Source organism: Solanum dulcamara, chromosome 1 (assembly GCF_947179165.1).
Source record: "Solanum dulcamara chromosome 1, daSolDulc1.2, whole genome shotgun sequence".
Taxonomy (NCBI): Eukaryota; Viridiplantae; Streptophyta; class Magnoliopsida; order Solanales; family Solanaceae; genus Solanum; species Solanum dulcamara.
The window spans coordinates 12,687,921-12,760,009 of NC_077237.1; the positions used below are offsets into that span (position 1 = coordinate 12,687,921).

Here is a 72,089-nt window from a genome sequence, read left to right on the forward strand (position 1 = left end):
TAAAATTTATTTTCTTTTTCAAGGACTTTGTTCATTTTTTATTCATGGGGGTATACCGAGAAATTCAGCTCCGTAATCAATGCAAACTCTTTTAAGCCAAAACACAGGCTTATCATTTACACAGACCCAAATTTCATGCAATTTTTTATCATTCTTGACCAGTCGCAACAACATATAATGGACCAACTGTCCCTTGAACTTAAAATATTCTAGAATATGCCTCAAGTGGCCAAAACAGATACCCTTAAAGTCATGATAATTTTTTTCATCAACTAAAACTTTCCTAAAATCTTGATAAAGAGTCATCCTTTCTCTAACTGTAACACCCTCTAAAAACGTTATATGTGGTGTTCCAATTCTCGATAAAAATGATATTGCTTTTATATTTTTGGCATAACTTTTCATTGGGTGGTTTAAATTTGGTGATTCATATTTTTGAGTAACTCCAACCTCATTACCTACAACTTTTGTGAAGACCATAGCTTAAAATTCAGAGGCTAAGTAGGTCGAATAAATTAATATTTGCAAGATTTGGTGTTATGACGAAATGGAGTGTTTGTAGAAGAAATATCATATCTCACTGTAGGATACTCCAATTTAGTTGATTATTAAACAACATAAAAGGAAACTTCTAGAGCTACAATTCATATGAAGACACCAAATCCTAATTAGGAAGTTATCTTGTCTAAACGTAGCCCCGAAAAAAGGTATTCCGTAAAAAGAAGATTCATTTTACCAATCATGGAATATCTAGATCCATTTGACATCACACATGACATCAATAGTCCTCTATTTGACATCACCCATGGCATCACAATCCTCCATTAAATTTTTAGATTATTCTTTATAATTATATTATTTATTGTTAGGTCCTTCCTTCACACCTATAAATACCCATCTTATTTCATCATTTTGTTCATGAACTTTCTCATGCAACTCTTCTCTATATACACTTCTTTACTCATTTTCAAATATAATTTTAGTTTTTAGTAGTACAGAAATACTATTTCGATGATTCATATACTCCAAGTAGTACATAAAGCGCTTTGGATGCTAGGATTCAAAAATGTGTTCACTGAGTCCTGCGATTCTGAGTAAAGCTTTGGACTTCGGGTATGTAAGACTTTAATGAGAGTATTCATTCCACTCTCATGCTTAAAGTATTGTGATTATATGATAAAATTTATTTATTTACTCAATTCTCTTCAAGCTTTACTCTAAGGTATGTAGGCGTTTATCCATGGGTTCTTCCACCCATAGAGTCCAAAGATCTTTCAACTAAATCTCTTGATTTAAATAATATTTTCTGATGGGTAATTCTTATTTCTATTTAATAGAACGAATCAAGGTTAAACAAATGATTATTGCTCTATTTTAATGCAAAATGATTTCATATATATGGATTGATGATTTGCAAGTATTTTCTCTACTTAGCTCTTTAAAGGTTATTAAAATTCATGGTGGGTTGTTTAAAGCATGATTTTTAATTGATGAATTTCAAAGTATTTATGCATAATTTCATTTACATACATGTTTGAAAGTTGAAGTAATTTGAACTCACCTAGTTTTACTATATTTTCAATTAAGTTTAACTTGAAAGCTTTGACTCCAAATGAATGTCTATGATCAAAAGGGAGTCTTATGAAATAAAAGAATGATGAAATGCTATGAATGATGGATTCTTTATGCAATAAGGACAATTTTTGCATATTTGAATCACCAAAGGTTTTAATGAGCTATTCTACCAAATGTGATGTTTTGAATTCTCAGCTATATGCTATGATTATTTTGAAGTATTAAATTATTATGTGGGATTGACTTAGCACCGAATGGGTCATTGTAGTGAAATTTGGTAAGGAAATCCTAGTAGCAATCATTGTAGTGGTAATCGATAAGGGATTCCTAGTAGCAACCCCTTGTCTCATTAACTATGTGCCAACATAGGAGCCCTTATAGGATTAGGCTAATGGATCCAAGAAAGCCCTTAAAGTTAAAGTAAAATGTAAAGTTGACGGAGTTCTACCCTAGGCAAGTAGACTCTCCGGCCAACATAGGGGGTTATGTTGGATTTCATGTAATAGCTCACATGGTCTTAATGTCGGTTATAGTCAACTTCCCATAAATGAACGTTTTAAATGCTATTTACATGATTAATCATGCCTGTATATATCCATATATGAATGATTTAAATGTTATCTACTTGATTTCTTATGCATGCACCCATTTATGTACTTTACCTTATAAATGTACTAAATATTTTATATTGTATTGCATGTCTACATACTTAGTACATTCAAAGTACTAACGCATACTTTTGCCTACATGATATCACCATGTAGGAAACGGTGCTCCTTCTCGTTCTCCTCCACATGGCTAGTTGATATTTCGTTTGAAGGCTACTATTGGTGATTTCCATATTCGGAAAATAATACTCTCTTATCTCTCTAGCTTATGATATGTTGACACCTTTAGACACTTACAATGGCATTTCATTCTATTTTGATTGAGGGTGAGCTAGGAACTTATTTTAGCCCCGTTAAATCTAAAAGTTAGAGGTATTGTTATACATATGTAAGTTGAAGATTTACTATTATAATTTCCACTTATTTATTTATTGTCATTACCTATGAAAGGCTAAAAGGATGATAAGAGGCTTGTTTGAGATACTTTCGGGTTTCTCATTCACCATGTCACGTCTAGGCCTTAGGCTTAGATCATGACACTAACAAATATTTTGCTGGAAATGATCCTATACTATCCATCCAAATCGCTAGGCGTAAGACTTACCAGAGATATCTTTTGCACAAATTGGCAAGGATAGGGGATCAACCTCATCTCTACTAAAGGTATCTCGGGTATCTCTGCTACTGTCCCCATCTGCACTATCTCACGTTTCACTAGATAGAACATCAATACTAGCTTCATCACTACTGTTGTGGTAGTTTTCAGTCACAACCATTGTTCCAGATTCTGACTCATCAGGCTCCTCGACTATAATTTTTTTCATTTTTGAAGTTTTTGAAACTTCTTCAGCAGCCTTTCATTTATTATTTTTAGGAGGAGTAAGAGTAGATCGTTTGATGTTGCCGCCTCTAGTCTTAGCCATAATATATTATATACAAGCATGGTAAATAACATAACCAACCAAAGTAAGGGTTTAGCCATAATATACTATCTACAAGCACGATCAATCAGAGTAACACCATCAATCAGATTAAGGCTATCGACCACTGGTCTATTAACACAATCATCATAATGCTCAATTAAAAACATCCAAATAAGTACTACTTTTAATAAAAATCGACCATGCAATGGCACAAATATCCAGAAACATTAAATTTGATCTCCAAAAGGTTTTGATCTTCAAAAATTTTAGATCTCAAAAACAGTAAAAATCTCAAAAAACCAACTGAGACAACATAAATATTCAAAAACTCTCTGGGTATTTTCCAAATTGAAACACCAGATAATGACATCAAGAAAATGCAAAGAAAGGTGAGAGTTTAAATGATTAAACATACTTGAGACGAAAGCGATGAGAGTTTTGAAATCCAGAAACATTTTTGTTTTTGTAGAAAGATGAGTTTATGGAGGTTGATGGTTTTGGAAGAAAAAGAGGCATTGAAGAGCAGTGGTAGAAGTCGGAAGAGAAGTTGGACAGACTTTTCTAGAAATTTATTTGAATCCTGAGGGGTTCTTAAATATATTGGGATTAATTTTTAATATTAAAATTTATTTAATAGTTTAAGTAATGGTAAAATATATTTATATATACTTGTATTTTATCCCCAAGGTTTTGAAAAGTTTAAAGAAGCCCCTTACCCCACAACCCAAGTATGTAAAATATTAAATAGGTTCATGACCCCACAACCCAAGTTTATAATATATCGCATAGTCCCATGACCCTACCACTTTTTAAATTTTTTTCCTAATCCTAAAAAAATAAATCAAAAAGAAAATACATGGATATTTGTTGAACTAAGTTTGGGGGTGTCCCCCAATCCAATTGATCTCAACTAACTACGCAAAGTGATGAAAATTGTATGGAACTCTCTTATCTTAATTGGCATGTTCTAGTTTTTGAGTGAAAAGAGAGTGTTGGTAATACACTTGTATGCCTAGCACTAGTAATAGATGCTTGAAATATCCAAAATTTGTTTTAACTATTCAAATAAAAGTAGCTAAAACCACTTCACAAAAACCTAAAATTTATCATGTACCATTGGATTTTTATCTTTGGCTCTCTCCTTTTAATTTCACGTCTGAAAAATATATATCTCCTTCAAAATTAATAAAACCATTTTCACTCAAATAAAATAAAACTAGTATAAGAAAATCAAAAAAAAAAAATTCCTCCTTCTTGTAGGTGTGAGTGTGTGTTAACAGATTTGACTAGAAAAAATGTGTGTGACATGTGTATCTCATGTTGTATATCAGTATATCACACACAATATTTAATGGAGATACACAAATATTCATGATATACATAAGAAAAAAATATGCAATGTGATATATACTGATATTCATGGGGATATATATAGAAATAGTGGAAATCAAACTTAAATCTGCCTCAGGTTTTCTCTAAACATCTTCTAATATGATATACAAGCTCCTTAGGATATTCTAACAAAGCTCAATTGTTAAAATCACTCCATTAATCTGAATTAACAAACTAACTACATTGAACTAGAGAGAATTTGATTAGAAGAAGAAGAAGGAGGAGGAGTTTCATTAATGAATGAAGCCAACAGTGTGGGCTTTTTATACACTTCAATGTTTGTAGCTAACTACTTGCTTCTACTGATCACTAATAACAACCTTAATGTAAACAATGTGAGTTGTGTGTAAGTCGAGTTAGTTACAACAAACTAACAAACTACTGCTAGTTGTACAACACTTATATACTCTATTTAACTAAATTTAATACTCCCTGAAGAAACCTATACCACCTAAGGATTTCAAGAATCAGGTTCTTGAACTAGTAATACAAATGTAAACAGTAATCACAACCTACACCTCGTAGGATTTCCACCAAACTTCACTAAATTTCAAAGAGCAATTTAGATTACAACTCAATAAACTAACTCTAATGATGAACTATAATCGCAACTCAAACTCTCCAAGAAGTCAAATCCACTTCTTGTGACAAGCCTCACTTTCTACCTTAGAAACTTATAACTCAATAATATTTCTAAGTAGAGTTCAAACACATGAATTAACTTTCAGAAAGAAAACCTAACTCTAGTTCTTCTTTTTTCAATGTTTTGCTCTTGAAACGCTGCCTTGCCTTTTGCTTAAAAAATTCTCGATATCAGATTTTGCAAAAAGCCAAAGAATCCTTTGTATGCTTTTCTCCTTTTATAGCATTGGTTTTTGAAGACCTAGTTGAGTCCTAAAAGAAAAGTACAACTTTTGTTTTATTAATTTTCCTTATAGGAGTCTTATTCTGCGTTTTTGACTTATACAAGGATTTATCCAATTTTTCACGTCTGCCTACTGCACCATCCAGCAAGTGAATCGGGTTCCCATAATCTAGTTCTCATTTTTCATTATCAAAACCTACTTGAATGGTGTCAACACTCCCCCTCAAGCTAGGATGAAAAATGTCAAGAACTCCTAGCTTGGAAAGTAGAAACTGATGTTGTGCTAGCCCTAATCCTTTTTAAGCAAATCTGCCAACTAAGATTTAGTCTCAACCTGTTCTGTCTTGATCAGGCTATCCTTGATATTTTCCCTTACAAAGTGACAGTCAATTTCTATATGTTTGGTTCTTTCATAAAAAATTGGATTAGAGGCAATTTGTATGACTAACTTATTGTCACAGCACAACTTAACTGGTATAGTGACTTTCACTCTGAGTTCTTTGGGTAGTCCTACCAACTAAATAATCTTTACTACTGCTCTTGCCATGCTTCTATATTCAGCCTCTGCAGAGCTCCTACTTATCGTGTGTTGCTTCTTAAATTTCCGTTAAATCAGTGATTTACCAAGCTATATCACATACTCTGTTACTGATCTTTTGGTGTTTGGGAAAGCTTCCCAATCTGAGTTACAAAATGATGTCAAAGTATTGATTGAATCTCTCTTCAGTAGTACTCCTTGCCCTAGTGATTTCTTTAAGTACCTTAGTACTCTCAAAGTTGCATCCCAATGTGATATTTTTGGCCTTTGCATGAATTGGCTAAGAACCTGAACTACAAAGCATATATCAGGTCTAGTGATTGTCAAATATATAAACTTCCCAATTAGGTGCGAATAACAATGAATGTCATCTAGAATAGGATTATTAGTTTTACCCACTGCTGAATCATATTCAACTGTGGTAAGCTTTATGTTTGTCTCCATGGGAGTAGAAGTTGGTCTAGCACCACTCAGTCCCACTGTGGAGAGTAATTCTAATGTACACTTCCTTTGGTTAAGTAGGATCCCTTTTTTTGACCTCAATACTTCAATCCCTAGGAAATATCTAAGTTGTCCTAAATATTTCACCTTGAATTTTCTATGTAGGGTATTTTGAGCTTCATCTACCATCTTCACAAAGAAATTGTGTAAGCAGAAGGGAAGGCGCAACGGTTAGCGACTGCCCGAAGACTGCTTCCTATAATCAATAGGTCATCAACATAGACCAAGACTATTACAATATTATTATTTGTATGTTTGGTAAATATTATGTGAGCTTTGAGTGTACCCTGCTTCTATCAAGGCTGTAGACAACTTTATATTCCATTATCTAGAACCCTGTTTGAGACCATACAGAGATTTCATAAGCTTACACACCCTTGTCTTCCCCTGCTTGTGAAATTCGTGAGGCAAAGACATATAGACATCTTCATAGAGATCACCTTATAAAAAGGCATTATTGACATCCACTTGCCTTAAAGTCCAGTCATTTGAGGCTGCAATGTTGATAATTGTTCTCAGTTACCAGCTTGAAAACAGGGGAAAATGTCTCACGATAATCCAACCCTTCTCTATGATTATAGTCCTTAGTTATCAATCTTTCTTTGTATTTATCTACAGTTCCATCAACCTTATATTTTATCTTAAAAACCCATTTTGAACCAACAGCTTGCTTCCCAGGAGGCAAATCAACTACCTCCCAAGTGTGGTTACTTTCTAGAGCATTAATCTCATCAGTCATCTATTTGTCATCCTGAGAGGCCTCTTTAAAAGACTTAGGTTCGGTGGTGGTGGAGAAAGAACTCAAGTAAGCCTAATAAAGAGAGGACAAGTGAGAATAGTCTATGTAATCTGAGATGGGATAGAAGCAACTAGCAGATGGTTTAAAAGATTGTGCGGTAGTAACATAATTATTAAGCCAAATAGGTTGCTTAGTATTCCTGATAGGTCTGATTTTGGTAGGAATGTTTGCCTGAACCTCTAATGGTATAGCTTCCTCAACTTCTGGTGATGACTCTGGTAGACTCATTTCATGTGAACAATCTTCAGTATCTGGTTCACAATAATATTATCTACTGGTTCTGGTATTGCACCACTGTCAATATGACCCTCAATAGGTTGGGCAAAAGCATCTGGCTGATCTAACATAATGGGATAGATACATCTAAATGTAGAATCTACAGAAGGAATTAACTCAAACATATCAAGATCAACTGCTGAACTTTCTTCATGATAAGGAAATATATGTTCTCTAAATGAAACATCTCTGCTCACAAATAAAACTCTCTCAATTAGTTCATCTAATATGTACCCTTTTTGAGTTTCTGAATATCCTAGAAATATTGTCTTTCTAGCTTTATGTGCAAACTTATCCCCTTTTGAAAGTCTAGTGGCATAGCACAGACAACCAAACACTCTCAAATGATCAAGAATGGGTGATTTCATGTGTAATAACTCATAAGGTGTCTTTCCTCCAAGCACATCAGTAGGTAATTTATTGATCAGATAAACTGTTGTTCTAAAACATTCTCCCCAGAAATGAATAGGTAATAAACTCTGAAATCTCAGTGCTCTAGCTACTTCAAAAACGTGTCTATGTTTTCTCTCCACTATCCCATTCTATTGAGGAGTATAGACACAACTACTTTGATGTACAATCCCATGAGATGCAAGTAAATTAGTGACTAAAGAATTGAAAAATTCTAAGCCATTAGCAAATCTTAGTATTTTCAGAGACAAGGCAAATTGAGTTTGTATTAAAGCAATGAAATATTTCAGCACTACAATGACTTCACTCTTAAAACTGATCAAACATATCCATGTGTACCTTCTATGATTATCTACTATAGTCATAAAGTAGTTCTTCCTATTATGAGTAGGCTTTCTATATGGACCTCATACATCAACATGAATCAGTTCAAAAAGTTGAGATGCTTTACTGCTGCTAATAGGAAGTTTCAGTCTACATTGCTTTGCTAAATGACATAGCTCACAGTTGTGATGAACACTCTTGTGGGAAAGGTGCTTGAGTGATTGAATATGATGTATTACTCCAGTTGATACATGTCCTAGCCTCAAGTTCCATAGCTTTGCATATGCATTTTCATTTTCAGCTACCACTGCATTTATTGTGATTGACTCCTCAAGTATGTACAGACCTTCCTTCTCCCTACCAATCTCCAATACCTTACCATTGAAGAGTCCCTGAAATACATAAAAATCAAGGAAAAAGGAAACTGAATAAGATAGTTCCTTGGTTAGTTTGGAGACTAATAGTAGATTGAACTTGAAATCTGGTACATACAGTACATTGTTAATTTCATGGCCTTTGAATATGCTTGTGGCTCCTGTACCCTTGACATCACATCTATTTCCTATTGGAACTTGTACACCACTAGAATCACTATCCTTAATTCTTCTAATAGTAGTTAGCAAATCTTTATTAGGTGTTATATGATGTGTGGCTCCACTATCAACTATCCATTCATAAACTTTACTAGCTTTGAATAGCAAAGAGGTGATTCCTGACATGTTAGCAACACATTCAGAGGTTCCTGTTCTATCCATTTTGTCAGCTAAATCCTGATACTGAGTTAGAGACATGTGGGAGGATGATGCATGATTCTCCATGTACCTTCCATTATTGCAAAGCTATCAACATTCTTTGTGAGATGTGAATTTGCAGGCTTGAAATTGTGCTTAAAATCATCAGATCCTTTCCTCTTACTCTTGAAATCTTGTGGATAACCAACAAGTCTATAGCAATCACCCTTAAAATGACCTTTGAACTCACAGTGATCATAAATTGTACCAGGTGGTACAAACTTCTTTGGTTTGGATTTGTATTCCTGAGACTTGTATTCCTGAGATCTTCCTGCTAGTAGAGTTAATGCATCTCTTATTTTGTCTATAACTCCCAGTGCTCTTTGGTTTTCTTCTTGAGTTGCTACAGCATATGCTTCATTCACAGTTACTACAGGTTTTCTAGCTAAGATACTACTTCTAATATTTCCAAAACTCTCATTCAATCCTATCAAGAATTGGAGCAACCTTTGTGACTTCAAATGCTCCATATAAGGAGTTGAACCTTCACAATTGCATCTAGGTGATGGAATCATCATATCTAACTCAGACCATAGATCCTTCAACTTTGAGTAATATAAAATAACAGAATCAGTACCTTGTTTTAAATTACCAATCTCTGACCATAGATGATAAGTTCTTGTCAAATCTGATCTATCAAACCTCTCTTCAAAATCTGTCCAGACTTTCTTTGCATTTGAAGCATATATGATTCCTGGCAACAATTCATTGGTGACAGTGCTTGCAATCCAAGAAAACACTATTGTATTGCATTTTTCCCATTGTTCTACTAATGCTCCTCTATAATTTTCCTTTGTACATGACCCAGTAATAAATCCTAGCTTTCCTTTTCCCCTTAAAGCCAGCCTCATGGAGCGACTCTATAGGGTATAATTTCCTGGTCCTGTTGGTTTGACTGGGATTAAAATAATTCCAGGTGTATCTGATGTTTGGAGATAGAGTGGGTGATTGTGATTTAGTGTTGTTACTTCATTTACTGTTGCTTCATTTACTTCGCCTACTGCCATTGATCTTTCCTTCAATCTTCAACAATTTTCTGTCTTCTTCTTGTTGATCAATCCCTCACGATTGTTGTCTTCTTCTCGCAGATCAATCCCTCTCGATCGATGCTCTGATACCATGTTAAAATCACTTCATGAATCTGAATTAAAAAACTAACTACATTGAACTAGAGAAAATTTGATTAGAAGAAGAAGAAGGAGTTTCATTAATGATTGAAGCCACCAGTGTGGCCTTTTATACACTTCAATGTTTGCAGCTAACTACTTGCTTCTAACTGATCACTAATAACAAACTCAATGTAAACAATGTGAGTTGTGTGTAAGTCGAGTCAGTTACAACAAACTAACTAACTACTGCCAGTTGTACAACACTTATATACTCTCTTTAACTAAATTTAATATCAATATCACTCAATCGAGACAAATTATAGATATGCAAATAGAAAACACTTGAATCAAGTTCTTTAGTGGTGTTTTTAGGTCCTTATCATCAAAAATTAATGGAGAACCAAAACCAGATGATGAAAAATAAAGCTGGTCCCATATAGTGTTTTTAATCTCAAATGAAGAAGAACAAAAGTTGGAAAAGAAATAGGGCTTTAGGTGAAGAAAGAACGAGGAAGGGGGTGTGAGGGGGGTTCTAAACTTTTTGGACTGCACACTTTTTATGAGACCCATAAGTGTGGTGTTGGTTTTTTTCAAAATCTTAAAATGATTTCATTTGAAGTCCGAAATCAATCTGGTTTGAGACGTGTTTTATCCTTCTAATAAGTTGGTATATAAACTTTTTAATTATTGGCAAAATTAAATTGCAAAATGAGCTTACTCATACAAATTAATTTGTGCCTAACTAACTAAGCAAAGTGATGAAAATTGTATGAAACTCTCTTATCTTAATTCCCATGTTCAATTTTTTCAGAGAAAAAAAGGTGTTGGTAATACGCTTAAACTCTGTGCACTAGTAATAGATGCTTGAAGTAACTAAAATTTGTTTTAACTATTCAAATAAGAGTAGCTGAAATCAATTCGCAAAACCTAAAATTTATCTCGTGCCATTAAATTCTTATTTTTGACATTCTCCTTTTAATTTCACGCCTGAAAATTATATATATTCTTCAAATTTAATATAACCATTTTCACTCAAATCAAATAGTAAAAAACTTGATCAAATCCTTCTGGATGCTTATGAATGCATTACAATTATATCACTTTCCTATTGAAATGTAACATCTGAAATTGAATTATTCAAGTGGCTTACACATTTTAATATCAAACATTCAGAACAGTTGCTTACAAGAACTTCTCATTCATTTATAGCCAAACAAATAAAATCAAATTCACTATACTAATAAACAGTACAATTGCACTAAAAATACATCAAAAGTTACATGGTACATATACATGAAAATGCTTAATTTAAATCAGCTACAAGTTGGAGTCTATAAGTAGGAATTGCCATCAGATGCTTTGCTCTACAAGTTACTACTCCAAATTGCTCACTCATGTCCAATTCACTAGGATTCATACCATTTGGAAGTTCCCAATCAAAACAATGCACCAATTGCGCGACCACAAGGCGAACAATTATGATTCCCAACTGCATTCCAGGGCAACTTCTTCTACCAGAGCCAAATGGTAGAAGTTGAAAGTCGTGTCCACGAAGATCTACACTGCTCTCAACAAATCTTTCTGGCAAAAACTTGTCTGGTTCAGGCCAAGCTTTAGGATCCCTTTGAGCTGCGTATACATTGACAATAATTCTCGATCCCTTTTGCACGAAGAAGTCATCAACAACACAGTCTTCTATAGACTCGTGAATTAGTAATGGTGCAGCAGAATGCAGCCTCAGGGCTTCCTTGATTACCATGTCTAAGTAAGTTAAATTTTCCAGGTCTGATTCTTCTACCATTCTATCAAGGCCTACAATTTGTTCCAATTCTTTTTGTAGTTTCTTCATGACATGAGGATGCCTGAGTAGCTCAGTGAGTATCCATTCTACTGATGTTGCTGAAGTGTCCATTGAAGCCATAAGCATGTCCTACAACAAAAAAGTTAATTATGAAAACTTAAGTTGTAACGACGACAACAAAATAACTATGTCTCAATTCTAAACAAGTTAGGGCTGGTCATATGAATACACCAGTTTTATGTTTGCTCTCATTGGCATAATACACGTAGCACATAGGACGCTACGTAGGATACATGTCTATACTTGTTCAACTTTATACAAGTTTAAGTATACGTCCAAAATTGTAGGACATAGATGCCATTTGAAGTCAATTTTAAAAGGCACGTTTATGCATTATGCCTATATTGGGACTGGTTATACGAATACTACACTTGTGTGAGCTTACTCTCCTTGGGAGCAGTAGGTTGACAACCAACGTAAAACTAGTCAGTTTATGATAAATCCATTTGTATATTTCAAATGCTATAATCTGTTTTTGCTTCTAAATTAATCACCAATATCAAATAAAACTACATACCAATAGGACAGCTTTGACATGGCGTCGATCAAACTCGAATCCAGCTTCACCAGACTGCATAATGTCCATCATGGTGTCAACAAAATCCTTAGTTTCCCTTTGTTCCTTAGACTGAACATGTTCTTCAATAATCTTCTCAAGAAATTCATCAAAAACCTTGGAAAGTGCCTTTAGCCTACTAGTAATCCCCTGTAGGTCCAAAACACCAAGATAAGGAAAGAAATCACCAAGATTTGGTGTTGCTGCTAAATGTACAACTTCTTGAACTAAAGATTTAAAACCCCTTTTGTCCAAATCATCATCCATAAACTTTTTCCCAAAAACCATTAAACAACTCAAATTCGCGTTCAACAACGAAACTTTTGCACTAAGATCAACAGCAAGTACATGTTCTTGATCAGCAACATGTTTGATTGATTTAACCAAAAGGGAAACTTCTTCCTTTCTTGAAGGTTGATATGAGTTGATTTTTTGGCTACTCACAAGGTTCAAAGTGGTCAATTTTCTCATGTTCCTCCAATAAGATCCATATTTGGAGAAAATCAAGTTTCTTTGGCCATAACACATATATTGAGAGGCTTCATGATGAGGTCTACTAGCAAATACATGATCATATGTCTTGAGGACTTTTTCAACTGTCTCAGGGGAAGAGGCAATAATTGTTGGTACCAATCCAAGTTTGATGTGCATGAAAGGGCCATATTTTTTGGCTAATCTATAAAAATCTTGGTGGGGATTTTTGCCTATCAAGTGGAGATGTCCCAAAATGGGAATTCCCCATGGACCTGGTGGAAGTTTTTTTATGTTCTTGATGTTTAGTAACTTATGGAACATGTATATGGCTATAGCTACTATAATTGTAGTCCATATGAAAGCCATGGTTGGTAGCTCTAACAGTAGACTTTGTATAAATAGAATATTCAATATAGTCCCTTTCGGGGTAGAGAATTACTATATATATATATATATATATATATAAGAGGCTAGGGAAATAGCTCTTGGACAACATGCTTACTTCGCAGTCAAGGGTATTTTTGGTATTTTAATGATTTATGTGCTTCTAAGTTGCACGGACTCTGTAAACGAGCAAAAATGACAAAAATGGTCCCGCGTGTTTGATAGAATGTTTAAATTAGTCCCTAAAGTATGTTATGAACAGTTTTGGCCCTTAAAGTTTGTTAAAACTGAGCATTTTTTGTTCTATCAAATATTCAACACTCTCCATCGGTCAAATTTGATTAAAGCACTCGAAAAAAAAAGATTTAATAGAAAATAATAGAAAAGTCGCATCAAATCGCTATTTATTTAATACTCCAGTTACTGAAACAATACAATTAAATATGAAAAAGTACTGAATGACTTCTTAATTTTCTTAAATGGAAAAAATTGCAATAAATTTAATTTATTAAAATGACTAATATTTAAAGTTGAATATACTAGTATATATTTGAGAATGTTAATTTAAATTCTTTAATTTGAGTTTTCCAAGAGGCAAAGTATCAACTTTATTTTGAAAATGGAGAAATATCCAAAGCATCATGATAAAGGGCAGCATTTCTGTCTTTCTAGAAAGATAAACATAGACGAGTATCATGGTGGTCATCTGAATAATACATCTTGTAGCCACCAAAACAAAAAAAAAATACAAATATAATTAGTTGCAATTCTGATACTATAATTTATTTTGTTCTAATTTTTTGATTGGCAAGCTCTTGAGAAGCAATAATTAAAATAATATTTTTTTACTAAATCACCTCTAATGTTCATAAGTAATCTAGTATAAAATCCAAAATATTGGAGAATGAAATGTAAATAATTAATACTTAATAAATATAAAATAGTAAATTATTTTTTAGTTTTTTTAATTTAATAATTTAAAACAAATATTTAGTTGCAACTTGCCTAAAAAGGGAAAGAGGCGAATTTAAGTACTAGTTTCTTCATTCGTTGAAAAGTCAAAAGTATCCTTCTTCTGTAATCGGTAGATATAGTAAGCATAGACGTGACGTAGCCAACTTGGGATTTCCTGCGAGATCTGTTAAACCGAAGGAAGTCCATTACTGAGAGAAGTGGTGATCTCGTCTTGCTTGCTGGGAGAGAGGAAGCTTCCGGACCATCTTTTCCAGTCAGATAGCGAGCGATCACTCAGCAATGAACACTGACCTTCTCTTTCATTCTCAAAAAAACTTCTCTCGCTCCATCCCCGCAGGGGCAGAGAATCCGTCGCTGTCTCGACTGTGCTACCGGAAGCTCTGGGGAAGCCGGAATAGGAGAGCACAGGAAAGGGTCAACGCAAGAATCTTATTTCGAAGCAATCTCTGGAGTAATAATCACAAATAAAGTGCAACTTTCTTGATCTAAGTTAGTTGAGCGGATTAATTTGAATCATTTTCGATGAAAAATGATATTCCCTTTATATTATATTAATTAAATTTTTAGAGTTTTCTTCATTATTTAAAATAGTATAATTGTTCAAAGTTCAAGAGAAATTTTAAAACTTTTTCCATATTTATCCTTTTCATTAATGAAGTTTTTATAATTTTCTAGAGGTAAGTCACACTACTTATAAAGTTATACTCCAATAAAACACTACTTATATTTATGATTTCAGATTTAATCATTTTTATGAGGCTGATTAAACAAAAGAATAATAGAGGAAAAAATAGTTCAAATTTTGTCCTTGAATATTTTTCTTAATATATGTGCATTATCGTAGAAATTCAACTAATATGGAATAGAGAAAAAATTGTTTAGACATAATTAAAATTATCTTTATGTATATGTAATATATATTGAAACCTCTTTGATTTTTTTGTGTACTTTTTTTTTTAATATTTGGATCGCTTAGTGAAAACATACAAGTAAATATTTTACGAAAACTAAAAACATTAACTTTTCACAAATTTAAAGAATTAAAATTATTCAATGCAAATTCAAAGAATTTATTTTGAACCTATCCGAAATCATTTTTGTCATTTTCTCCTTCCACTTGTATCATCGAACTTTTTTTAAGAAAAAATTTTATTCAGTGTTTGAAATTCGTGGAGCCTCGATAACTTCCATCGTTGATTGAATTCCTTCCTTCCCCATCTATATTCGATGCATCTCAACCAAAAAACAATCCAATTTCTGCTTTCACAAAGCAACTTTAGGTGGCTCTCCATGTGGCCAGTTAGCTGTGATGATGAATTGAATTTAAAAATGGTGGATCTCAATAAGGAAAGCCATTGGTGAGTCATTAGTCTTTTTTTCTCTTTTGTCACCCAATTTGCTAACTAGATAGATATCTTCTATCTTATCCGTACACTTTTTCCACGTGTACAACACTTTGTTTTTTCTCTCTCAATAAAATAGAAAAGGCATCTATTGCTTTAACTTCGCCTCAATAATTTGAGATTTTTTTTTCCGTAAATAGATATTTAAATTTATATAAAATAAAATAAGAAGATATATATATTTTATATAATATTCTATGTACCATCCTACGCCTTACTAATTTAAGATCTTTTTCTTCATAAATAAATAATTAAACTTATATAAAATAAAACAAGAAGATAAATGTATTCTATATAATATTCTACGTACCATTCTACGTGTATTATGCCACATAGAATGTATATATCTACTTGTTCTACTTTATACAAATTTAAGTGATAATTTGTATAATCCAAAATTGGAGGACATACACACCAACCGAGGTCAAGTTATAAGACATTTATATAATAGGTCAATAGGAAATAACATCAATTGTCAATTGTCATTCTTGATGAAGGTGGGTTCCAAGTGGTGTTTTCAAAGGAGTTTTTGAGGCGATTCCCAAGGTGAGTCTAGAGCGGGGTGTATCAAAAACGCTTTGGGACGTAAATTGAAGGTATAGATCCATAAGGCATACAACTCTAGAATTTGGGGCGTAAGCCCAGACATAAAAGCGTAAGATCCAGACTTAAAAACGTACCCCCGGAACATTAATTTGGATTTTTATTGTTTTTAACGAATTTTTTCTTTTTATTATTTGTGTAATGTTATTTATACTTTATGCCATCGTTTTTTCCAGGTTTTGGTGGTATTTTCTAAGATATATAAATAAATAAATAACCTTCATAGAAAATGACAGTGTCATGAATAAAAAAATTAAATTATGCATGAAATTGATAGGATAGAAATTTCATAACACTATGTTCCGGATGCAACTTTATCCATTTTTGTCATTACTCTTACACTTTATTTTCTCTTTTGAAATATATAAATAATAATTAGTGCAAATATTAGTTGAAGGTGGGAAGGACTAATAGATCTGGAAATGAATGATGATTTTATTTTAAAGATCACCATGACTATTATCATTTTTTATGTTGTTACCTTTTTCAAATAGTAATTATAATATATTTTTCATCTTATTGGTAATTTATTTAAATTTATTTGTGAAATTATGAAAGTTTTATTTTTACTTCTTCTCTTAGTAATAAAACTAAAAATTGAAGTAACATAAGATATATGTCACGTAGATTCATGAAACTTATGTTTCGTATCTCGATACTTATACATTGCCTTATGCTACTTAAAATACCTCGCCTCATTCCTCCGCCTTTTAAAACTGAAGAATCTAATTCAAACATTTAATTTGCAGGATCAATGATTATTGTTTCACTAGTCCGACGGTGTAATCACATACTGATACGAACTACACCATATAAAACCACAGTTTATAATCGCATACTGTTATAGTTGTTCATTTTTTGTAGAAGAGATCTTCACTCGGAACTTTACAGGAATTGCAGAAGAAGAAGGAAGAAAGAACTTTTTCTTTCTAATTTTTGTTAGGAAAAGATGTGTTGTTTCTCTTCAACAGAAACCTTTTATAAGCCTAAAGGGGCACAACTATTCAAATAGTTGCATCTCTTCCATTCAAATAGTTGTATCTTTTCCATTCAAATAATTGTGTCTTTTCTCTTTAAATTTATTAATATATATAATACATAATTATATATTTAATCTCTCATGGATCCGGGTTGACCCACGTAGGTGACCCGTCCAATCTCCTTCATCTCCCACTCACACATAATGTGTCAACTCTCATTCCTATTCTCTAACTTTCATACATTATGACTAGACTGTGTAACCAATGCATACTTTGAGAGATTTGTGGCTACACATCTATTAGAAATATACAACATCTCGATCAATGAAACTTAGAGTAGATTATAGTATGCAGTACCCTAGATCATTTATCATATTCATATTTCTCATCATCTCTTTTTCTTAATTTCAAGTTCATCACTATGTACTTGTCTCATAGACAAACATAAAGGACGTCAATGAACACAATTGATGTGATAATATCCAATGATCTTCCTCGTCAATCTCTTAATCCAACGTGCATGATATGCTTTTTAAGAAATGTCCCGCGAGACTGAATCAAACGTGATCTCTTGAAAACATACTAAGATAGCAAACACCAAATTGAATCTCAAGAAATTGATTAAAATCATGAGGGTATAATGTGAAAATTACTTATAATTTTCAGGGCTTCACACGATAGCAAGTAGAGACTAAACTTGTATCGTCTTTATGGTCACTATATGCATACATGGTATGAAACATGTATCACAGTACCAACTCCTTTTTCATGGAGCGTATGTCTTTCATTAATAAATATTGTGCAGATGATAGTTCAGACAACTCATGTCTAACTTTGAGTTCACAAATCTACTCATCAGTTTATTCTTCAGAACTCACATTTGGCATTTGAAATAGACTAACTCATTTCAATCACATATGATTAAATATAAACTAACAAACGACATTCTGATTATAAACTTTCAACTCTCTATTATCACCAGTTCTGACAATAATTAATTTATGATTGTCTGATCTCTACTTGTCACTTAGACAATAGAGGTGATTGCCTGTGTGAATAGGTCAATCTTTTTATCTTTTTGACATACGTTTTTATACTCTAAATTTTATGTACACTACATAACAAAAATGATATATGTATATGAACCAATTCGAATGAAAATTAGGCATAAATCAACATTAACTTCAATAATGTGAATTTACATGAACATGTTTGAGAAAGATAAATATAAATACAAAAGTGTGTACGTAAACCCAATGACTTCACATGTATCTCATAAGCATCACATGCTATGGATTTTGTTAAGGGATCTACTATCATTTGATGCGTAGATATGTATTTCACGTTCACTTCTTTTTGTGCTATCATGTCTCTTAAAAATTATACTTTATGTCAATATATTTCATCTTTTCATGGTACTTTGGATATTTTGTGTAGGCTATTGGAGCTTGACTACCACAACTGATTGTGACAGGCTCAACAACATTGTTATACACACCCAAGTGAACCAGAAAACATTTAATCCAAACAGTTTTTTGCACAATAGATGAAAGTGCTACGAATTCAGCTTTCATAGTAGACAAGGCTATGCATGACTTCTTCTTTATACTCCATGATATGGTGCCATTGTTAAGCAAGAATGCATATCCAAAGGTGAATTTTCTTTCATCTAAATCTCCTCCCCAATCAGCATCAATGTAGCCTTTGAGTTGCAAATCATTTCCTTGATAACATAAAAAATAATCGATTGTACCTTTGAGATACCTCAATATCCTTTAGCTGCTTTCCAATGTTGTAGTCCAGGGTCGGATTGATATCTGCTAACTATCCCAAGGACATAGAAAATATCCGACCTTGTACACATCATAACATACATAAGACTTCCGACTGCATTGGCATAAGGAACTTTTCTCATTTGTTCCTTCTCATGTGGAGTCTGAGGCCACATTATTCGGTTCAAAGCTTCACTTTTAGAAACTGGAGTGTTTATGGGTTTGCAGTCTTGCATATTAAAGCATTTAAGAACTTTCTTAATGTAAGGTTCTTGTGAAAGAGATAACAATCTCTTCGAACGATCTCTTGAAATCTTAACTCCAAGAATGTATGTTGCTTCACCTTTATCTTTCATCTCAAAAGTAGATGATAACCACTCTTTTGTTTCTTTTATAAAATCAATGTCACTTGCAGCTACTAGTATGTCGTCCACATATAATAATAAGATCACAAACTTATCTTTGGATATTTTGATGTACACACAATGGTCTTCATGAATCATAACAAATTCATACGATATGATCGTATTATGAAAACATAAGTATCATCGTTTAGAAGATTGTTTCAGGCCATAAATCGACCTTTCAAGTCGACATACTTTATTTTTTTCGCTTTTTTTTACGAAACCTATAGGTTGCTCCATACAAATTTCTTCTTCTAGTTCTCCATTGAGAAATACAGTTTTCACATCCATTTGATGCAATTCAAGATTCAACTTAACCACTATAGACAAAATTAATCTTATTGAAGTATAGCGTACATAGGTTAAAAAAATTCTTCATAATCAATTCATTCCTGTTGTGTGTACCCCTTAGCTACTAGGCGAGCTTTCAATCTTTCGATACAATCATCTTCCTTATGCTTGATTTTGAGAATCTATTTATTTCCAATAGCTTTTGGCCTATAGGTAGATCAATCAATTTCCACACTTGGTTAGCTTTCATTAACTCCATCTCCTCATCTATTGCTTTTAATAATTTTTCTTTAGCGGGGCATGTGAGAGCCTCATTTATATTTATTGGATCTTCATCATCCCGAGTCCTCGTTTATATTTATTGACTCTTCATCATCCGGAGTAACTATAAATGTTTTTCCTTCAATCTCAAATCACCAACGGGGAATTTGTGGACGACTTGTTCGTCAACGTTGAGATTGACAAATTGATTTATCAATTGGTAAGTTACTCCTACTAGAACTGGCAATATCAATAGAATTTAATTCCGACGATGTATTTGTGAAAATAGAAACTGATTCACTATCATTAAAATGACTCCCACTCAAATTCATTTGAACTTCGGCAGCGAAAATGATCTGATCCGTAATTTCATAAAGAGATAAATCTTGACCTATCTCGCCCTACTTAGAAAAATTATTCTCTATGAATGTAACATCACGTGATTCAATTTCAGTTACAGTGCCACTATTTTGTTCACCTATGAACACATAACCCTTAGATTGTTCAGAGTATCTTATAAAAATATATTTTCTTCCCCTTGAACCTAATTTTTTATATTGAGAAAAAGGATTATGAATGAAAGCAGCACAACCCCAAGACTTCAAAATTTTCAAATGGGGCTTTCGTTTAGTCCATAACTCATACGGCATAGTTGTAACTGCTTTTAAAAGGACACGATTAAGTACGAATGCATCAGTGAGCAAAGCATCACCCCAATAGGTGATTGACAATTTTGCTTGCGCCATTATCGACCTAACCACTTCTAATAAGGTTCTATTTTGTCGTTCCGTAATACTATTTTGTTGTGGAGTATAAGGAGTAGTTAATTATCTTCGAATTTCCTTTTCTTCACATAATTGTTTGAACTCATCAGACAAATACTCTCTTCCTCGATCGGTTCTTAGAGCTTTTATTTTTCTATCTAATTGATACTCAACTAAGTTCATAAACTTAATGAAGCAACTTAAAGCTTCAGATTTATGAGAAATCAGATATACATAACCAAATCGGGTAAAATCATCAATAAAAGTGATGAAGTAAATAGCACCATGACTTTCCCTTACATTCATTGGACCACAAATGTCGGAATGAATTAATTACAATAAAACATCAGCTCTTTTGTCTTTCCCAAATGATTTTCTTGCAATTTTTTCGGCTAAGCAAGTTTCACAAGTAGACAATTCTATTTTATCTATTGTGCCAAGCAAACCTTCCTTAGCTAAGCGATTCATTCTTTGCTGACCAATATGGCCAAGTCTAGCATGACATGTATTTTCATCATTCTCATAATTAGAAGACGTAAATAAGGAAAAACTAATATCCTTATTATTAGGACTTTGACAAATGTCCAATACAAAGAACCGATCGTAAAAATAATCAGTTCCATATTTTGTGTTGTCCAAATACATATTCATACCATGTTTATGAAAGAATAAATTAAATCCTAACTTAATCAACATTCGGACAGAGACTAGATTACGATAAATTGATAGGGAAAATAGCACATCATGTAGAAGCAGAGTTCGGCCGCCACTCATTTCAAGTTTGCAGGAACCAATCATTTTAACCTCCTCTCTGGAGTTATTTCTTACATACACCCATTTTGATCCACATGAGATTTGTCGGTAATCTACAAAAGCATCTCTTTCCGTTGCTATATGTTCGATGTTTTCCAAGTCTGCAATCCACATAGGAGTGACTCAGTTAAAAAGTAGAACAAGAAACATTTACATCACTATGTAAATTATTCATAAGGTCATGTACCTTTTTAGGCTTAGGACAATCACGAGCAAAGTGTCCCTTGTTCTTACAATTATAACACTTAAGCTTAGTCATATTCCTATACATCTTTGGAGCAGAAATATTTTTCTCTCCTTGTTGATCAACTTTAGGGTTATTTGAGACTTTCACATGTTGAAGGGTATTACCGTTTTTAGGAAGTGTCATACACACATTTAGATCTTCAAGAGTTTCATGCTCTTTCAGGACAAAATTGATTTTCATGTTCTATATTTCACAGTTATCACGATTAAGCTTATCACCTTTGTTAATAATATTTTTTGCATCAGTTGACATACTGATTAAACAAGTATAAAGTAACGTAAGACAAATATGTATAAATTATAACCTAAATATATATACATAATTGTTTTTAAGATAATTAACTATGTCAATATTCATTTCATATTAGGTTCAAATTCGAAAGTTCACTAAGTTCCAAATCATCATCTGAATTCTAATATGCCATAAATCTAACACAATCAATCATCTAAGAATCACTTTATCTTAAATCACATAAATTCAAGATTAAAAATGCATAGAATCTTTAACATATATAGAAACACTCAATAATAATAATAATTATATTATAAATTCATATACGTCATGTCACATATATACAACATTATACAAACTAAATACACATTATCACTATAATATCTCTTTGTGAACAGGAACACAGTCTTCTTAACTATCAAGTCAATGCATTTATCCATAAAATATCGGACCAATAACTTGTAAGATCTCGACTTTTTGAAATGTAATTTAAGCTAAGATTTGTCAAGTAATTTCTTTTGAAAATCATCAAGCAATGCAGATCGTAAAGCCATATATTTCTTCTCCACGGTTAATAAACCCCCAACCCACACAACTTCTTGAATTAACTCGTTAATTCTCGTTATGTGTTTCACAAATGTTGTAAGATCATCATCTTGAAGATTGAATTTCTGGCGAAAGATTAACCAAATTGTTAATCAAAATTTTCACCCTATCCTTCTGTTGCTTTGTGGAAACTCATCTGGGTGTCCTTATCATTACCATAATTTTCTGTAACACATACAAAAAAAATGATTAAGACCAACTACATATGAAACAATTATACAATAATTATTATCGAAAAGAAGTATTGTATGAGATTTAAGAAGAAAACTCAAAGTTTATGATAATTGGGTGCCTATAATCAATTTTTTTTTAAAAAATAAACCTGTTATAAGGGCACTACAATTTTCAACATATTATAGATTTGAAGAAAAAAACCAAAGTAATGATGCACTTAATCACATTGAGGCCGATAAATCACTTAAAAGAATTATTAAAAACGGTACAAAAAGAATCCTTTTTCTTTACCGTTGTATCTATTGTGATAAGAAATAAGTGCATCCAAATTATAGTAATGGACAATTTTAATTTTTTTTAAAAAAAGATAATTTTATGTCAGCAATGAAATCACCAAAAATAACTTTAGTGATTTCACATGGGAATAATTTATCTATTAATTTTCTAAATCACAAAGGTTCATAAAACACCAACGAAAAAATAGGAAGGATTGACAAACTAAAAGGAATAGCAGCCTTTTTTCATCAATCTGCCAACAATGTTTTTCTTTTTAAAAAAAAATGTGTTTGACTATCACAAGTCCAAAAGATGCAATAGTGCTCCTTTAAATGTTTAACAAGTAAAAGTATATTACACATAACCGTAAGAAAAATGAAAAAAGAGATCCTAGACAGAACTGTCAAGGCCGCCGCCACAGTCACTAGCATTTTTTAAAAAAAAACAAAACTCACTAGTGTGTTTTCCTTACAGCCTTATCAACCATCATTATTTTTTTCTTAGAATTTTTTTCATGAAGTAGTCAACCAAAAACGCTCGATAAAAAAAATAAATTAAATAACTCAGACTACAAAATTCATACAATCAGTATTATCCCAAAAGAAAATTATGAGACTAGGAAAACAAGCAATCTGACTCTGATACCAATGAAGAATCTAATTCAAACACTTAGTTTTCAGAATTATTGAATATTGTTTCACTAGTCTGATAGTGTAATCACATACTAATATTAACTACACCACATAAAACCACAGTCTATTATCGCCTACCTGTTATAATTGTTCACTTTTTGTAGAAGAGATCTTCACAAGAATCTTCACTTGAAACTTTACAGGAATTAAAGAAAAAACTTGTGATGTTTTATGTCATGTCAGCGATAAATGTTTAAAATGTACAAATTATGTATAGTTCAGGGTTCAATAGGAAGGCAACATAGTTGAGGTGCCTGAGAGGAAAAACCAACCAAGTTCAAGGGTCTATCTATGTGTTCTGCCTATTCTTTCAAGTGTCGACACCACTCATGTTATATTTCTTTTACTCGTATTTTATTTTTTAATAATTATTTTATATATATATATATCATGAGTCTTCATTTAATTCTCCACTTTGACATGTTATCGACGAATGTATAACACACTTTTTACATATTTTACTGATTGTAAAAATAGTGTCAAGGTAAGATAAATTTGATGTAATCCAATAAAAATCACCACTCAATTTAAATATCTAAATAAAAAATCATTATCATTTTTAGGTATCTCTATATGCCGCTAAAATTTATTATATCATTGGAAGAATACATATCATTACTAAGATATTTTAGCACGAGTTCAATCTACCATCATCCATTTGGAATTTGAATATAAAAATAAGGAAAAATACTTAAATATGTCATCGAATTTTGAGAAAAGACTTATATATGTCATCCGTTAAAAGTTTGATTCATTTATGTCATTTCGATTTGAGAAAAATTCGATGGCATATTTGAACATTTTCCCTAAAAATAATGAGATTTTGTTCACAATCCTCTATAATCTAAGGGACCGTTTTACGACATGGAATCATAATTTTTAATTTAGAATTTTATTTGGACATTCAAACTAAAATGACGGGTCTTTCTTCTTGTTTTTTTTTACAAAATATAAGTCAACTTTTACATTTTTTTTTAAAAAAATTAAAATCATGATCCTAAATTACACGTCCGTGCTTACTGATAAACTAATTGATCATCGTCTATCAACTAAGTTTTATAAAAAAGTGGTCAGGATATACCAAGAGGATCCGTGGCGCAATGGTAGCGCGTCTGACTCCAGATCAGAAGGTTGCGTGTTCGATTCACGTCGGGTTCAAAATCCCGAATATATCCTATACGTTTTTTTCTTCCATTTTTACCCTTCAAGGGTAAATCCGTCATTTCGTTCCATTTTCACCCCCAAAAAAAGCCCAATGCAAAATCTTCTTCCCACTTCAATAGCAACAATGAATCTGACATTTTCGTCATCCAGTTCGGTTCCAGCATTTCGACAACCCAAATTGACCCACAACCCATGGCTAAATTTACAGATGAAGAGACCCGTTTTCTCTATCATTCGCTGTGTGACGACCCGACCCGGTGGGAGAAAGTCGGGTCAAATGACCCGTAACGGGTCATCATCATCTGAGGCACAGGAGCTGGTGACTTTGGTTATGAGGAATTTCAGTGATAAGAAGCCATTGGTTAGCACTCTGGACAAGTATGTTAAGTTTGTGAGGACTGAGCATTGTTTCTTGCTCTTTGAACAACTTGGCAAGACTGATAATTGGCTTCAATGCCTTGAGGTTTGATTCTTCATTTTGCATTTCCATTTTTGGAATCACCTTAATTAAGATTTTAGGTAACCCCTTAATTGTATTATTCAATATTGGGATGAGATAAGCTGGGATTTCATTTGCGGGATTACACTAGGTATGTTATTATTGTTATAAGTTCGATTGGACGGAATTGACTCATAATTTTTGTAAGCTACCTGAATTAGTTTTGGGTTGAGAGATAGTTGATTGATTGTTATTATGGAATTGATTAATAAATTTGTCTTGATCAAGCTATTTAGATTTCTCTATTATTGGTTTGTTGCAATATGATCTCTAAATTTAGTGCAAATATCTATGTGTTTTGGAAATGGTAATCAGCAACAACATAGCTAGTGTAGTCCCACAAGTGGGGTCTGAAGAGTGTAGTGTGTATGCATCCTTATTCTTATTTTGTGAAGGTAAAAAGGTTATTTTCGATGAACCCTCGCCACAAGTAACACAATATAAAAGATCAATATGAAAATGAAATACAATAGTGTAGAAGCCTCTCTACCTTCAAGGTAAGGCCCTCCCCATACCCCACTTCGTGGGATTATACTGGGTATGTTGTTGTTGTAGTAGTGTCGAAGTCATGCTGAAAATAATGTAGGGAAAAACGATAGCAATTTTGGAAATGGTAATGGACAAGAAAATCAAATGTCAGTTGCAAATTCAGAAGTTTCATGCCATTAAAACCATTGTCTAGATGTTGAGGAAATGCTGTCACATAGAGGTTCAGGTTCAAATTTTCATGCATGGGTTTGTATTTCAACTTTTTGTTGGAGTTTTCTCAAAGTAGTGTGTGCTAGAAGGTGCAGTGGTTTCTGCCATATGTTTTTACAGGCTTATACTGGAAAAAGATTTTTTGGAACCCTAGGAAAACCTGCAGCCACTACCCTTCGGATGCGCATTGGGTAAACCTGCTCCTATGCAATAGCTCGCAAATCACACAGAAGATATAAACTGCACTAGGCAAGCTCAGTGCGACAAGTTCTGACAGTGACGGCTGCTGGTGAGGGGAATTGATCCCAAGTCTCCCATGCAGGAAACCACTCACCCAACCCTTGTGGGTCTGGAAAAAGAATTGTCTTTAAAATGTTTTTTATCCTAATTAAGGGAAATGCCTTCTTTTACTGACTTTTGTGATGTAGAATAAGTTTACAGAGATAGTTCTTTCACTTATGAATCTAATATATATAGGTTTTCAGATGGATGCAAAAACAACGGTGGTATATAGCAGATAATGGGGTTTATTCGAAATTGATATCGGTGATGGGGAAGAAAGGGCAGATCAGAATGGCGATGTGGCTGTTCTCTGAGATGCGTAATAGTGGGTGCCGTCCAGATACCTCAGTGTACAATGCAGTAATTTCGGCCCATCTCCACTCTCGAGACAAATCCAAGGCCTTGACAAAGGCTATGAGTTACTTTGAGAAGATGAAGGGAATGGAGCGTTGTAGTCCAAGTATTGTTACATACAACATTCTTTTGAGAGCTTTTGCTCAGGCAAAAAATGTTGAACAGGTAGATGCTTTGTTGAAAGATCTGAACGAGAGCATTGTCACTCCTGATATATTCACATTTAATGGTCTGATGGATGCCTATGGGAAAAATGGAATGATCAACGAAATGGAGCACGTTCTCTCTCGAATGAAGAGTAATCAGCTGAAACCAGATATCATTACTTTCAATATATTGATTGATTCATATGGGAAGAAGCAGGACTTTCAGAAGATGGAACAAGTTTTTAAAAGTTTGCTTCAATCAAAGGAAAAACCTACCATTCCCACGTTTAACTCAATGATAACAAACTATGGAAAAGCAAGGCTCAGAGAAAAGGCCGAGTTAATTCTTGGAAAGATGATTGACTTAGGTTATAGGCCAAGTCACATCACATATGAGTGCCTCATTATGATGTATGGGCATTGCGACTGTGTTTCAAAAGCAAGAGAACTATTTGATAGGGTGATAGAATCTGAGAAGGAGAAGAAAGTTTCAACACTGAATTCAATGCTTGATGCCTATTGCATGAATGGTTTACCCATGGAAGCACATGTTCTCTTTGAGAGTATTCATTCAGCCAAATCTTTCCCTATAGACTCCTCAACCTATAAACTTCTATATAAGGCCTACACTAAAGCCGATATGAAGGAACTTGTACAAAACCTGCTGACCTGTATGGACAAAGATGGAATCATCCCCAACAAAAAGTTCTTTCTTGATGCTTTGGGGGCATTTGGGTCCCCACCAACAAATCAAAAGGCAGTTGGTGATAATAAAGGATTGAGCAAGCACAGGGGTCGTAAGTGAAAAAAGAAAGAGTGGCTTGGAGTTAAGAAAGCTGGTCAATGCACTCATCTCTCAAACGATAATGAGATTCAAGATGAGTTTTCTTCGTCAGACACATTGAGTGGCTCAGTGATAATATATCAAACGGCAAGGACAATTTTGGTCTCTCAGGTATCTTTCTTTCTATTTCTTGTGCTTTAGATGTTATGTCTTTCACATATCTTAATGATTTATTCTCATCTGTTGCTCAAATTTTTATATTAGTATATAGGGATCACTTTGTAAGAGCTAAAAGGTGAATATGCATATGCCATGAGGGCTTTGTCTAGTGGTAAGATCACAACGTGTGACGTGAGTTAGGTGCACATCACAGGTTCGAACCCTACTGCAAACAAAATTTTGAACCTGTTGCTGAAAGTATTCCTCAATAAGACTATATCACAGACACTTGTAATGATATTCATGAACTCAAAGAAGTGCCAGATATTATTAACCCCCCCCCCCCCCCAAACACACACACACACACACACATATTGAAGTAGTATAATTAATTCCTTCCAGACCAGCTTTCTACCTTGTTGAATTGAAGACATTATTTACCTGTGAGTTCAAAAATTTGTTGTTGTGATAGTCCATTTGTTATCCAGCGAAAGATGAGATCTTGACATGTTGAGTGTAATTATTTCCCTCAACACCCCGATAACCCCTTTTCCTTTCTCCAATTATCTATTGAACCAACAAAAGGTTTATTCCTATAAATGGTCTGATAGTTAGCTTGGTGTTCATGGATATCTCTCTGTATTTTAGATACTAATGATGTCAGAGTGCTTATTTTGTGATACTATTTCCTGTCACAGGTTTCAAGTTGGGAACCTCATCACCTATTTCTTCAGAGAAAGTGGTGCTTGATACTTTACCTAGAGGGTGGTACATTCAAATATTGGCCTTGAAGTTTTCTTGTTTGCAGCTCTAGATTCTCTTAACTCTTTGTTGCAGCAATGTTATTGTTTTGCAAACAATAAGAGAAGGGAGATGAAATATCCATTTTTTTTCACTATTTATTTCTCTCATCAATTGTACATATTGCATCAATCCCAAGTCTTGACACTTTGGAAGTGTCGTTTTTCTTTGCAAATGGTAAAGGGGGATAATAATGATAAGAAGAAGAACAACAACAAGAAGACACAATTTATAAAGGAACAATTACCCAACAACTTTGAATTACTAGAACATATTCCTCAAATGATAATACCAGAGCAAAACACACAAATCAATGAACTACCAGATAAATAAAGAAGTGAAGAGTTTAGTGTGAGATATTCAGACTGTCTTATTTATATGTTAGTTGTTGATATTAGATGTTAGTCCGTGTCTGCGTAGTGAGTTGAGTACTGAGGTATCGTTTGGTTCGAAGACAAGTTATGATAGGATTAGTTATGCTGAGATTATTTATTTTGGGATTAGTTATCTTGAGATTATTTCTTATTGATTGTTTGGATTGTTGTATTAAAAATAATAAGCATTGCATCCTTTTTAAGAAAAGTTGTTTGTTTACAAAAATATCCTTCACCTTATTTAATTTCTACACATTTTTTTTATAGAGCTTTTGTTCTTCACTCTTTGAAACAAAATCTCCATCTTGTTTAGCTTAATTATTTTTGTGTTCCCAAGATTGTGTGTTGACTGTGCCAGAAGGAAAATTGGATCAAAACAACCATAAAAAATTGGATCAAAACTCACTAGACACTGCATTAAAACAATAGTAAAAAATTGACCAAAAAAACACCAAAACAACCTAACTTAACAAAACAGTAAAAACTACACTTAAATAGCAAAATCTGGACAAAAATTGCACTAAAACAGCGAAAACTGAACAAAAATCTGATGTGAAAAGTGATAATAAAAAGGATTTAAGGGGTATTTTTTTCATTTCAATTATATAACCCAGGATAAATTATCCTGGTATTGTTATTCCACCCAGAGGGAGGGATAACTTATTTCAGCTCTATTTATTAATTCTGGGATAAGTTATCCCATTCTATGTAACCAAACAAAAGATTAGGAGACACTAAAATTTTATCCCATAATTATTTTCTCTTATCCATCACACCAAACAATCCCTAAGTATATCTCTTATTTTGGATATTTTTCAATACTTTTGAGTTGTATTTCTACTCTTAAGAGGCTTGTATGAGTGACTTCAGGTTTTGGGAAAGTTTTGTTATATTCCGTTTATACTTTGGATCTAAACCTTATTTCTGCACTATCGTGTTTCTCTATGTTATGTTTTGATTGGCTAACCTACCGGTAGGGGTATAGATAGGTGTCATCACTTTACCCGAGAACTCAGATCGTGATAAATATATAGGGAATGTATGAGCAATGAAAATCAATGACACCTTTCTATGACCTCCATTCATATTTATTTTTTTCTTGTTTTTTTGACTATTTTTTCTTCATTAAATTTTTATTATATTTATAATATCTCAAAATTGTTTTCATCTCTTGAGCCGAGGGTCTTTCGGAAATAGTCGTCCTACCTTTCAAGGTAGGGGTTAGGTCTGCGTACACTTTACCCTCTCCAGACCCCACATGGTGGGACTATACTGGATTTGTTGTTGTTGTTATAATATCTCAAAAAGTCTTTATATTTAATTACACAATTTTTCACATCCTACTATAATATATCTTCTTTATTACATATAATTTGCATTTAAATATTCTTTGCAATAAAAATCAATTTATCAACCCACGTAAGGAGCAATATTAAAATCAACCTATGTAAAAGCATTCAATATAACATAGACCTTAATGACAATTAAGTTCTTTTTCATGAATTATGTAACTATAACAAAAATGAAAAATTGTGAAGAAAATAAAAAATAAATAATTGTAGAAGAGTCATTAGCATGGTATGGAAAATATGCTTGCGGTAGAACATGCATTTTAAAAGGTGAAATATTGAATAATTTTCTTCCTTTTTATATTTAATAAAAATAAACACTTATAACTCACACCTCTTCAATTTATACTCTTAATAATATTCATAACTTCCTTCTTTTAATCTTCATAACTCCTAAAATTTAATTTGTAAATTTATGATACCTTATGATATTCCTTCTCTTTGTCTATATAAATTAATATTTTGTATCAAGAAAATTCTCATTCAAGATAATTCTTCACTCCTCCATCATCATGCCATACATAAGGGCAAATAAGAAAATATTAATCAGCATATCATACGATTGCTTTCACGGTTAAGAACCATGGTTGGCAAAGTCGTAAAGAATCTATAGGTAAGAATGGTTATTTTTAATTTTTTAAATTATATCCTTTTTCCATTTTAATTTATGTGGTACTATTTATTTTTTGAGAGTTAATTTGACTAATCTTTGAACCTAAACTAAATAAACTCAAGATCAACAAAATCATGAAGTAACTAGCAATTTTGTTAAGTATATTCTTTATTTGTGCTTGTAGGGATGAATAAGAAAGCCGAGGAAGATAGAAAAGTAGAGAAAATTATGAATTTCAGAAGAAAATGATGTAGAATCTTACAATAAAATTATTATTGTAGTAATTTATTTCTTTGGTTTTTTCCTTCTTCTTCTCTATTTTCATTTATGTACTCTAATGAAGAACTTAAAATATATTTTTTTAATTGACTTTGATTATATGTGTCTCTTTCCATCAAAAAGTTGTAATGCTATAAATGAAAGAGAGTTTAAGAGATTATTGCTTTCGTACATGAATTTTGAAGGAGTTTGAGAGAAAGCTATAGAAGAAGAAGTTGGATATTTTATTCCAATCTCTTTAGAATGTTCTTCGAAATACAAATAGGTTTGAGAGGTAATGAGGTTTTGGTGGAGTATTTCAATTATCCACAAATTAATTTAAAACGAGATAGCGAACTTGTGAATATTATTCATTTTCAAATTCAATGTCAATCTTCTGTTTTTCAAGCTTTTGTATTAAGCTACTAATGAAATATATTATTCATCTTGGGAGTCTTTCTAATTTACAAATATCAACCTTTTTAATTGCATCTTACAATAACAACTTGAGAAATATAAGTGTCACTAACTCATGTTAACAAACAAAAAACTAATTAAAGAGTTTTGCACTAATTTAAACGAGTTGTTCACATTTAACATTTTTTTAGACAAGTTCCCATTTAACATTCTTCCAATTAAAAAAAAGATTACTAAAGATTAATTTTTTAACATTACTATTTTAACTTTTAATTACCGCGCGAAGCGCGGATGAGTATACTAGTTTATTAAAATAAGAAGTTATATGCGTGTGTGAGCGACGTGAGTGTGCGCATGCGTGTAAATAGTAATAAAAATATTGAATTCACATTTGTTGAATTATATAAAAATAAATTCATTATAAAGTACAATGTATGATGTATGATTCATTGTAATATTTTTTTTGACGGAATCCATCGGCAGCCCCCTAAAGTTGGCACCATTTTTCACTTAGGCACTCAAGTAAGCCCTGTACATTTTGAACACCTAAGGTAAGGTTGGACTGTGTCATTTTGACACTTTTTGCTGACTTGGCAACTTGTGTGATTTTCACTCCAAATAAGCGCATGAAGAGCCTAAAAAAATATTATTATTTTTTTATTTCCTCCTCCTTCTTCTTGTTCGTCTTTCTTCTTCTTTATTCTTTTTCTCTATTTAATATTCTATCATTAACGAATCTTTCACAATTATTATCTTGTTCTCTTCAAGATTTTATCCCAATATGTTACTATATCAATATAATTATAGATCTAACATATTAATTAAAATTGACAGAAAGAAGAAGAAGTTCATCAAGAGAAGAAATAAGATCTGAGTTTCAAGAAATTTTGACTAACACTCCATTTTTTTCGTCAACGATTATACAAATTTGTTAATCTTATACTACGTTAATTTCATTTGCAAAAATAAAATTAAAAGCTACCGTTTTAGTCCATTGATTTTAAATTTTACCTATTCATTTTGTATTTTTTTCATTGCAATTCTTTTGGTTAACAACAATTAGCATTTTGGTATATAATGTATTGTGTATCTTCTTGTTCTTGAATTCTATCCATGAACCTTATATGAATTTTAAAAAATAAAATAAAAAGGTAAAACGGTGGAGTTGATGATGGTCACTGGTAATGGAGTTCTAATGGCTATGGGGAGAAACCTTGGGGAAGGAGGGGTTGGGCAGGTTGGTGGGGTGGGGGTTTAGATAATAACTTTATTTTATTTTTTTGTGAAAAATAGTTTTTCTTTTAACTTTTTTATAATTTATCTTTTAATTATTATTTTATACCCAAATGTCACATGTCATCTTTTAATTAGTCATCATACCACGTCATCGACGAGTGTAATTCATACACTTTGTAATTTTAGTTGATTGTCAAAAAAGTGTCAAAATAACACAGCGAGGTCTAACATGAGGTGTCTAAAATGAACAAAGCCTAGTTAAGGTGTTTAAGTGAAAATTAGTGTCAACTTTAAGGGGCCACCAATGGGTTCAACCTTTTTTTTATTAAATGACTCAATAGCCTGTTGGATTATTCGAGTGAAAATTATATATGTTTAAGGTCCAAAACTTAGAAGAAATTGTGTATACCATCGGAGAAAACAATATTGATAATGAAGTTGAAGACGATACAATACCTTTGGAACCAATTACGCATAAGGAAGTAATTATCGCGTCTAGAACTCTGCACAATTTTTTGGTGCAGTTTGAGAAGACAGCACTAGAACTTTTGGATGCAATACGAAAAGTTAGAGATGAGCTTTAACTAGATTAAAATTTTAACAAAAAATACTAGAATCATATTTTACTAAATTGTCTTAGATATTTTTGTAATTTTAAAGAACTATTAATTTATAATATTAATGGGACCATGTATTTATATAGGGGTCTTTCAAAAACATACTATCTTATTAACTTATCGAAATTGATAATTCTTTCTACTGACCCAAGTCGATATCGGAGAAAAATATTATTTTAGAGAATTTATTAATTTACTAAGTATTAATATAGAGATATTCTATTGTAGTACTGAATTTTCATTTGTAAATATATTTTATGTTTCAAGGTATAAAATTCACTTTAGTTTTTTTCTTTTTATTCCATAACTCTTTCTTGTCATGATTATAAAAATATGATATGACAAGTTAAAATTTTCTAATGGAACAACAATGTTAATCTAGAATTAGATATAATATGTTAATAACACTACTAGTTACATATAAATAATATAGAAAATATATGTGAGGAACATGAAAACTTATTTAAATAAGAAGCTATATATATGTGTGTGGTGCGGCATGTGTGTATAGATAAATGATAAAAACAATCGATTCATATTGTTACTCTATTTATGGAGCCCCTTTTCTTAGAAAAATTGATCTTAAAATGTACAAGTGTTACACTGAGCTCCTTAAAACATGTGGAATCTATGATCGACTGTGTCCGTTATTTGCTTTGCAGATGCTTTCAAATATGAAAAAAATGTTCAAGCTAAACATAGGTGAATATTCAGAGAGAGAAGGCTATAAATGGTCAGAATTTGCTCCTACTTATGAAGATAAAGATGGTGACTTGATGCTTGTTGGAGATGTTCCTTGGGAGTAAGTTATTGGATATTAACCCCCTCCACCCCCACCCCACCCCTATAAAAATTGCCGTTAAAAAATAGTTATACTCATTTATAAAATAATTATAAGTAAATACATATGATTGATAAATTCAATAAGAATAATAATTGATTTGCTTAAACTGCATTGAGTAAGAATGATATTTAATAAGAATTGTTACATAATCAGGTTATTGTAAAGTAAATTATAAGCAAATTTTATGAAGATAGATTATTAAAAATGGTTTTTTTTTCCTGATTAAAAAAAAGGTTAAGGAGCATTAATTAGTTGGGAGCAAACTAGTTAAACATTTAGTTATTTTAGAATTATATATTTGATTGGTAATCTGATAAAAATTGATAATTAATTAACATATTATAATAAGTTAAACTATATAGGTCATGTAAAAAATCTTTACTGTCAATGTATATAGCTTAAATTTATATAAGTTACATGGCTAAGCATAGATTTTAATGGGATTATTTTCATGGCTATTGCAGAATGTTCATGTATACAAAAGAATTCCACACAAATTTTTGAGTCTTTTATGAAGATTTCCCTCTTTAGAATAATCTTGTAATTGTTTTTTTTAATTTAATTGAAATACTGTAATCAAACAGGGAAAAAAAACTTAGTAATTACAATTACTTTTATGTTTTTGGCTGTGAAACCAATTGTACAAACACACACACATAGTATTATTTTTTTTCAGTTCTTGGATATGAAAAGAATGTTGTGTTCTCCAATTTCATGCAGCTTCTTCAACAATGATCTTTTTTTATATTTAGAAATCATTAGTCTGACTAGATTTACGTCGTGTATTTTGAGATAATTATGTAACAGTAATAATATAATTATTATTGTATTATATTTAGTGGTAATAATAAATATGAATATTTATAATTGATACTTTATATAAATGTTATTAAAGGCTTTAGCGACTGTAAGTGCAATGGCTTTATAACTCAATTACCGCTAAATATTTTTACAATAATAAATATTATTGCTAAAAGAAAAATCTACGGACGGCTAATTTTATTTTTTTTGGTATCATAATTAAAGTTATAAGAAACTTGCAAACACACCCATGTGGCATGCTTACCCAACTAACATTATGCTTTGTTGTACATTCAAAATATATGAGTTGGAAACAAATTAATGATTAATTGGCAGATTATTGCTTTAGAAATAATCCCAAGAATCACCTAGCTTTTTCTTGATCCAAACATTCAACTCAGTGTAAGGCTTTGGAGATTTGGATCATTTTGTATTTTTTAAAACTTTGAAGCTAGGCTGGAAGGCTTTTAGGGATTATTTTGTATGCGGACTAAATTATTTTTGAAATTATAATTTTTAGACTAATTTATTATACCTAAGAGATGAGATAAAATAATTTCAAGTTAGATGATATAGTGTAAATATCTCAAAAAATTACTTAACTATGAGTACGAGGTATATAACAAAGTCATCACTCTAACTTAAAAAAATTCAAAATAACTCAACCAAATTTGTTGTTAAAAAGAATAAGGTCACATTACCCCATTAACATTTTGAATTCGGGAAACAATACCCCTTCCATATTTTGAATGAGACGATAATTTAATTCTTCATAATTGAATGACTTTTTAAAATGACAAATATATTTAATTGATGAATAAGGTGGGATCTCATGATTAAGAGTCTGTTTGGATTATCTTAAAAGTTGATCAAATCAGCGTTTTTAAGTTATTTTTAATTTTTGAAATTGTTTGATAAATCAAAAAAATTGTTTACAATAAGTTAAAATTTATAAAAAGAAGTCAAAATTAAAATTAAAAGTTAATGTCACGATCCAACCCACCGGACCGTGCGAACACCCACTCTACATCCTAAGTACGAGAATCCTTAACCCCTTATATAAAAGCATAGCAGAATTTAAATCCAAAACTTGAGTAATTGAACCAGATGTTTATAGAATAACACGTAAAACCCCCATGGATACTAGTCTAAAACAGGTACAAGAGCTTCTAAGAGTAATAATAAAATAAAGAAATAATGACCCAGCTTCCACTATAAAGAAGGAAAAATAGAAGCTGTTGGAGGATCGCCTTCGTCTTCACCTAAGAGACATAACTAACCCTGCAATCAGACTATACCAAGTGGCATACCAAGAGTAGTATCGGTACAAACAACATGCATTGGTAGGCATCATCGTTCAATCTGATACCCACCGCATAGTATAAAAATAGGAAAATAAGAGAGATCATAATAATTAAACTGTAACAACTTGTCCACCCCTACCAAATAAGTACACTCCTTACTTTCACTCTTAAGGTATTCACCACTCTACGCTCCAGAGTCCCACTATCCACTCTAGTTACAACTTAAGACATGTGGGTTATAGGCCCACCATACTACTGTTTATTCACTCTAACAGCTACCACCTAATAGCCTTAGCCACTCAATGGTTCCACCTCACTACCACGGGTCTTGACTCAATTGTCTCACAACATAAGAACCTAGCCATTCCATAACCACACTTCCACACTAACCCAGTCATAGGTAACCACTACTAGTACCACAATTACTCGTGAACACTTTAATAATAAAACTATCTGTGAACAAGCAACCTCCACCTCTAAGCCTATAAATATAATATAGTTCATATAACACATATGTCACACCAAACCTAACAACCCATCCTTTTACCACAATAAGTTTATACCTGCTTGCACCTCTTTATAACTAACACATCTCAACTCAAAGGTTCCGTTATATTCCCTAATTCTTGGCTCATTTACCACTAGCCTTATTATTACATGTAACTACAGATATCATCAGTTCCTCTCAGGGGACTATTCACACACACATACTTGGCCCTCTTAAGGGACCCATTTCAATCATAATTGTGTCGAAAAGTGACACCCGATCTAAATACGTATCGAAGCGTGACACCCGATCTACATATGTATCGGAACGTGACATCCGATCTAAGATTTCAAACCAACCACAAACTAGCATCAATAGGCCACATTATATCACCAAGAACAGATTCATCACAAAACAAGCCAGCAAATGATCATAGCATCAAGTCTAACATGTTTCCCATAATCACACACACCTATGCATATCATAAGTAACTCAACAAGTACATAAGACATGTCTAGGAAACAAACTATCGCCTACACAATAGGTATAGATTTACTACTCAGAAAAGAGAAGTCTAGCCTACCTAGGCGCCAAGCAACAGTGGAGAAATAATGTTGCTGAAATCCTTGGTTCCAAATGTTCTACGGGCAAGACCAGATTGAATTCCATCGGTTGAAAGCCTTTCAATGCTGAGATTCCCTCCCTTCTTCTTCCCAAGTCAAGAGCAGCCTTTTGGAGGGTTTTTGCAGTAACCTCCGCCTCTAATTTACCCTTGAGAGAAGTGGGAGAAATAAAAAAAATCGCAACTTAAGTTTCTGACCCACGTCCTCCCGCTCTGGCGGTCATATTCCCGCTTTGGCGGCACCGCTGAGGCGGGACCATCCTTCCAGTTGAGTAAATTTCTTGCGATTTCTTTTAATCTTAATTAACGATGATTTGGATTGTTACAGTTGATCCCCTACTCTCTTTTTTGACTTAAAAGTCATTTTTTTAAAGACAATCCAAATAGGCTCTAAGACTTGAGCTTAAAAAAAACTCATACCGGATAAATTTATATAATTCTGTCAAACATAATATTAATTTATCTCAAAAAATTTATCTCAAACTTAATTTTGAAATATCTACCAAATGAGCCCTTAAAACTTTTGGTGTAACCACATGAGTTGTGGCGTAGTAGAGGGATTACTCCATCATTAACTCAGTGGTCACGGCTTCGCCTTGAGCATGGCGAGCGTCACCCTGAATGGGCCCTATAATACGCGATTCGAATTTAATCAAAACTTTAGGGACCAATTGAGAAAAAAAAATTGATGTAGTATTTTTTACCCCAATTTCCCAATCTCTCATTCACTAAAAGGCCACATCTGTTCCCGCCAGTTTTGCCTTGTTTTGAACTTGATAAATACTTCTTGAAATTCTTTAAAAATCTTTGAATCTATTGAAAAACAAAGTACAAAATTGCATAATTATTCAAATGGATCATCAAAACTCACAATCCTTTGGCTCTCAATCACATTTCTATGTATCATTTCTGCAAGACAGCTTGAAATCAAAAGAACCATTTCCCATAAAGTCAATCCATGGCCGTATAATCAAATCAGGCGTCCATTTAAGTGTTTTCCTTATGAATAATCTCATCAATGGGTACGCGAAAACCGGGTTTTTATCGTATGCTCGTAAGGTGTTTGATGTAATGCCTGTGAGAGATACTTCTTCTTGGAATACAATTTTATCTGGGTATTCAAAAGGAGGTTTAATTAATGAAGCCCGTTCGATATTTAATGAAATGACTTATCGGGATTCTGTTTCGTGGACTACTATGATTTCTGGATATAATTTTGTTGGTCGTTTTCAGGTTGCAATTCAGATGTTTCTTGAGATGGTTAGTGCATCTGATCATGTTTTGCCGACACAGTACACGTTTACGAGTGTTCTTGCATCGTGTACTGAAATTAGAGCGTTACACGAGGGACGGAGAGTTCATTCCTTTGTTGTTAAATTTGGGTTGAGTAGTTATGTTTCTGTGGCGAATTCTCTGTTGAATATGTATGCTAAGTCAGGGGATACAAATGCAGCTCATATCGTTTTTGATGGGATAGCAGTGAAGAACACGTCGAGCTGGAATACATTGATCTCGTTGCATATGCAGACTGGTCAGGTGGATTTAGCGTTGGCACAATTTGAGCAAATGAATGAGCATGACATAGTTTCATGGAACTCAATGGTTACGGGCTATAATCAGCATGGCTTTGATGTTCTAGCTCTTAATATGTTTTCTAAAATGCTTAAAGAATCATCGCTGGAACCTGATAGATATACTTTAGCCAGTGCTTTATCAGCTTGTGCTAATCTTGGGGAATTAAATGTAGGAAAACAAATCCATGCTCATCTTGTCAGAACTGAATTCGACGTGTCAGGAGCTGTTGGAAATTCTTTGATTTGCATGTATTCCCGAAGCGGTGGCGTAGACATTGCTCGAAGAGTATTAGAGAAAAATAGAGAGTCCAGTCTAAATGTAATTGCATTTACAGCACTACTGGATGGGTACATAAAGGTTGGTGATATAAGTCCAGCAAGGAAGATTTTTGACTCATTGAAGGACCGCGATGTAGTTGTTTGGACAGCCATGATTGTTGGTTATGTTCAAAATGGCTTTAATGATGATGCGATGGAACTCTTTAGGTTAATGGTTAAAGAAGGGCCAGACCCGAATAATTATACTCTAGCAGCAATGTTAAGTGTCTGTTCAAGTGTGGCATCGTTAAATCATGGTAAGCAAATCCACTCAGCAGCCATTAAGGCAGGGGAAGCGTTATCAGTTTCTGTTAGCAATGCCCTGATAACTATGTATGCCAAGGCTGGAAATATCAGCTGTGCAAGGAGAGTATTTGATTTGATACACCTGAACAGAGACACGGTCTCTTGGACTTCGATGATCTTGGCTTTAGCTCAGCATGGACTTGGAGCTGAAGCCTTGCAATTGTTTGAGAATATGCTTGCACTTGGAATGAAGCCTGATCATATAACATATGTTGGTGTTCTTACTGCTTGCACACATGTAGGATTGGTTGCTCAAGGCCGTAGTTATTACAAAATGATGAAAGAGATGCATGGAATTGAACCGACGTCTAGCCATTGTGCTTGCATGATTGACCTCTTTGGTCGTGCTGGATTACTAGAAGAAGCACAAGACTTCATAGAAAATATGCCAATCGAACCAGATGTGATCGCATGGGGTTCACTTTTAGCATCTTGTAGAGTTCACAAAAAAGTGGAGCTAGCCAAAGTTGCAGCTGACAGATTGCTTTCAATTGATCCCGAAAACAGTGGGGCATACTCAGCACTTGCCAATGTGTATTCTGCTTGTGGAAAATGGGCAGAAGCTGCTAAGATAAGAAAATCAATGAAGGATAAGCAGGTCAAGAAAGAACAAGGATTTAGCTGGATTCAAATAAAAAGCGTAGTCCATGTCTTTGGGGTTGAAGATGGGCTTCATCCGCAGAGAAATGCTATTTACAAGACAATGGAAAAAATCTGGAAAGATATCAAAAAGATGGGGTTCATTCCAGACACCGAGTCAGTGCTTCATGATCTTGATTATGAGGTGAAAGAGCAGATTCTTAGACATCATAGTGAGAAGCTTGCAATTGCATTTGGGTTGATAAATACCCCGGAGAATACTACTTTAAGGATCATGAAGAACCTTCGAGTTTGTAATGACTGTCACTCGGCAATCAAATTTATCTCCAAGCTTGTAGGGAGAGAAATCATTCTGAGGGATGCCACTCGTTTTCACCATTTCAAAGGAGGTTTCTGCTCATGTCGTGACTATTGGTAGATCATGAACAAAATTTTATCTAAAACTCCACATCAGAGCGGCTGGAGAAAAGCAAAAGAAAAAATCTTCGATGCTGGATACTGCTAAAAAACATAAGGAATCTGAGTTTGAGAAACCCATACATAAAGGTAAACATTACTACGAAGTATGCCTTCACTGATGGTGGTGCTGTATAGCTTTGTCATCCTGTAAGTAGCTCCTCAGAGCAGCTTTGTGGTATACAACAACAACATAATACCCAGTGTAATCCCATAAGTGGGGTCTTGGGAGGGTAGAGTGCGTGCAGACCTTACCCCTACCTTGGGAGGTAGAAAGGCTATTTTTCGATCAGAGTGGCTTTATGGTATACGTGATGAATTCTAAAATAAGAAAAGATCATATATTTTTGTATATTCATTGTTTACAGACTAAGATGTTATCTTGGAGAACTGCTTCTGCAGGATTCCACATGACTAACCTATTGGATGAACTATTCTCTCTCCTTCATCTCTCAGTACACCGAGTCAGGTAAGCATACATACATTTATTGGTCAACTTCATACGTTTGAAGCTCACTTTTAATGGCAATCAAGCTCGTTGTCATCTGTTGTTGTCCATTCCAGATGTAGAATACATGATTTCCCTTTGCTGATGCTCTAGTTCGTGGCTGCATGCAGTGGTGGAGCAGGTCATTATTCACAGATGACTCTACTGACATTTATCTCATAGTTATGTAAATTCATCTCCAATAAATGTCGTTTTCAATAGCTGAATGGATATTCTCATGCATCGACGAAAGTTATTCAAATTTTGGAATAAGAAATTGATGTAAAACATTTTATATGTATTACTAACTATTAGAATCTTACGGAAGTGGATGGTGAACCAATAGCGTAGACCAGGTTTGAGGAAACTTGATTCACACTGTAAGTGTAAGTACTTTGCCTGTAGGATGATAGCGCAGTTGCAAGTGTTGTCTTTAGCAGAAGGTCAAGATATCAACATATGTGATTTTGCTTATAACAATACAACAACAACAAACTCAATGTAATCCGATATCGGGGGTCTGGGAAGGGTAGAGTGTACACAGACCTTACCCCTACCTCGTGGAGATAGAGAGGCCTTTGCTTAGATCAATACAACTGTTTAATCCCTAATTTCAGATATTTCTAGGAATTTTGTAATTGGTAAATAACATGTTTGTTCTTCCTTTATTCTATGCAGGGGCAGAGCTGATTGTGTAACAAAATGGAGAGAACAAGTGTATGACGACAATAATGCTGAGATCCAGGGATAGCTTTCTTTTGTAATCTTCGAGTTGTCTTTGTTGTTTGGTAGTGTATCAGTACTATCATAACCAGAAAAACAGTACAAATTTTAGCATTTTTTGAATATTTCGTCGAGCTGTTAATTGATTTACCATTCATGAATTCAAGCAATATATCATATACAGCGCAAATGGCGGTGTATTGTTTTTCCTTCTTGTTTGGTTTAGCTGTCCTACTGACTAAAGTTTGCATAGACTAAGTTTTATAAGGTACATTCTTATTGCCAGAATCCCCTCTAATTTAAACTGAGCTTTGCTCAATGTACCTTCTTCTTGTGAGATTTTTATTTATGCCTTGAATATGCACAAATGTACTTGTATCACAATAGAACAAACAATCAAGAATGTCCATCAAAAGTTTTCCAATATGATCAATAGTTTCTTTTTGGGGCTTCTTATGGCTGGTATCCGGTTTTGCCCGACCAATCTAGATTAGCACTCAAGAATTCTCATTTTTTGGAAGTAAGTATTTCCTACCAAAGATGGCTTCATTCCCGAGCTTGAACCCTGAAATGAAGGACTACTTACCATTCTACCATAACCGTGAGTTGTCTATATATATAATTTTCCAAACTCTTAGATTTTACATGTTCGGATTACATACTAAAACATTGATGGTAAATAATTTAAATTACTACTCTCTCTGTTCCTTTTTAGTTGTCGCATTGCGCTTTTCGAAAGTCAATTTGACTAACTTTCAAAGCTAAATTAGATTACATTAATTCGATATTTTAAAATAGAAAACTAAATATTCAGAAAATATATGAAAAGTTACAACTTTTTTCATATTACATATTAAAATATTAGTCAAAGTTCATATCGTTTGACTCTAAAAAAAATATCACAACTAAAAAGCAACAGAGTATATAAACAAGAGTAATGCTTGGAAACATATAGTCATTTTGAAAACTCTGTTTTCCCTCTAAAAAGTTTGTTACGAGGCGCTTAACAGACTTGCGGTGCAGTTTGTATAAATTGAGTTCTGAGAGAAGCCACAAAGCTCTGTAGCTTCCATTAATCCATTTATCTGTAAATCTTGAAGAATCAAAGATCTGATGAAGATCCAATTGTCTCTGAGAACGAAGAAAACAAGAGAAACAGTAAGTAATTGGTGGTCGAAGAATGTAGCAGAGAAATTGAAGAACAAAATGTGTACCCTGAAAAAATGGTGTGTGAAAAATTTGAAGAGAAACAAGAAGAAGAAGAAGAAGAAGAAGCCAATCAAATTACGAAGAGGAAGAAGTGGAGTGTGGGTAGCAAACTGGAATAAAAAGAAGATAGAAAGTATGGATATAATGGGAAACGAAAGTCGAAAAGCTCGAACAAGGATGTGGCTTCGACAAGCAGAACAAGAACAAATTGATGAAGATTAAGGTCCAAACAAATTCTCAATTCAATTTCCTTCTTCTTCTTCTTCCTCTTCGGTTTTTATGCAGGGAATTGTTTAGCAACAAATTGATAGGTTTGTTGTTCTTCAGTAGTAGAAAAACAGACTACAGGAAATGTAATATTTTTATTTTTTTTCAATTTGAGTAGTTCATTAATTGAATTTAGTAAAGATTCAAGTGATCGGACACAAGTACGAAATTCTAATGATTCATAAAATAAGATCGATTCTATTAAGAACGTGACATATTAATAATCTTTGTGATCATAGCATATATTTTTTGGATATGTTGAGTTTTTGAGCATAGTTATATAAATTGTTCAGATATATGCTTGACAATCATTTTATTCGTGACCTTTTTTTATCGTAAGTAAATTGTTCATTCGACTTATTTTTAGCAATAACTAAGTGGTGGATGTGTTATCAAATTTTATAGAAATCAAATAACTTTCATGTACTTTCACAACTAATAAATCTTAATAAAATTGATTAGAATAAATAAATTTATATCAATAGTCTCTATGGGGATAAAAGTGACGCAATATTTTGTCTGCACATTAAGAAAAATATCATCTAATAGTAATAGCAGGTTATATAAGAGCACCAATTGCACTAATATTTTCTAACCATTTTTATAAGATCGAAATTGATCTTTTTTTATATTCAGCATTCCCAATCTTACAATCATTTGAGTATTCAATAGAATCACTTTAAGATTTTTTAAATTCTTCAAGGATTTTCATATAACGTTCACCGTCTAGCTAAACATGATAACTATTCATTATACTTATTCAAAAAAAATTATATTTTGTCGGACTAAAGAAAACTCATTTCATCCAACACATGAGAACACACAATACAATAATGTCAGAATTTTTACGAAAAAACTTTCATGCCTCAAGGCACAAGCTGTAATTTATATCTTGCGATTTTATGTTTTCATTTACTTAAGCACAAGAATCCATTTGTACCCTCATTGACATTATAATTTGGTCTTTGAACAATAAGTCCAAAATAACACTTTTCCAAATATGAAATACATAATTTTATTTGGCGAATTATTTATCTGTCCACACTCTTTGAATATTTGAATTAAAAATTATCACCACCATTTATAACGTAGAGCGTCGCATTATATCAAAATATCAACGACAGTCATTTGATATAGATTCCAATGTCACATAGGTTTTATGAAATATTATGTTATGATGTTCTTTTAAAGCACCTGTTTCAATATTATGATCATTTGCTTATTTTCTTTTTTAAAGAATTTACATTCAAAACCGATTACGTTTCAGATATGTCATAGACTTTATTCTTAGGAACTTTAATTTTAATTGGAGCATTTGTAATTGGAATATAATATTCGATTTTGGGTAAACAAATTCATTTTACATATGACTTGAATTATATTTTTGAGGCGCGTAACCGACTTGCCCTGCAGTTTATATAAATTCAGTTATGGGAGAGCCCACAAGCTTTGCAACTCCCATTTCTGTTATACAAAATCTCCACCATTTCTCTCTCCTCCAAATTTGAGTACTCGAAGTTTTCTAAATATTTTAAGAACACGAAGAAATGCTTCTATATTTAAGCATTCAAAAATTCTTTTTTCCCATTAATATGGGAGAAATGCTCTTTCTAAAAGTGAAGCTACTTTTTCACTTTCCCTTCATTTACTGTTCACATTTTATCACTAGAAACCAACAGGCAACATATTACATACTCCCTAACCTTCTTGTGTGTGGGATGGAGCTACTGGTCAGCTCACCATGCATAGAGGTCCTGAAGACCTCATTACTTTTCAAAATCCTTCACTTGGGTTCTTAACAAGTTCTCTTGGAAATCTATGTATTTCATGAGTAGGAGGTATTAATTTGCGTTAAGATGAAGAAATCATTAATATTCTATGATCAAATCTTACCTTGAATAATGAATGAATCTTGAAGTTAGTTGGGTTCTCGAGAGCTTCTCTTTCTAAGGCAAATTTTTGGACTTGGGGTGAACCACGACCTTGAGATAATTTTATAGTGTTTTCCCCATGCGCGGTCGCACACTTGACACCTTGATCGTGCAGCCGAGTGCGCATCAATGGCAGTAGCACTGCCTTCCATGCACGTTCATGCAGCCCAATCGCTCAGACTGCACAGTGTCCAGTAAAATGGACATAACTTCTTGCACAAATATAGAAATATTGACAAAAGGTCTATTAAGTTGGAAACTAGACTCAAATATCATATTGTAATTGGTAGTAGTGAGTAGCTGTGGTTGTTGGTGGTTAATCAGTAGTGAAATGATATTAATAACGAATGGCGATGGTGAATGATGATGGCGCTTAGCAATATATAATTTTTCTAGTGATGGTAATTATCAATAATAATTAGTAGATGTAATAATGGTTGGTGGTGATGATTACAAATGATGGCTAATGATGACGACGATTGATTTTGGTGATTGATGATAGAGATGGTAGTGATTGGGCTCAGGATGGTGGTTGTGGATGGTAGGTGATGGTGATTGACGGTGATGGTAGTTGTAGTTGAAATCATGATTGTGTGTGGTTGGTGAAAATAGATAGTGTACGAGCGGTGAATTGTAATCTTTATACAAATTCTTAAACATACATTTTAATGCTATTAAAAATTTGTTATAAATCTTAATTATATATTCAAACCAATCAGTGGCTATAAAATAAGAAAAACAAACATACTTATTTATAACTTGAAAAAAACACAGACTAATGACTGGGATATGAATTATTGAGATTAATACCTTCATCAAATGCAAACAAATATGGCCCGAGTATTATGACGGTATGACACGTGATGAGTGGACATAGTTAGAATGACTCTCTTCCTAAGGTATATATATTGAGGCATCGTTTTATTTCGTGGTAGCTGATATGTTTCTTCTTATTTTCTTTAGTAGGAAATTATCCCAAAGTTTAATTTTGTTATATTGCAGAGGCTTCATAAATAGTTGGTGATGGTATATAATAATGGGAGTGTGTACGACATGTATGAAATGACATCACTTTATTTTGAATTTATTATTCTTAGGAAATGATACATGCATGGTTTTTGAAGTTGAAATGTCAGTATAAAAATAAATAAAAAACAATAATAATTTGTCTGTTTTTTTTGTGCAATGAAAGCTATCAAAACCTACAGACTTCCGTTTTGTTTTTTACAAAAATTGACTAATCAATAGAGTCCCTCGAAAATTGGGTGGAAATGACACAATTAGGAGTTACTCCTTCCTGTTTAAAAAGAATTTGTCTCGTTTAATTTGACATGAAATTTAATAAAAAAAAAATCATCTTCTAATTCTAAATTAAAATTATGTCAAATATATCAAAATATTTTTAATCTTATGGTCTTAAATATGTCACGTAAAAAGTTAAAATTAAAATTTTATTAAAAAAAAATAATTATTATTTTTGAAATAAACCTAAAAAGAAAAAAAAACTATTCTTTTTTAAAACGGAGAAAATAGATTGTGATAAATGAGAATCATAATCAATTATATAGTTTATTTGATAGATTAACTAATGTGGAAATGAATCAGCATCCATATCATATGACACATCAAATCTTGACCCCGCCCCCCACCCCCCCTCCCCATCTCCTATTATTATCATAAACTAGTACACGGAATCTACTTGACAAGGACCCTCAATTATAAAATATCAATTTGGCACTTAAATAGGGCAACAATAAAGTTAGAACTCTTAATATGGATCCACTCAATCTATTCAGATTAGTTCATATAAGCTTTTAAATTTAATGGATCAGGTTGAATTGATTCACTATTTTAATAGGTCAAAAAACATTAAAATTAACTCATTACTATGTGGATGTAATTCGCGTCAGGTCAATCAATTTTTAAAGAAAATATATATTTTTTATAATATTTGAATTTAAATTCTAATTTTAATATATTAACATATATATCTACAAGACAATATTACATAGTGTTACTATGCAAATATCTTGGATACAAGCATACAAGAAATAATCTTGGACATAGAATTTTTTTGAAACTAAACTTTTGACGTAATATCACTCAAACTAAATAGAGATTTTAATAAGCAAACTAAATTGTTAATGATTAATCGTTTAACTAGCTAAATGGAAATATTAACTTGTGTAATATATATATATGATGGTTTAAGTAGACTTTGAGTTTAGATTCCACTTGTTATTTACTTATTTTTATTTTTTAAATATTTTTTTATTTGACTCACTAATCGATCCAACCTACAATGCTCAAGCTCCACGAACAAGCGGACTTACTCAGACCGAATCAAAAAATCTTATTCTTAAATAGGCTTTCAAAATCTTAACTCAACCTTTATCAATTTGTGGGTTGGATCGGATAGCTCTCATCTATTTTACTATTATTATGCTTATAAAATAATCGATCTAAACTATTTGTTATTTTAACATTTTTTTTAAAAACGTGCAAGAAAAACATGAAAAATAAAATTGACAGCAAACAATACATTATTGAACAAAGTTCCAAGAAAATGGAATTTTAATGTTTGTTCACTTTATTTTGCGCTTCAAAAAATATAAATTACACGTCATTTGAATAACATAACAAATAAAATTGACAGGAGGGCTCATTATTTTGTGCTTATTTGTATACATACAGTCATATCTTTCTAGGTTCTATAACAATCAAAATAACAATCAAATTTTTTTTGAATTAATTTTTCATATTATCCTATAATATATATTTCTATTAAAATAAAGGATATTATTATAAATATTTGACTTTATAATTAAAAAAAGAAAAGTGAAAGACAACAAATCATCCTAGAAGGAAATAATAATGTTTTGTACCTAGAATTTGTGGTGGGATATTTGAGATTTTTTGCCCTTACACCTTTGTTTGGATGGTTGTTACATGTTGTATTATATATTTGTATTGTTAGTCTAAATATAATGTTTGTTTTTATTGTTATTTAAATTTTATTATATCGTATCGTTAAAATTCATGATTATATAACAATGAAAAGACTCATTTTATGTAATAATTAATTTAGCGTTATCTTATTATTTTCTTTTTATTTTATCAAAAATATACATATTAAAGAGGCTAACACATAAATGGACTCTAGATGCGAATTCAAATTTAATGAAAGCGGTAAATATCAAACATCCCAGTTGAAAAAAAAATGGAATCTTTCTGTGGCCCACCTCAGATAAGCCACAATTTCGCATGTCAGCGTTTATCGAAACTACTATTATATATTTGTGTGTGTTCAGATACTATTTGATCAATTATGGCGTTGCAGAAAAAATTGCTAAATGGGTGTGCCGGAATAGCCAAATTTAGGTTGTTTTCCTATGAGGGGTTGAGGCATTTTTCCGGTAAACCGGTGGCGCCGACGGAACTGCCGCCGTTTGACTACCAACCGAAGCCGTATAAAGGGCCTTTGGCTGATGAGGTGTTTGAGAAAAGAAAGAAGTTTTTGGGTCCTTCCCTGTTCCACTTCTATGAAAAACCTGTAAATATATTTCTTCTTTATGGATTACATAGTTATCTTCTGTACATTTTCTTGGTTCTTAATCAATTAATGGATTTTAAACCCTGTGAATCAACAAATTGGTTTGTATGATATTTACTTTAGGTCAATAGAGTGGATTCACCTGATGTTGATGGGAGTGACAGGTATTCCGTGGAATTAGTCTAGGAAAAAAAGAGAGAAAAGAAACAAATGAAAGAGGGTTGTGATGAAGATTTGATTTGAATGGTTTGGAGTGTTGTTCACCATTTTGACATTTATTATTGAATGAGGAGTCAAGGTCTGATTTTTCAGTGATAGAGTAATATAAGATTTATTGTATGAAGGAAAATGTTTTCTTGGAAAATGTTTGTTGGGAAATAAGTGATTTCTCACCTATTTTCTTATGTTTGATATGTAAGCAAAAAATATTTTCTTAAAATATTTGTGGTGGGTGCCATGTTCCCTCAAGAAGAGTCCTTGAAAGAACAGCCCTTTGTTTTCTTCTTCAACTTTCTACAAGTGCTTTGATGAATATCTGACATTCTGTTGTTAGGTTGATTCTGATTTCCTTAGGTTTTTTCTTAATTTATACAAGTGCTTTAATGTACTTGCCTACTTCTATTAGATAGCTAACCAAATTAAGAAGAAAAAGTGGCGTAAGTAAGGGCTAATAGTGTTCATGTTGGTAAATCCATTTATTTTTTTAAAAAAGATAATGTTCATGATGGTATGCGAGAGCTCTATAATTGATTTCTTTTAAGCTCTTTCTTATAACTCTTTTACATTTCAAACAGCTAAATATTGTTGAGGGGAAGATGCAATATTTGTATGATGAGAATGGAAAACGTTATCTTGATGCTTTTGCTGGAATAGTTACTGTCTCATGTGGCCATTGTCATCCTGAAGTGTTGAATGCCATCATGGAGCAAAGCAAGCTTCTTCAACATGCTACAACCATATATCTACATCATGCAATAGGCGATTTTGCCGAAGCATTGGCATCTAAGATGCCAGGGAACCTAAAGGTTAAAATACTACCACTATCCTAATAGTCTATTTGGTGCAAATTTTCTTTAGCTATATTATGTGCATAAGGAGTATAGGCTGAGTTTCTCTACATGGAAGTTCCATATTTGGCTTCTGATAGTCAACTTACGCAAGTTGTTGTCCCTGATATAATTCCTTTTTCCCCTTTCTTGTTTTAGAAAGTTCTTCCTTCAAACATGACAGAAAGATTGATATTTTTACCCTTCCAATGGTTTAGGTTAGCATGATATGTTTTTCTTATATCTTAAATTGTCTTTCATCAACATCCTTCCTTTGATTGATACATTCTCTTGGCGCGTTCCTTTGATAATTCAGAATGGAATCTTTAACTAACTTCTATACGATAGCTAATTCAAACTTTTTTCTTCATGATTTATGGTCCTTATCCATCTACACCTTGAAAGTTTGTACCCAGTATGTGGATATAAGATTCTAGAATTTGTGATTTCTTCACCATTTAAAACCAGTATTTCGTTTTATCTTGTAGCTTATGCAATTTTTTTAAGGTATTAGGACCGTGAAGAAGTTCTGGTGAGGTTATAATAACTTCCTGTTTCTCTATAATAATGGGTGCAATCGATTTCTACCACGTGCTCATGAGATTAAAGACTGAAGTTGGAGTATGGACTAAATTGTTTGCCAAAAATGCCCTGGTTTTGTCAAAGTATTTGCACTTGTTGTCTTTTAAAAAGAACATAGAATATCTATATAGGCATGTAATTCATATTATTATGAACTAAGCCAAAATATTAGTACAAAACAAACACTAGGTTAAGCAAGAAAAGGAAAGAGTGGTAGGTGTCAAAGCACCCTGTATCCATGAATTGTTAGATTTTTAATTCCTCCCTTTGAGATTGGATAATTCAAGGTAGTGCAAGGTAGTGAGGACCAATTGTCTGGTGTGGATAGTTACCTGAAGCCCCTGAAAACAAACCAAATTCTGTAGCATAAGTATGAGCTCATATTTATCTACTGAAATATGAGCTCAATTAGTATCCCTATATGGAACTTTCTAATATTTGTCAGTCTGACTTGCTTGTTTTGAACTGCAGGTAGTATATTTCGTAAATTCAGGGACAGAAGCAAATGAATTAGCAATGTTGATGGCACGACTGTACAGTGGTCACTTACATATGATTGCCTTGAGGAACGCATATCATGGTGGAAGCGCTAACACGATTGCGCTAACTGCTCTTAACACATGGAAGTACCCTATTCCACAGGTATACTCATGACCAAAGCATGAAGAGATTTAAAGTGTATCTTCCTTTTTTCAATTTTAGAAGTTTATCCAGTGCACACTTTGATGAGAGATGTCAAATACTTCATGCCAGCTGAGTTTGATATTTCCTACGCCTTTTTTTAATTTCTTTGATGATTCACAGGGTGAAATTCATCATGTTCTGAATCCTAACCCATATCGTGGAGCATTCGGATCGGATGCTAAACGATATGCTGAAGATGTACAGGATCACATTGATCATGGTACTTCGGGAAAGGTTGCTGGTTTTATTGCTGAAACAATTCAGGTTTGGACTTGTTATTTCTGTCATGTGGCAAAATGCTGCTTCGAGTCTTGTTTAGAAGGGCTCAGAACATTTCAAGTGTGATAAAATTCTGGTTGTTTGCTTTAGGGGGTTGGAGGAGCAGTTGAATTAGCCCCTGGATACTTGAAGTTGGTTTATGATATTGTTCGCAAAGCGGGAGGTGTTTGTATTGCTGACGAAGTACAAACCGGCTTCGGTCGAACAGGGAGCCACTACTGGGGTTTTGAGACACAGGGTGTGACTCCTGATATAGTTACAATGGCAAAGGTATTGCAATTACTTCTTTTCATCTTTTCAATTTCCAAATGCTTAGCGCCCTTGTTATGGAAGATTTGCTCCATAGACCCTCCCTCCTCCCAAGACTTTCTCGTCCTCAATATTCTCTCTAGGAAAGGTGCTTCTTATATCTTCTTTTAAGACGAGATTGTCATCCTGATTGCTCTGGTCTCGAGTAGGATGCCAGTTGAGGTGAAAAGACTGGACTGGGCCTCCCTATGTCAAGAGCTTTTGGTCTTCACAAGTGTGCACCTTATTTGTTGGTTAGATATCATGTCTTTTGATGTTGTGTGATAGTCTGTTACTTCCGATATTAATATTTTTCAGGGTATTGGAAATGGTTTACCTCTTGGAGCTGTTGTCACAACGCCAGAAATTGCAAGTGTTATGACTCAGAAGATACAATTTAATACATTTGGTGGAAACCCTGTTTGCTCTGCTGGTGGGCATGCAGTACTCAAAGTTATTGAAAAGGAACAACGCCAAAAGCATTGTGCCGAGGTTGGGTCACACTTGATTGGGCGGCTGAGGGATCTAGAGAAAAGACACGACAGTAAGTCTTTTGTGCTTTCAAAACGCAGGCATGCATGTATTAGCAAACATGGTTGCTTTTCATCCCTGGAAAGATATATATATATTTCTTCGGTCTATATAGTTGATAACCTGGCATCATTTTGTTTGTAAGTATGAGGAAGAACTGAATCATCTTCATTACTTCATTCATATTCCAGTTCTATGATACTTCTGCAGAGCTTTCATTGCAAGATTTTTCAAGTCTTAGATGCATGATTTTCTTTCCTTCCTGTTCAAGCAAAAATTGAGAAGCCTTTAGTAAGCATGTTCAGCCACCCGAACTTTTGTTATTCCTTTTTATTTCTCATCAAACAAATGGCATCTTCTTCTGGAACTCCCAGCTATTCTTAGCATGATATTAGGAAATCTCATTGCTATTACTCAAACAAGCATGAAACGTATGCTTGCATATTCATAGGTGAAATCGGATGGAATAATTGTTGGAGACCGAGACTCACATGATAGATAAGCAAGCATGATAACCTTACAAGTTCTACATCTCCATGAATCGAGGGCTTGCATTGTATTATTTAGCAGCTTCTATCATCCATGTCTTGCTTCATTGATGGCCATTTTTAGGTCGGTAGCCTTCTTATAACATATTGACTCTGGTATTTTACATCAAGTTATCTCGATGACTAGGCAGGTCGAGAGTTGATATGATTTCTGTTCCCAGGTCATCTGCTTTAGTGATCCTTTAGTTTTCCACCTTGTGACATGCATCTTCTGGTTAATATTATCACTAACATACCTTGTTACTGCCAGTAATTGGAGATGTGAGAGGCAGAGGTTTAATGGTTGGTATCGAACTGGTAACTGACAGAAAAGAAAAGACACCAGCCAAGGCAGAAACTGGAGTTCTCTTTGAGAAGCTTAAAGGTTTGTATAATCAGCTGATGAATTGAAAAGTAATTGACAAACGTCGTATATACACTAAAGATGCACTTGCTTCTGGATGTAGATCTTGGTGTTCTAGTAGGAAAAGGTGGTTTACATGGAAATGTTTTCAGAATAAAGCCTCCCATGTGTTTCAGCAAGGATGATGCAGGTAACAACCTCTTTACTTACCGCCTTTTTTCGGACTATTCCATCTGATTTGACCAGTGTATCAGAAAATCATTGATACTAACACAATCCAAATTTGCAAATATGCAACAAATTCAAATTCCAGGACAAGTAGCGAACTATTATTGAATCTTGTGGTCCTAAACTAAACATATGTAGAATGTACCAAAATGTCTTTTAATTTTGTGGTCATGAATATGTCATATGGAAAGGTACGGTTGTGAAAAAAAGGAAAGTAACAATTCTTTTTTAAACGGACAAAAATGGAAAGTAAGACCAACAAGTTTTTAAAACGGAAGGTGTATAAATTTGAATAATCATAAACCACTTTAATAATGAAATCCAAACAAACCAATTTGCCCTACAAGTCTATTTTGTTTTTCAGATATTTCATTTGCTAGAAATATATTTATGTATTCTGATTTTGAGCAATAAAACTTTGTTGTGCAGACTTCCTAGTTGATGCCTTGGACTATTCTATTTCAAAGTTGTGAGAATATGGCATATTGCTCAGTTGATTATCTTTCAACCAAAGGACACCCACAGCTTATTCCACTACAATAACAATGTATAAGAAAGCAAGTGATGCTTCATTCCTTTTATTTTATTCCTCCATAAATTTCTAACCCCCCTTTTTTTTCCAAATGAATAAAATTTCAGTTGTGATATTATTATTTTTTTCAATTTAACTTCAAATAATAATTTCTTTGGAATATCATCAAATTCATGTCCAATCACCTAATTAAAGAATCTTAAGTTTGAGTCAATCCCTTCAACGGGGATCAACTTGACTTCAAATACTATTTTTTAATCGAATATTAAGCAACTGTAAGTGTAGAATTCATGCGTAAAATTTTAAGCTCGATAGGAAATACCCTCTTATTGTTAAAAGAATATGATCTACTAAGAAAATGAGCTTTGCAATATATCTCCTCTCAAGGAGGATTAAACAAAAATAGTGTATAGAAATGTGTGAAGAAATTACTGAAATAGGTTATAGAAATGAAAGACCAGACTCAGTAGTAGAAGTTTGGACATGCAATATGGAATTATGATCTCAAATTGATGTTTGGATATGCGATTTGCAATCATGATTTCAAATCTCAAATTCTCCAAGAAGAAAAATGATTCATGATTTCAAATCGTGATTTCTAATTCATAAGTTCATATTTTGTTGAGAAAAAAAGAAGAGAAGCCCATCATTTTAAATTTTGCGAAAATGGACTCATTCTCAATGTGAAGAGATTGCTTGTAAGATGTGAAAGGATTATATTAAAGAACATTTAGTTACTAATATTGTTGACTAGTAGGTCTTCATATAATCATATGTATTTGAAAGTTTAGAATCACAAACATTTATCTATAAAAGAAACATAGAGATAAGTGATATCAATGTGATTGCCTTCAAATATTTAAATATCTTGTTTATGAACTATGATTTGCTCATTTGATTAGATAGTATAAGGATTGAAAAAGGTTTGATAGTTTCTATAACTAGCAGAATTTTCTTGTTTATAAGAAAAAATAAAACTTAAGAAATTCAATTTGCATGTTCAAACAAAACTTCAAATCAATCTAATTTCAAATCATAACTTCATATCATGCCCAAACGGGTCAAAGTATCTCATTCTGCGGCTCGAATTTGTGTCTCATAATCACCTGAAAACAACCTTACCATTGCTATGAGGTTTCCTTCAATGGAACAGAAATATAGCTGACGCCTGACTGCAGTATGAGGGAAGTGAAGAGAAAAACATGCTATAATACTAGCAAAGAGGTTATCATACTCGAATTTAGAACTCATACATCTCTCATTGGCAACAAGGTGTATAAATAAATGAAATAATCAGAATGACAAGTGATTATTGTAACAGAAAGTCGAGAACTGTCAGTTAACTTCAAATTAGTACCAAGCCAAGTATTACGACTACAAGAGGACAAGCAAAGCTGAAATTTGCCCATTGCCTCGGAGTGAACATCTGCAGAAAGTAAACATGTATGTGCACAACATAATTCATAATGTAGCCACAACAAAATTGTTGGCTCATGCCATCATTGCTTTCTTTCATTTATAGCAGTTCATCTGCAAAGCATTCAAAATTGCTTGGCAATTAAATACAGAGAGGCACAACTTGGGAGTAACTTTCATCAGGAGACTCTGGCAATAACCTCTACCATATTGATTTACAATCTTCAAAACCAATGTGAAAAAAGAAAAGAAATGCAATTATAAAGTTCAAAATTACAGCATAGTAGAACTTATATACAGATTTCAATCAGGGACAAAGCAGTATCTTAATGGGCGCCAGCTGATATTATGTTCCATATCCATATTCATAGCTTTACTGGCAACAAGAGGCAGATTTTAGCCCACATGGCAAAGTTGAAAACCCCAGGTAGCATATATAACGGTTCTTTCTTATTTCTTTAAGAAGGTTCAGAAAGACGACCAGCCCAAAGTGAACTTAGAGCACGAAGACGTTTAAAGTACTCTCCCAAGGCAAGGAGACCCTGAGCTGATTGGTGTGAACTCAGTATACAGGACATCTGTAGAAGGGTTTCCTGGCGAAGATGATCTGCCTGTTACCAGAAAGGCAAACCAGACTAAGTTGGCAGATGAGTCAAGTATGACCATGAGTAAAAAGCATGTCAAATAGTTTAACTTGTACTCATACACTTCAAAGGTTCTCACAGTAATGGTTAACCTTCTTGATTTTTCCTTCTACCTAACCAAAAGCATAAAAACCTCCACTTCTAATTTCTAGAATGAAAAACATCATTCCAAGTAAAGTGGATTTTGCACGACTCGCTATCTAATCATTTCTTTCGTGTAAAAATTGCATTGCTGAGTTATAGAGTGCACACATATTTATGTGGGATGTATCCTAGGTAAACTTGCAAAAAACCATTCCATAAGTCTAGAATTGTGATTAGAAAATGGGAATCAAAACCAAAATTGGCATGTTACCTGATTTACAAATCTAACTAGAGCTTCCAACTTCTCAATGGTAGCGGCCATCTGTGGAAGAATAATTCCTTCACCTAGTGTACCAGCTGCAACAGCCTCAGCAAGAATCTGATGGAGTTTTACCATTCCTTGGGACAATGCATCTTCTGCCTGCTGACAAGACTGGGTGAGGTTGCAAACCTCCTGGACTTGTTGTTCTGTCAGTGGTTCCACATGTGGCGTGAGAACCTGTAGGAACAAAAATGATCATGTATAAGCATTTCTCTTAACAAAAGACATCAGAATTAAACACCACCAATCATAGTTGACCTCTAAGAAAAACAGCCAAATGAAAAAAACAAAAATGTTGAGATCTGCTGATGGATTTGCTTCAACTCTCACAGGGATTAGACATTGACTAGGTATCGAGCATCAATCAGGCAGTGGTTCTTACTAAGTCCTCTAAAATGACCAAATCCTTTTAAAATTAGGCAAGAAAAAAAATTGTGACACCCACTTCTATGCCCTGGCAGAACAATTTTCACTTCTACAGCTAAATCTTATATATGAAGCTGTCGTCAGAAGCGTAATTAAGAGGGAGGTGTCAAAAAGTGTTTGGAACACCACCAACAACAACAATATTCCCAGTGTAATCCCACAATTGGGGTCTAGGGAGGGTAAATTGTCGCAGACCTTACCCCTATCTTGGGAGGTAAAGAGACTGTTCTCGATAGACCCTCGGCTCAAGGAAAAGCATATCAAAACAGATGGGGTAAAAATAACGGAAGTGAAAAAATCATGGTAAAAGACTATTAGAAAACATGATAAAGCATTCTGAAGAAAAGAAACAGTAACTGCAACAAATTAGTGTGATAATCGAAGCACAAGAGATAGTAGATAGCTTATAAAATAAAAGAGTTGTTTCTTTCTTGGTGTGCAGCGAGGGATGCCATACTAACAGCGGACTATCTGAAAAACAGTAGGTTGATGTTTGTGAGTTTATGATTCATGTCTGTAGACTCTTGTATTCCTATTGTTCAACAGATCGTGGGTGTTTCCAAGGACTGTGTAGGAAGCAACTACGAACTGGAAATCGGCAGTGAAAAGAGGACAGCCTGGGAAAATCACAATTATGCCTCTTTTGTTGCCATGGAATGAAAGAAATACAAGATTATTTTCTTATTTGTATTGTATTTATGTTAAAAGAGAGAATACGGCGTTATATAGATGACTGGCAAACTTGATAGATGCTTGTAGACTCATGTCGAGTCGCATAAACAACTTGTACATACTTCTGAGACCATCTTGTGTTTATTGATGAAAAATTTAATTGACTTATCAAATTATTAAAAAAGGGAGTTAATTTGGCAGGGAATTCTTGAGCAATTATGACGAGAAAAAGGCAAAATGTATGGAGTATGCCAGTAGATAAGCTATTGAAGCCCACTGGTCTCCGCAAGTGCATGATCTCAGGGAGGACTAACCAAACGAAATCACATCATAATTCACACATTATTCATATTTATTCAAACACCACAGACAGTTTCAACAGAATTTTAAGATGAAATTGTAACATTTGTGGCCATATGCGATCCCAGATTAACTTGCATGTATGTGCAAATACTGAATCATCACCTTTAGAAGTTCGGAGGGGCGAAACCCTGCAATCCACAAGAAGAAGCGTTCAGCTGATGTTTTCCATGTGCCAGACATAAGGTAGAGAACATCGGCATTTGCGGCTGTAGCTTTCAAGCGAAAGAGATCAAAATAGTGATTCAAGCAACCCTCGACAAGAATGCGCAATTCAATTTCACCAATTTGGGAGTTCAGAGCATTCCTTAAATCATCCGTTTGTCTATCTTGCTCTTCCACCCAATGGCCGTACTCCATTTCAAAAGAAGCTATTCCTGCAGAATCAACAAGTTAGGGAAAAGCTTCTTTTCTTAATCGAGAATTTCTATATCAAAGGCCTTTTGACAATTCTTTTAAAATGGTAATAATTGTATTCATAAAAAGCACAAAGGTAGTGCTGGGATTCTGTACAAGTGAGCAAAAGGCCCACAATCTCTTCGAATTCTAGTTTGTCACCCCCCCACCCCCACCTCGACCTTGGGGAGCGGGAGACGGCACCCAGTGCCTAAAGCTTGTGACAAGTGAACCAACATTTCCTTTCACTCTTAGACTTGGACAATGTATGCTTCATGATATAAAAAAATAATTTAATAACAACATTTGGTTCAATGGCTTTCTTCACCTAATGCGTGGATTTTTACTATGAATTATCATTGGATTTTCCAATTTTCAAAGAATTCTCTCAAGAACTCAAGGTGGAAGAATTACGTTTTTACTTCATTGAAGTAAATCCGAACTTTCTTCTTAGTATATGCATGTCTCGGGTAGGTATATTGGGCAGGTTTTTAAGTTGGAAATGTGGATTATCATATGGTAGTCACGAAATTGGAAATCTTGAACTTGTAAAGTTATTTTGAGCTGATAATGGATAAAATTATTGGGTTTGATCATATTGAGGGTGTCCAATAGTTGAACATGTATTGTCGGAGGTTGACAATGACTTACAATAAAAGTGAAATACCATGATTTCAAGCAAGAAATTGGACATGAAACAATATAGAGGAAGAGGAAAAGAAAGCGCATCAAGTTGAAAATTTGAAGTCAAACGGCATGATAATAAGAATGCACCAAGCCAACTACAGCAAATCAAAATATCAAAAGAGCATGTGTTCCCATGCATATAACCATCATTTCTGACCATATTATTGATTCACTTTGGTGACATCTTACAAAAGTTATTAAGGCACTTCAACAAAGATCATAGTTGTGTGTAGCAGATTTTCTTTTCTTTGATATGCTGTTTCTAGCCGATATTCTCTTGACAATTGCCCTTTTTCATTTAAGAGATTTTTCATTGGAAATGAAAGTGATCAAGGTAAAGAGGAGGAACACAAAAGGAAGAAATTGAGGAAGAAGGACAAGTATTTAGTAATTGAAAAAATGGTCAATAAATGCTAAAGAGCATTATATTCATCAAATGAGAAGTGTAGTTTAAAGGGGGAAAAAAACTATAATTCCAACAGGGAAGCAAATTAATGCCATCTTCAATAATCATCCATCTAAGACACTGCCTTCATGCAGTAATTTTTATAAATAGTGATGTGATGAAATTTGAAATACACAGACCAAAGCTTATGTGGAATAGTATTCAACAATAATAACAAAATAGAGCAATCAACAATCCTTACTGATCAAAAGATTGTAAAATCAAATTCCATTTACAAAGTTTAGGAAATCAAATCAAGAAATCCACTTCAAACATATCAATCTACTTACTATTATTGATAGTCAGATACATTGAGCAATGAATCCACACGAACTCTATTATATCATTCCAAGCACAATAAACTTCTTTTAGCAATCAACAACAAGCCAGCATCAATCTACACACCTGAATTTGCGGTTCCAGAGCAACCTATCTGACTAGCATCTAAACCATCACCTACATACAGACCCTGTTGCAAATGTTTGTTGATTTGTTATATTTATTTCATCCCAGAAAGTAAAATGTTTTTGACATCAATAGCAAAAAAAGATCCAATATCTCAGACATAGAAGCAAATTTTCTTTTACCTTTTGTCTATTACGTTCTAGTTCTTGTTCCAACTGAAGCAGCTTCAGTTTACTATTTTCCAACTGCTGGACGTAAGCCTGAGTAACACAATGTGAATTGAGAATATTTATGTCTCAATCAGAACAAGGTTTGACCTCTTTGGAAAGACATAACGAAATGGCTGAGAAATTCTGGGTAATGAATGAACAAAATTCAACTGATACCTTCTTTCGTAAACGACTTTTACGAGCAGCCTCACGGTTTTGTGCAAGGCGTCTATGCACCTGTATGTGAAGCTATGGCATTAAGCAATTGCTATATAAAGATGTGAAGTTTCAGTGCCATGAAAAGGACAATGAAACAGGAAACTGAAGCAAACATGCACATGATACAAACCCAGTATATAAGCAAACTACAAAGAGAAGCGTTTGAATCGATGCAAGAAAGCCACAGAACATGCATATTCAAGAACATAATAAATTGGGTGGGTATAAGCATATAACAAAAAGGAATCCTTGGTCATAAAAAATAAAAAAAATAAAAAAAATAAAAAGCAGACAGGAACTGTATGATTCTTTAAACAAGTATGATTTGGGCTTTTGGCTTCTTTTTTAACACCCTAATTCTCTAGATGGCTTTGATACCACAAAACAAAATAGAGAAAAAGACCTTCAAGAGAATAAATAGATAAATAAAACCATTTTCATGAGACAAACTCCGTGAACCCCTTTTTCCTCCCACTCATTTCCCTCGGAAAGCAGAAAAAAAAAAGGAATCTAACGCTCTAGTCGAATTAAGGACTTCCAACGCGTTCTTCCACATGCTACTGTAAATATGAAAGTTGTTGCAAAAGTTCTGTATTCAACCCAATTTCCTCACCTTCCCCCTCATCAACAATTCTCATGATTAATTTTACAGCTTTCTATCTTCATAACCTGATACGTGGTATGCTGAACGAGAAGATTGACTAGTTCATCTTCCTAAGCTAAGGGCATCTAATACCATAACAATTTGCAAACACGCATCACACCTCTTACTCAATTTTTTCCACCAATAGTCAGTGACAAAGCAGCAATATCAGGCTCTTAAAATAGCACAATATCAAAATATACAAACACAAAAGCTCAAAATCATATGTGAGAAGACAAAGACCCCTCAAATACATAAATGTGGCGTAATCAGGAATCCAAAGACTCACAGCTCTGGCAAAGTTAACTATCCATATGTGGTGGCCTTAGTTCCATTTTCACTAAAAAGGAACAAAGTTAATAAAGATATGACTCAAGCCAACTTTACTACACACGACATTAATTCTTGGTCTTTTCTTTCCCAAATAACTGAAGAAAAAATATATATCTAGCAGAACAAAAATTTCTCTCAAGGAAAATGATTCCTTGCACACATAAATGCAGATTCTCAACGAAAGAGAGTTTTAATATATGGCAGTGATCCAACCATCACCACCATCATTTAATTCAATGCTTCCTGCATACTCGAATAACAAATACCCACTGGGAATTGGGGTAAAAAAAAAAGCAGACAAATATAGAAAATATATATTTACCTTATCGTTACGTTTACTTGTTTCAGGTTCATATCTGTTAGACGTTCCAACGGTCACTTGTGATGGTTCCTCTATCTAAACATATTAATTATGTTAATTAGCATATTTTGCTGCATAACTAAAACAAAGAAAGATGTGAAAATAAAAGGAAAAAGGAAAAAGAAAGAGAGAAGGTGTACCTCAGTGTCTAGTCTTTTCTCCATAATAGGCATCTCGTTTTCTAGGCAATTCTCGACTTCAAGAATCAAGGTATCTGGGAAACTGCTACCTTTGAAATCTCCCCACATGCCAATCTGATGGATTGGATCACATATACCCATCCTTTTAGAGGCAACAAATTGAGTATATGTTGAAGAATTCATAGCCTTTGGACTGTCATTAGTAAGAAACACGCCAGTTATTAATTATCAAGAAATTAGGCAAGTGGCATATGCTATTTTTTATGGTACATAGAGAAAGAAGCAAGAAATAAGAAGCATCAGAAAATTATAAGGAACAAAATCCACAGGACCTATGTTTGGAGTACTGAATTTCTTTTACACCACTGGTACCAATATTATCTAATCCAGTAGGCATATAATAGGCATTAGTTTAGATGATTAGCCGTACTTCTTGCAAAAGCTAAATACACAATATTGGAATAGATTGTAAGTATATTGTCATGAGGTGAAGGGCTTAAAGAAATAAAGATGTTAAATTTCCAGGGACATATATCCTCAAACACACATTCTGGTATTGATTATTTTCCCACATAATTCTCCACACATCTCAATGATTTCCAGAATAGCAAATCCATGATATTCCATTCTCGGTTGACAGAAAAACAATTCCACAAAGCTATCAACAGAATATGACCAAAAATTACTTTTGATGCAGGGAATGAGGAGTTGTGTAAGACCAAGAAAACATAGATTTGATTTCAAAAGCGATCGCTGGTAATGAAAAAAAAAGCTGAGGAAGTAAGCATCTATAATTTCGAGTACGAATGTACAAACATCAAATTCAAGTAGTTATTTTTATTACCAACTTCCAATAACAGGCCATTTCAACAACTCCCTGCCCTTTTTTTGGTGTATGTTTGTTCCTTGACCATACAAGAAAGGAGTGGAAAGAAAGAAAGCGAAACAAGTTCAATAAACCAAGGTGATCAATATTTAGATTCATGTTTTGAAGCCATCAAAAAGCAAATTCAGCAGCTAAAGCCAATCAAAAAGAGTTGACCTTCCCTTGGATTCAAACTCAGCCTATGCTGCTCGAACTCTTTAAAAATGTCAACGGGTGCACGTGGGATTCTCCAAAGTAGTGTATTTTTGGAGAATCCGACATGGGTGCGGCATCGAAAGTGAAGAGTCCGCCCAACTTAGAACTCAGCAAATCAAAGAATAGCATCAAAGTCTAAGAAAATATCAAAAGGAGTTTAATTCAACACCAAGACACCCAAAAGCAATTTAAAACAGCTCTATTTTCTCAAATTTCCTGTCCAAAAATCATGCACTTAGCATACAAACTTAAAATTAAATCAGTAGATATCATGAAAAAAGTCTCCAATTTTTTTTCCAGGCAAGAATACAGTTCAATTCAAGCCTTACAGATAAAAGGGGTGAAAGGTCAAACAAGCTAGTAACTTATTTACAAATTTCTAACCAATCAAACAATAAATGAAAAGAATGAACCAATAACTCTTCTAACAATAAAGACTCAATTTTGAACTATAAAGGGGTTAAAGAAGACTACCAAATAAGGATAAAACTTCAAACAAGAAGTCAAATTCATTAAATGCTTAAAAGAATTTACTATTTCATACCCTTTTTTTGCTGTGTCTTTCCAAGTAAAGAAACCAAACAAATACAGTAGAAAACCTTAAAAGCCAACAACAGCAAAGTCTTCAAGAAACCTTCTTCTTTTTTTCCCGCTTCAAAACTCTTAAAGCCTAAATCCTTCTAAACATCCATAACTTTAATTTCTTTTGGTGAAGAAAAAATAAAAAATTGAATCTTGAAATCAATAAAGCAATACCCAAATACCCAATTCTCCAAAAAAAAAAAAAAGATCACTCACTTTGTATACACACACAGAGGGAGGGAGAGAGAAATTTATGTACATGGGTATGTTTGAAAATGGGGTTAATGGGTATGTATACCCATAGATACAGATAATATTATATACAAATATTATTGTTGTTGCTATCATGTGCTACAGTTGAAACAAGATTAGAATCTTGAGAATGAGAACTTGTCATTTCTCCACTATTTTAAGTGAAATGTGACGGGGGGGGGGGGGTTTCCTGACACCACTACCGGGGGTAGAGTGGGGTGGGGTGGAGTGATGGTTGGTGTCTCCGGCGACCACCATTTGAATATGCTAAACTAGATCACTCTCAATCATAGGAATATACGTTGCAGGTGTGGCCATTAATGGCAGCACGCGCTACAGACGGTAAGATTTAGGATTTACCCATTTTTTTAAAAACAATTGTTTGTGTTAGCTGGCATGGTGGTGACATCAACGTTCGCTATAGACCGATTGGTTTGTGTCAAATTGTTTTATTCTTAATTCAAAAGAGTTATTTTTGAATGAGCCTTATAATGGGCAATTTAAATTTAATGGGGGTTTCAATACGAGCTCTGAACATAGGGTGGAAAATTAAAAATTTGACTAATCTGAATTGCACATTGTATGATCTATTTTTGGAGAATTTTTTTTTATTTACATGCCTCGAATCGATTAATTTGAATTTATGCATTACAGATTTCATTTTTGGAAACTTCTTTTCATTTTCTAGGGCCAAGATCAATTAGTCTGGATTCACACATTGCATAATTCATTTCTAAAATACTTCTTTTTATTTTCAAGACATGACTAATTTAGATTCACACTTTTTATCATTTATTTTTATAAAATTTTTATCATTCACAACACTCGATCCAATTTATCTGAATCCGCATATCAAAAGATTCATTTTTAAAGAATTCTTTTTCACACCAAAGTTTGGACCGATAATCTTAATTTCTAAAAGATTATTTAGAATTAAAAAAACTCAACCAATGTTATAATGTTGTCATATTACACAAATAATTGGTTCAAATGAAGGTTTATACTATTACTTAAAATTAATGGAGTAATGAATTGATGATTGGATTCTAGAATATTCATGGAAATAAATTTTGTTTTTATATCTGGATTCTTTGCCCTAGAAGTTAACAAGTTAGATTCAAATCCTATCGAAAAATTTTGTTGATTTCGTATTCGTGTATATACCAAGATCATAAATGTCATTGGTGTTATAAAAATATTTACTTTCCAACTATATAGCATTGTGTGAATTAGACAAGTAAGCGGCATGATATGTGCTAAATCTTTTTTTATATATGAATATATTTATTAATAGACATAAACAAATATTTAAATTTGTTTTTAGCTGATAAGTATATATTTTAATTTTAAAAATGCATATTTAAATATTTTAATTTGTACTCAACTGACAACTAAACGCTTAAACTCGTTCTCATTGTATCTTGTGAACAACTACCGCTATGTGACACATAAATTTTAGAGGTGTTTTATAGATAATTATTCTCTAAATTGGGTGTTCAATTGACAAGGTGAGAAGAAGAGTTGACGTATATGAATGTGCATATTCAAAATTGAATAACTTACTTGCTAGTTACAGTTAAATTTATATATATTTATGTATTATGTCTTTATTAGTACTTGATTATAATTGAGCTGAAAATATATTTAAAATTCAATAGTAATTTTTCATTATTGGTGAAAGAAAATAAAATATGAATAAGCAAGGTTGGGATATCTATTAAATTATTTTATTTTACCTTTTATATTAAATAATAATTTTATCATTTAGTATAAATAGTAACATAAAATAATTAAAAATTAATTAATATCTCAAAATTATTATTTTATTTCACGTACCAAACGATCCTTTTATCTTTAGGCAATCCAATATTATTGATATATTCTTCCATCCACATTATGCTTTAATATTCTCTCTTTTTTTATCGAAGCTATGTCTAACAAGCTACAACTCCAATCATTTTAGCTCAATTTTTTATTTCGAAAATTAAATTTGTTTGTCATTGAGATTAAAATAATTTTTAATCATTTAATATTAGTTCTTAGAGCTACTTAAGTAAAATTGATGCATGCATTAAAGTGTGTGAGAGTTTTTCTCATTTTTTTTCTCCTTACTTTTTTAATATTAATTATTATTAGCATTCTTCCTGTTAATCATGCGACTAATTTTCACCAACGCATGAGATAAATATCATAAATATTTCATTTTTTTTTTGTATGAAGAATTTCTGTTTGCCTATTTTTTATATGACAATATTTATTTATTGAAGAGTGAACTAGTTCTATCTTTGATTGTCATTTTTTCAATCATATGCAAATTTAATAATTAAAGAATTAATATCAATTTTATCTCAAAAGTTAAGTATTAAGACTCTTATTTACCTCTTAGTCAAAGAAATGACTATTAGCCTGTTTGGATTGACTTATTTTTAAACAGCTTATAGGTTGAAAACTGCTTATAAGTTTAAAACAAAAAATAGATGCAGACCATTTTTTTTATATATACTTATAAGTTATTTTCAACTTATAAACTGCTTAAAATAAGTTTATCCAAATAAACCTAACTATTTATTGGAGTTTATTTTAAGCATAAAATAACTTTAAATTGGTCAGTCAAACACTAAAAAAAAACTGAAAACGGCTTATAAGTCAATTCAAACGACCTCTATGTTTAAATACCTTTATAGAACATGAAAAGTAATGTTAAGTGTCGTTTATTTGTTGGTTAGAAAGTAAATTATTTTTATATTATTTTAGTTATTACTTATAAAAGTTCAGCACAACAATTAAAGTTTTTAGTTAACTACTTCCACCTCCGTTCCTTTTTAGTTATCATATTGCATTTTCAAAAGTTAATTTAATTAAATTTCAAATCTGATTTAGATTTCATTAATCTAATATTTAAAAATAAAAATTTAGTCAGTCAAAAACTATACAAAAATACTATAAATGCATTTTTTTATATCAATATAATGAAAAAATTCATTTTATAATATTAGTCAAAGTTCATATCGTTGACTATCAAAAAAGAAAATTACGACAACTAAAATGAAACAGATGAAGTACTAGTTTACATTTTTGTATATTAAAATATGTGTGTGTGTTATTTTACAGAATACGTAATAATTGCGTGGATTTCACGAGGTTGATGGGAGCGTGAAAAGCATAGTCAATATGGTTTGTTGTGACGGAAACGGAGTTGTCGTTACGCTTCAATGACTTTTATTTAATTAAAATAAATTAATTTAATTTTAGTGCTTATGATTTACAAATAAGTTTACAAAATAAAATGATACCTAATACTTTATTTATTTTAAAATAAAAGATAAAAATTCAAACCCCTAACGAGTACCTACTTTCAATTCAATTATTGAATAAGAAATTAAACATCTCACGTCTTTCAATGGAGCTAACTGCTCGCAACTTTGGAAAAGGAAAACTTGTTTATTGGACAAATTTAATAGAAAGAACAAAAAAAGTTCAATTTAATTTATACACATTGTCGTATTATTAGAATTCAGGTCAAATATTTAAATTAAGAGAAGTTCTTCTTTTTGTATAAAAGATTTGAGGAGTTATATGAGTAAATAACACATTGTGTGGTAAGATGATTAAAGTTTAAATACAGACATATATATATATATGGAGTGTTATTTTTATCAAAATATTGCGAGATAAACATGCTTTTACAATTGATGTGAATGTATAATATAAGTTATAAGTTAAGTTGAATACAATAGTACTTTTAGCTAAGATTCTTACGTGTTAAGAAATATACCATTATGCTAAAATATTGAATTTCGAATCAATAACTCAAATGGTCATTAACTTCAATGATATCCCGAATTTATAAAATTCAAATTGTGAATCTATCTATACTTAAAACATTAATAATCAATCATGCTTAAAACTTTACCAATTACTTTTGAGGTGTACTCTATGCCTAATGAGATCTTAGTCTAGTCATAAAGTGATCAATGAATACATGGAAAAATGCCAAAGTTTGGAGATTATGAGTTAAAGGCATCACCACTTTATCTTTGATTTTTTTAGGTTATAACTTATAAGGACTTCTTGTCATGATGAATGTTTAATCTCTTGTACTTTAATTTTAAAAGGAACATCAATTTTGGCTTAAAAGACAAGTAATCATTTATTTATCCAAAAGAAAGACCTAAAGGAAACAAAGTAGTACAACATTGGCTTTAATCTTTATATGGTCATAGAAGTTATAATTAAAAAGTAAGAGCATTGTAATTTAATAATTTAAATCTTTGCAAGGCAATAAATAAAATGCAACCACATAAGTTCTACAATGTTACGTGCCTAATATCAACATTTTAGTTGGTGAGTTTGACTTTGAAACTAGTGTACTTATACCTCTCTCATCTTATTATGTGACTTTCATAGTTTTTTAATTTGTTAAAAAGAGAAGAAGAGATATTTCTTTTTGATATAAAATCTTACTTTATATTAAGAATAGAAGAAAAACAGATATATATGCAAATCTTTTATTATCTTTCATTTAATTTTGATAGTAAGGACTAAGGATCATTTGGTACCTTGCATAAAATAAGATTGTGCTTCAAAACTCCTTTTTTGTTTCTTGATATTCGTGTTTAATCAAACATCACATAAATTAATATGAATTTAGTACATAAATACATAAAACAGTCAATTTTTAGTACATAAAACAATAAAACAATTCATAAGTATACGTGTTTCCTATCAAGCTCGCACGGTGCATATATAAAGAACCTTAGTAGTAATACTTCAAATCAGAGTTTTAGAATTCGACTCTCGTTAGGTACAAAATCACTTTTATTAAGAAACATTTTACTTCTAATATGAGACTTTTTTATGTGAATTCATTCTGATCCATTACGAAATACTGAGTGAGAAGTTAAAAAAAAATCTTCAAATTGAAAAGTAAAACCCCCATGCATTAGGAATGGGCAAGAGGTTTCAAAAACAAGAACGATTACCTTTGATTTGCCTTTAGGGTTAAGTCAAAGAGAGGTGTTTAGTCTTCTCAAGAGCATGAAAAGACATGGTATTAAAAAGTTGGTTAGTAATTAACGAGCACATTCTATCCACTAATGCTATCTTATTTTAGATTTCCCTTTTTGAGTAACTACTATTAAACTTGTGTTTTTTTTCAGAACTTTGGCAATTTTAATACTAATACATTTGATCTTTTGTGTACTTTGGTGCCCTTTTGTCCACCCTAATCTCAACTTCCCTCCCTACCTAACGCCCCTTCAAATTCTATAAAGACATAGGGGACAACATAAGCTTTAATTATTAGTATATTTTTGTGTCTTATTCTTGTTTGGACTCCTAGATCTTTTAATTAGATTGGCATATATTATTTTTTTAATTAATTTGAAGGGGTTCACATTTGTAGTAGATTTATTTTTTCATAAATTTCTAAATAACCATCTTCAAGGAGCTCACTATACAAATATATATGTAGAATATAAGATATTTGTGTTATGATCGAAAATAATTAGGTGGCATGCGGAAAGTTAGCAAAGAAACCTCGAAAGAATATTTGTAACCTTCTTTTTGTTAGAGTAGAGCAATTTGGATCTCGGCGATCCCGTAGTTGTTATTTTCGATTTGAGGTTTTTCCACGTTACATTTAGTGTTCTTTATTTTTTCTATTTTCGGATTTATGTCCTTCCGTAATAACAATTTGTCTCACAGAAAATTATCAAAATACAATGTACAAAAGTCAAACACATTTAATTTTCAATATGAAATTCAAACATTGTTTTTTATTTATTTTAAAATTACAACAAAATAACAAATTTGATAGTTAAATACACTTAATTCTAACAATTCTAAACATATATAACATAGTATGTTTTGAATCTAAACATACTCCATTTGACCCAAAGAAAACGATCAAGTACGATATACGAAAGTTAGTACAACTATTTTTCAGTATAAAATTGAAACATTGATTTCTTGTTTCAAAAGTACAAAAACATATTGTGTATCACAAATTTGATAGCTAAATTACCCTTAAAAACACTTAATAAAGCTTTATTATTAGTTTACTTCCTAAATAATAGCACTAATATTTTATGTATGGGTTTTTTTTCCTTTTAAGGTTACAGAATAGTTTTTTACCTTGTATTCTATTAATTAATTTATTTATTTTTTGGTAATTTATATGCATCTATCATTTAATCTTTTGTAATTTATTACCATTCTAGCTTTTCCTCTTACTTGCTTACTATGGCTTCTTATCATGAATGCAGCAGATCTATGCTTAGACATAGATCGTCTTATTACTTCTAATTTTAATAGTTCTTTGATTTGTTTACTAAATTCTTAGGTGTCTTCATTGTTAACTTCTATAGCGTCTATTTTTATAGTATATTCTGGGTTGATTATGTCTAGTTTACACATGATTTTATTACAGCCCCAATGTATTAAAGGCTTTTCACCAATTATCTCCATTTCATCTAATATTGCTATTATGTTGTCTAAATCCTTAGAATTTTTTATTGTTCCTATTGTAGAACTAGTTTACATTAGATGATTTTCTGGTACAAATACTTTGGGTTTGCTTAGCTTATCTAAGTTTCATTCCAAGCCTGCATATTCTTCTAAATTAATTTTAATGGGCTTTATTAGTTTTATCCCCTTATTTCCAAATTAAAATGATTTAAATGGAAGTAAATGATTTAAACTTGTGAGGAAGGATTTAAATGAAAGGTGATTTTTCAGAAGTCAAATGATGGTAGAGGTTTGTGTCAAATAAGTTGTAAATCTTACTAAGTGCTCCCTCTCTCATATTATTACATCATGTTTGTCTAGCAGTTTACACCCTATTTTTTCTCAATTTTTATATATTTTTTTTATCTTGTTCATCTCTTCTTCCTCAACTATGTTCTTAACAACTTCATCTTTAACCTCACACTGGATATAAATCTGGCAACAAATTCGTCATTTGTTCTTATGCGGAGCTAAATTATTTTTAAAGGGTCTACGCATATCTTGTTCCAGAAACTTCTCACTCTGATACCAAATTAAAATGATTTAAATGGAAGTTAAAATGATTTAAACTTGTGAGGAAAGATTTAACTGAAAGGTGATTTTTCAAAAGCCAAATGATGGTAGAGGTTTGTATCAAATAAGTTGTAAATCCTACTAAGTACTCCCTCTCTCATATTGTTAGGAGTAAGGTCTGCGTACACTTTACTCTCTCCAGACCCACGTTTTGGAATTTCACTGAGTTGTTGTTGTTGTTATACTTTATTTATTTTTGCTTTAAATGTAATCTCGAAGGATGAGGAGAAAATACAGTTTTTTCTGCATTATTGTAATTGGGCCGGCAATTTTTATTTCCAACTATGAAATAATTTATTTATTTATTTATTGACTTATTAGTCCCACCAATCCATTTTTTTGGTAAAAAGACAATCATAAAACTATTGGAGAATGAAAGATGGAAGTACAAGTAAATATTCACAGTTTTTTTTTTATATCTAAAATCTAATAATAATGGCAATGATTTTTTATTTCAGACCAAAAAGTTTTAATTTAACTTGTCGGAAAAAAGAATAATGTTCGTTTTACTCCAAGAAAGAATAACTCTCCTTATTGAAGGGGTTGGTAGCTCTTTTTATCCGTCGTTTATTGATAAATTTTAATTTAAATCATTGGTAATATATGAATGAGTCTATTTAAATTTCAATTAATAAATCTACATATTTATAATTCGTTCGGTAATATTCATGAATTCATCATAATTATCAATTATTCCATCACTTAGCTACTCATTTGTTATGTTAAGAGTGTACTATTACTTCATATTCGACGTTAATATAATTTTTAAAATATTTCATTTTAACATATTTTCTACCTAGAAGGACTAAAAATATATGTTTAAAATAATTAAAGATTAAATGTATTTTATCAAATATCACAAGAACTAAAATAAAAAAATTATCAATCATAAAGAGACTAAATATGTTACTCCTTATTTTTATTAAATTTTGTGTACGAGTGTATCATGTTAAAAATAATGCAATTATCTATTTAATTTTAAAGGTAAAAAAGTTAACTAAAATTTTATAAAGGAGCTTCATTTTAAAACTATTTTGTATTGAAATGTATTTTGCGAGGAAATTAAACCTAAGTATCCATGCAGAATAGAAATTTAAATATTAACCAATAATTTTTTAAGCTCTTTAACAGAAATATTAAATTATAAATATCATACTT

At 32.5% G+C, this 72,089-nt stretch overlaps 5 protein-coding genes and 1 non-coding gene across 9 annotated transcripts; 4 read left to right on the forward strand and 2 right to left on the reverse strand.

Annotated features, from left to right (window-relative positions):
- Positions 1-11,261: 11,261 nt before the first annotated feature.
- On the reverse strand, positions 11,262-13,413 carry LOC129887300 (cytochrome P450 71AU50-like). The gene is made up of 2 exons (XM_055962351.1): positions 12,491-13,413; positions 11,262-12,042 (listed from the first exon to the last, which is right to left on the reverse strand). The coding sequence occupies exons 1-2, from the start codon at positions 13,367-13,369 to the stop codon at positions 11,416-11,418; spliced, it is 1,506 nt and encodes a 501-aa protein (XP_055818326.1). The 5' UTR covers positions 13,370-13,413; the 3' UTR covers positions 11,262-11,415.
- An 11,552-nt stretch (positions 13,414-24,965) lies between these two features.
- TRNAW-CCA (transfer RNA tryptophan (anticodon CCA)) lies at positions 24,966-25,037 on the forward strand. Its single transcript has one exon. It is a non-coding gene; the product is annotated as a tRNA-Trp (tRNA).
- A 94-nt stretch (positions 25,038-25,131) lies between these two features.
- LOC129902241 (pentatricopeptide repeat-containing protein PPR5 homolog, chloroplastic) lies at positions 25,132-28,864 on the forward strand. Its single transcript, XM_055977387.1, has 3 exons — positions 25,132-25,506; positions 26,719-27,978; positions 28,665-28,864. Exons 1-2 carry the CDS (start codon positions 25,135-25,137, stop codon positions 27,826-27,828), a joined length of 1,482 nt encoding a protein of 493 aa, XP_055833362.1. The 5' UTR covers positions 25,132-25,134; the 3' UTR covers positions 27,829-27,978; positions 28,665-28,864.
- Positions 28,865-38,417: 9,553 nt separating this feature from the next.
- LOC129902250 (pentatricopeptide repeat-containing protein At2g22070) lies at positions 38,418-42,365 on the forward strand. 2 transcript variants are annotated; one of them, XM_055977406.1, is made up of 3 exons: positions 38,418-41,412; positions 41,508-41,612; positions 42,109-42,365. In XM_055977406.1, exon 1 carries the CDS (start codon positions 38,542-38,544, stop codon positions 40,903-40,905), a length of 2,364 nt encoding a protein of 787 aa, XP_055833381.1. In that variant the 5' UTR covers positions 38,418-38,541; the 3' UTR covers positions 40,906-41,412; positions 41,508-41,612; positions 42,109-42,365. The 2 variants fall into 2 exon arrangements, with proteins under 2 accessions (XP_055833381.1, XP_055833375.1); XM_055977400.1 differs by having other exon boundaries at positions 41,508-41,572.
- Positions 42,366-48,785: 6,420 nt separating this feature from the next.
- On the forward strand, positions 48,786-54,289 carry LOC129902263 (alanine--glyoxylate aminotransferase 2 homolog 1, mitochondrial). Its single transcript, XM_055977418.1, has 9 exons — positions 48,786-49,113; positions 49,908-50,138; positions 51,213-51,383; positions 51,546-51,689; positions 51,795-51,974; positions 52,311-52,536; positions 53,322-53,435; positions 53,518-53,604; positions 54,072-54,289. The coding sequence occupies exons 1-9, from the start codon at positions 48,889-48,891 to the stop codon at positions 54,113-54,115; spliced, it is 1,422 nt and encodes a 473-aa protein (XP_055833393.1). The 5' UTR covers positions 48,786-48,888; the 3' UTR covers positions 54,116-54,289.
- Positions 54,290-55,631: 1,342 nt separating this feature from the next.
- Positions 55,632-64,201, reverse strand: LOC129902273 (TGACG-sequence-specific DNA-binding protein TGA-1A-like). Of its 3 annotated transcripts, none has more exons than XM_055977437.1 (9): positions 63,816-64,201; positions 61,937-62,129; positions 61,758-61,832; positions 60,418-60,477; positions 60,214-60,291; positions 60,032-60,095; positions 58,204-58,475; positions 56,590-56,817; positions 55,632-56,201 (listed from the first exon to the last, which is right to left on the reverse strand). In XM_055977437.1, exons 2-9 carry the CDS (start codon positions 62,117-62,119, stop codon positions 56,049-56,051), a joined length of 1,113 nt encoding a protein of 370 aa, XP_055833412.1. In that variant the 5' UTR covers positions 62,120-62,129; positions 63,816-64,201; the 3' UTR covers positions 55,632-56,048. The 3 variants fall into 3 exon arrangements, with proteins under 3 accessions (XP_055833412.1, XP_055833403.1, XP_055833422.1); XM_055977428.1 differs by lacking the exon at positions 63,816-64,201 and adding an exon at positions 63,562-63,809; XM_055977447.1 differs by lacking the exon at positions 63,816-64,201 and adding an exon at positions 62,781-63,518.
- Between the last annotated feature and the right edge of the window lie 7,888 nt (positions 64,202-72,089).

Coding starts and splice junctions, on each gene's coding strand:
- LOC129902263 (XM_055977418.1), top strand. CDS start 48,889: ATGGCGTTGCAGAAAAAATTGCTAAATGGGTGTGCCGGAATAGCCAAA. Junction 52,537..53,321: donor TCTAGAGAAAAGACACGACA/GTAAGTCTTTTG, acceptor TGTTACTGCCAG/TAATTGGAGATGTGAGAGGC. Junction 53,605..54,071: donor TTTCAGCAAGGATGATGCAG/GTAACAACCTCT, acceptor TTTGTTGTGCAG/ACTTCCTAGTTGATGCCTTG.
- LOC129902250 (XM_055977406.1), top strand. CDS start 38,542: ATGGATCATCAAAACTCACAATCCTTTGGCTCTCAATCACATTTCTAT.
- LOC129902273 (XM_055977437.1), bottom strand. CDS start 62,119: ATGAATTCTTCAACATATACTCAATTTGTTGCCTCTAAAAGGATGGGT. Junction 56,818..58,203: donor GCCCCTCCGAACTTCTAAAG/GTGATGATTCAG, acceptor TTGTTCCTACAG/GTTCTCACGCCACATGTGGA. Junction 56,202..56,589: donor TAGTTAGATTTGTAAATCAG/GTAACATGCCAA, acceptor TTCTGGTAACAG/GCAGATCATCTTCGCCAGGA.
- LOC129902241 (XM_055977387.1), top strand. CDS start 25,135: ATGCAAAATCTTCTTCCCACTTCAATAGCAACAATGAATCTGACATTT. Junction 25,507..26,718: donor ATTGGCTTCAATGCCTTGAG/GTTTGATTCTTC, acceptor TAATATATATAG/GTTTTCAGATGGATGCAAAA.
- LOC129887300 (XM_055962351.1), bottom strand. CDS start 13,369: ATGGCTTTCATATGGACTACAATTATAGTAGCTATAGCCATATACATG. Junction 12,043..12,490: donor ATGTCAAAGCTGTCCTATTG/GTATGTAGTTTT, acceptor TTTTTGTTGTAG/GACATGCTTATGGCTTCAAT.